At 33.3% G+C, this 72089-nt stretch overlaps 5 protein-coding genes and 1 non-coding gene across 7 annotated transcripts; 4 read left to right on the top strand and 2 right to left on the bottom strand.

The window, feature by feature from the left end:
* The first annotated feature begins 6219 nt into the window (after positions 1-6219).
* On the top strand, positions 6220-6326 carry LOC133781174 (small nucleolar RNA R71). Its single transcript, XR_009869967.1, has one exon. It is a non-coding gene; the product is annotated as a small nucleolar RNA R71 (small nucleolar RNA).
* A 20732-nt stretch (positions 6327-27058) lies between these two features.
* Positions 27059-29775, top strand: LOC133778257 (putative transferase At4g12130, mitochondrial). The gene is made up of 5 exons (XM_062218127.1): positions 27059-27803; positions 28428-28681; positions 28763-28861; positions 29120-29278; positions 29366-29775. The coding sequence occupies exons 1-5, from the start codon at positions 27334-27336 to the stop codon at positions 29608-29610; spliced, it is 1227 nt and encodes a 408-aa protein (XP_062074111.1). The 5' UTR covers positions 27059-27333; the 3' UTR covers positions 29611-29775.
* A 128-nt stretch (positions 29776-29903) lies between these two features.
* Positions 29904-33221, bottom strand: LOC133778256 (LRR receptor kinase SERK2). The gene is made up of 4 exons (XM_062218126.1): positions 32505-33221; positions 31935-32195; positions 30949-31830; positions 29904-30839 (listed from the first exon to the last, which is right to left on the bottom strand). The coding sequence occupies exons 1-4, from the start codon at positions 32938-32940 to the stop codon at positions 30358-30360; spliced, it is 2061 nt and encodes a 686-aa protein (XP_062074110.1). The 5' UTR covers positions 32941-33221; the 3' UTR covers positions 29904-30357.
* A 12292-nt stretch (positions 33222-45513) lies between these two features.
* Positions 45514-46400, top strand: LOC133778255 (probable calcium-binding protein CML13). Its single transcript, XM_062218125.1, has one exon. It carries the CDS (start codon positions 45631-45633, stop codon positions 46072-46074), a length of 444 nt encoding a protein of 147 aa, XP_062074109.1. The 5' UTR covers positions 45514-45630; the 3' UTR covers positions 46075-46400.
* Positions 46401-56695: 10295 nt separating this feature from the next.
* LOC133778254 (uncharacterized) lies at positions 56696-59774 on the top strand. 2 transcript variants are annotated; one of them, XM_062218123.1, is made up of 2 exons: positions 56696-56810; positions 57036-59774. In XM_062218123.1, exon 2 carries the CDS (start codon positions 57069-57071, stop codon positions 58209-58211), a length of 1143 nt encoding a protein of 380 aa, XP_062074107.1. In that variant the 5' UTR covers positions 56696-56810; positions 57036-57068; the 3' UTR covers positions 58212-59774. The 2 variants fall into 2 exon arrangements, with proteins under 2 accessions (XP_062074107.1, XP_062074108.1); XM_062218124.1 differs by having other exon boundaries at positions 56713-56817.
* Positions 59775-60717: 943 nt separating this feature from the next.
* Positions 60718-62678, bottom strand: LOC133778253 (UDP-glucuronate 4-epimerase 3-like). The gene has a single exon (XM_062218122.1). It carries the CDS (start codon positions 62396-62398, stop codon positions 61088-61090), a length of 1311 nt encoding a protein of 436 aa, XP_062074106.1. The 5' UTR covers positions 62399-62678; the 3' UTR covers positions 60718-61087.
* Between the last annotated feature and the right edge of the window lie 9411 nt (positions 62679-72089).

Below are 72089 nucleotides of genomic sequence, written 5' to 3'. Positions count from 1 at the left end.
TTATATGATGGTGAATGCATGCATATGGGAGAATTTATTATTGTGATGGTATTTTGGTAATTTGGCCACTGTGGGCGTAATTGTATATCTTGGGTGCATGATTGTGATTAATTAATATAGCCACATTATAAGGTGGATTGGTTCGAGCTATCGACATGAGACGATCATGAGATGTAAGTGTTCGGTCTAGTCATAACGGGTTTAAGTCCGGGGCTCGGGGTGAGTCTCGGGGTGAATTTAATGGTTAGAGCATTACCGAGAATTAAAGAGTAATGGGATATGGATTATTGGTGTTTGAGAATATTGGGAATAGCGGGAATTGGAGGGTGTTAATTGTGATTAATGAAATAGGTGTGAAAGGACGGTTTTGCCCTTGGTGGCTGTTAAGGTTTCATTTTAGACCTAAGGGTATTTAGGTCTTTTTACCCTAAGAGATATATATCAGCCATTAAGGTTGTAAAAGAGTAACAAAAACAGAGTCTCTCCTCCTTCTCTCCCGATAGATTTTCTTCCTCTTTTCTCTTTGGATTTTCGAGCTCAGTTTGAGGAATCGAGCCAAGGAACCAAGCTTAGCCAAGCTAGGGTTATGCTCCACCATTGAAGAGGGTGTGTTGCCAAGATTAAGGTGAGTTTCTAGCCACTAGAACTCTTGGTTTTGCTCTGTTTTCTTAGTTAAGTTTTAGCTGGTTTTTGGGTTGGAAACTTGGGAATTGGTTGGAGTTTTGGCTAGGGTTCTTGGGGTTGTGGTCCCTAGGACATGTGGGGATGGTTTTTGGGTTCATTTGGCACCAAAAATGGGATTTGGAAGCATTGGAATCGAGTTAGAATTGAGGAAGTCGAAGAAGGAAGTTTCAGGGGTGGTGCTGTCTGGGGGTAGCGCTACAGCGCCCATCAGAGGGCGCTATAGCGCTACACAGGGCTCAGTTGGGCAGTTTGTGATTCTGTCTTGAGCGCTGGGGCGCTAGAAGGGCAGCACTGTAGCGCTACCCTGTTCCTTCAGAACCCTGTTTTGGGTGTTTTTAAGGGCTTTTGGCTTGGGGTTTCAATCCTTAAGGCCCGGGATCGAATCTACTCACTATGTGGGCATGTGTTTGAGGTCCCGAGAGTGGGGTTTAGGTTAAGACCCTATCTTTGGTAATTTTCATTAATTGGAGGTTGTTTTGGTTATGACTAGGTGACCGTTAAAGGATTAAGGATCGATCGTTCTCAAAGGTCATTCTTGTTCTAATTCTCACTCGGACCGGAGGTAAGAAAACTGCACCCTGTGTATGTGAGACATGCATGGTTATTATTGATGCATGTCGGTTGACTATTAAACGTGACATGCATGGCTATTCTTGATGCGTGTTGGTTGACTATTAAACGTGACATGCATGGATGTTATTGGTGCATGTTAGATTGCTGGATTTATTGCATATGATGCATGAGAAACATGTGATTAGGACATGCTTTGTATACTGGGTATGATATCGTTCAGAGCTTGAGCCTCTGTGTTTATGCATGGTCCTAGTTGTACTAATACCTGTTTAGTAAGCATGCTGAGTACCTTGTTTATGGATATGGAACATGTGATTTATGATTGGCGGCATGACTTACTTGTGTATGGCGCTGGCTTATTAGTCAGAATCGACAATGGTGTCAGATCCTTCTGTGAAGCTGTGACTTATTAGTTAAGTTCACCATGGGGTGAGCACTGGTCGTGTTTTACCGACCCAAGGGTCAGAAGTGGCAGTGCGTTGTGAACGCCGGGCCAAATAAAGATTAGATCTAATCGAGGTCGGCATTGAATGACTCATATGGGGTATTAATGCTGGACCGACCGGAAGGTCAATGAGAACTTGTAAGCGCTTGCCTAGTCTACGACCAGATGACTATAGCCAAGGTATACGACCCCGGTGACCGTTTGTCACATGGCTAATTGACGTTGTCCATAGTTTCGACTCTAGGGTCGTGAGGAAGGTTATGTTGGTGACTAATCACCTTGCACCTGTCCTAATCAAACTTATGAAAGGATCATGTATCAGTTAAGCCCTGGTGACCCTATCGTCACATGGCTAGAAGGAGCGATGCTCATTATTGTGACTTTTGGCTATTGTCACCTATTTTCTTGGACTGATAGTCCTGAATGGTTATTATGATCGTTGTTGATATTATATCAAGCTTTATTGGGTTTTCTTGTTGGGCTTCGGCTCACGGGTGCTACGTGGTGCAGGTAAAGGCAAGAGGAAGCTGGACCATCCTTGAGTTGGAGAGCTTAGGTGATGATGTGTACATATGCAGCTGCTCGTCCGCCACGGCCGAGGTTTAAAGTGGAACTAGGGTTGAACCCTATTTTGCCGCTTAGGACGGCCTGTTGTAAATATTTTCTGTAATAAACTCTGAAACTTTATTTTCGGGATCCCAATGTATATATTAAATGTTCTAGTGAAACGTTACATCTTAACCAAAATGTTTAATCCCTAAACCGCTAATCACACTTAGTCACACGTTTTTGGCCAAATGACTCGATTAGCGAGTTTAGCACTGTTTACAAGGCACACCGTAACGGTCCCTGAGGTTAGGGCGTTACAATCACTATGTGAGAAATGTGGGGGTGATGCTCCAAAGTTAATCAATTGATTAATTTGGCCATCCTATCAAATAGATGATTTGGAATTCCACATTCTAAATCACATTTGCTATATGTGTATAGAATGAATAAATCTATACATGCTTGGTGTCTAAAGTTGTTGTTTTGTAATATTTTGATTCCAGAAGGAATCAATTTAAAACATAACTGAGAATTCTAGAAACAAAATAGGTTTCTAGAATTAATATTTAAATGTTTATCTTGGATATTAAACTATAAAATAGTGGGGGTGTTGACTATGGTCAAAATCACTATTTTAAAAATGCAACTATTTTTATCAAATTATGGCTAGCAACAAAGTTTGAATAAAATAATGAGAGTGTCTAAGTATGCATACATGAGAAAAGAAATTATTCAAATGGAATCATTTCTACATCTCAAGGGGTGGGACTTAGACTCCCTAAAGAGATTCACGGTTGATGGTAGCCTATCTTAATACTAGTAACCAAACTAGTATTAGGTTCAATAGGTAATAACAAGTCAATCAAGTGAATAGTAGTAGTACTCAAATTTTGTCTCATCTGAGATATGAGTACTAGTGTGTTACCAAAATGAGAGTTAAAACCGAAACATTTTTTAATAGAACTCAGTCTTGAAAAGACACGTATTTTAGGGTAACAAAGTACTGTAAGAATTCTACCTGTATAGACCTAGGGGTGGTGCCGCCCTTCATGAGAATTGGGAGTCATTCTCAAGAAAAGTCTATGAATGGAATGTGCACGTGGCCATTAACGGTGCAAAAGCAAGACATTGAGGTCTCAAGTGAACACAGCAAAGGTGTGTGTGTTATCACCGGTTTGTTATCAAGGGATAATGGTTCAATGCTTCGGCAACCAAAATTTCAACAAACTTTGTGATAATTACACTAAGGTAAAATTCAATTCGAAAGACATTTTATTTTATGCACCAATGCAAAGGTTTCTATAGAGAATAATTATTTAATCAAGTGAGGGAATATTATATTTTAATATAATGTTTGATTGATTAAATAAGTGTTACAAAAAGTGATTATTTAATCTAGTGGGGGAATGTTATATTATTTCATATAATATAATGTTAGATTAAATAATGTGACAAAATGTGATTTGTCACACCTTGTAACATATTATTGAGAGTCACAAAATTAGACACATGTGTGTACCCAAATGTGACATATTTTGGAGTTACAAAATCAGTTACAAATTTGTAACTCCCAAATATTACCCAATAATGTGTATATTATATGTTACACATTTGAGACTGGATTTCACAAAGCCATGATAAAATATGGCTGTTGGAGACATGTTTTTAACTCCCAATAGGTGTTTGGAGGTTACAAAATCATGTGGGAAAGGATTTGGGACGTTTTGGAACGTTTTGGAAAAATGACTTTTTTGTGCTGAAAATGGCCTATGGCCACGGCCTGGGGGACAGAAGCCAATGGCCACGGCCACTGAAAAGTCTTGGCCGCGACCAGTGAGGCTGACAGCCTATATGGTTTTTCAGTTTTTTCCAAATTGAACGGTTCTAACATTCCAAATAACTCTCAAATCTCCATTTTAATTCCATAAACATCCAATTAAACATTGGTAACAGCCATGAGGGTTGGTCGAATTTGAAATTCAAAGGGGTATCTCAAACTATATAAATAGGAGCCTAATGCTCACTTGTACGACACACCATTTTCCATCCACAAAGCACTTGGCTGGAAAATACACCATAGAGGCTTGATAATTCCAGAGAGCTATTTCCTTGAGAGATCCCTTAGTGCTTAGAGAATAGGGGGAAATAAACTTTTGGACAAAGGCTTTGAACCTTGTTCAAGTTGGTGATCCCCACTACTCTACACTTTGGTTGTGTGAGAGTTTGTCCCTTTTTATTGGTTTTATTTTCATTCTTTTGATCTTGTTGATCTTATTTACTTGTATTATTATTGTTTTGAGTTTTTAATCTTCTTCTTCTACATCTTTCTAGTTACTTGTATTTTGAGCAATTGAGTTGTAATATTTATTTAGTCAATTACCTTGTCTATTGTATTTTTTGCATAGAGTTGTATTTTGGTTTTTCCATATTTCCATTGAGCAATGACATATATTCTCTAACAGTAACCCGGATCTAGGTCACATGTATTCATAATACTAGTGTATCATACTAGCAGTAATTAATCTAAAGATTCCATAACTTTATTTTACTGTGAACTATTTAAGTTCATTATCTCAATCTCGATCCTCTCATACCAATATGAGATTGAGACCACATAGATGAACTTGGGAATTTTCTGATATTTACTTAATATTATTAGCAATAATATAGTACATAAGCTACATAAATACAATAATTCAATTCATTTATTTATTTCTTTAAAACCATTGTCTACTACAATTTCTTTAATGGCACAATTCCCAACAGGTGGACACATATATCCACTACCAATTATCGTGTACCAAACCACGATCCCCAGTCTTCCTAATCATGTAACAGACCATAGGTACTATAAATAAAGGACTCAGGGCTTCATTAAAAATGGACGGATATTTTTGGGGGGAGAGACTCTAGGCAAATATGTGATGAGTGAACTCTTTAATTCATTTTTGTAATTGTCAATCGAGTGATTCAATGCTAAAGACGAAGTGGATTAGGTTATTACTGTTCATCAGAACAAGGCTGAACCACTATAAATTTTTGTGTGTTTTGTTTAGATATTTTTGTTGTCATATATTTACATTTATATCGTTCAAAAGGTGTCGTATATCGTGCATACAACCGTTGGCCAATTTCACAAGTCAACAAAGTGTCATTGGCATTAGAACTAGAATGTTGACTCTTTTTTTTTCTTTTTCAACCTATCTCATATTGGCCTTTTGGATTTGGGATAGGTTGACTAGGAAATGTTCCTTTTTCTCTATCATCTAAAGCAGTAGCGATTTTTCGTACCTGTGTCTTGAGTTTGGTAATTGATTGAGACTGGTTTGTAGGTTTTTTTGAATGGATTGCATAAATTGTTGTAAAATATCCTCTAAGGAAGGTTTCCTTTGTTGAGGATATAGTTCATTTTGTGGGGCATGAGTTTGGTTTTACATGTTGTATTGGTGTCCTTGATTCATTGGAGACTGGTTTTGTCTCAATGAAAAGTTTGGATGGTTTCTCCAATTTGGATTATAAGTGGATGAAAATGGGCTATCATTTGGTTTCCCATAACCATGAAGAGCATTGGCCTCCTCAGAAAAGGCATCTTGGTAGGAAGAACATGATTGGGCATTATGGCAAGGACTAGAACATATAGAACAAACATCTTTTCTGGGTTGCATTGGAGAGTTTATAGTTTGGCTTATGGCTAAAGTTTCTACTTTTCTCGCTAATTTTTGTAAGGATGTTCTTAAGTCTAATTCAATTTTTACTTCATACCTTCCTCCTATTTTTTTTTAATTAGTTGGCCTAGACCTAGGATCAAAATAATTCCATTGTTGTGAATTGACAGATAAATCTTCAAGATCGTCCCAATCCTCTTGCCCTTGAAATTGTAAAAAATTTCCAGTATGCATAGATTGAATCATTTAACGATTAGAGGGAGTCAAACAATCATAAAATATTTTACAAGTCTCCATTTTTTAAAACCATGATAAGGACATTTTAATAGTAAATCTTTAAACATTTCCTAACATTCATAAAACTCTCCATTATCTTTTTGACAAAAGTCGGAGATTTCTCTCCTTAGACTATCAGTTTTAGACAAAGGAAAAAATTTCGACAAGAATTTATTATAAAGTTGATCCCATGTGATAATAGAGCTCGTGGGAAGGGAATTTAACCAAGCTTTTGATTTGTCTTTTAATGAAAAATGGAATAATCTTAGTGTAGCGACCCAAATTTGCTAATAAGGCTTAGGGTATATATTAGCGTGTCTGGAGGGCAATAAGTGATTTATTATTATAATATGTGAATTTGATGAGTATGTGATTAGAGATGCATGTTTAGGTGAATTAAATATGCATGTGGGTCTCGTTTGGTTATTAGGGGCATGTTTGTAATTTTAGCCCGTTGAGGGCATAAATGTGATAATTGTAATAATTGTGATATACTTGTGAGAAATCTGTGTTGCACGATCCGAGACAGTCCTAGGGAGCGGTTAGCTAGAAAGTCACAACGAGGTCGAATACCCGACTCGGGGCGAGTCGAGGGGTATTTCGGGCGTTAGATGTTTTATGGGGTTATCGGGTTATGGAAATAAATATTTGGAGATATATTTGAAGTTAGAATGCTTAGGAGAGAATATTGGGGAAATTTACCATTTTGCCATCGGTGACGTTTTTGGCACCCCGAGCCTTTGAGATAACCTTAGAAACTTAAGTTGAATAAAATAAAGTGAAGAAGCACTCAGAAAATAAGGGAAACTGACTCACTCTCTTTCTCTCTCTCTATCTTTCGGTTCCCTCTTCTCTCTTAGAAGCTTGGTGAATTTTGGTGGAATCTAACCAGAAACTAAGGATTTTGAGCTGGGATTTTGGGAGCTAGAAGCTTGGAGCTTAGGGAATTAATTCAGGGATTCAATTCAGCTCAAGGTAAGCTTTTAAACTTGTTGAATTGTGTTTGTTTTATGCTGGTATTTTAGAGTGTTGCATGTGAGTTAGATGAAGAATCATCTTTGAGTTCTAGATGAGATTTGGGGTTAGTTTCTATTGGGTTTTGCTGCTAGGCTCACTCTAGAACTGTTGTGATGATTGAGTTGGATTGTTAGGTTGATTTTGGGGTAAATTGGCTGGGTTTTCGTGGTAAAAATGGAGGATTTTTCAGGGTTCGAAGGGTCGGGTCGCGGCATTGTTCTTGCTGAGCCGCGGCCCTCTAGAACAGATTGGAGGCCAGGAAGAGGGGCGGGCCGCAGCATGCCCTAGCTTGGGCCGCGACGTGTCTGCCCTGTTTTGGGGGTGGAGGTCTCTAGTTAAGGCGGGCCGCAGCATGGCTTCTGTTAGGAAAAAATAGATTTGCCTCAATGGAAATTACAACTCTATGCAATATATTACAAAAAATAATGATTGATTAAAAGGAGTTACAGCTCTATAACTGAAAATTACAAATAAACAAAAAAAATGAAGAAGAAGAGAATAGTAAAATACAACTCTAAGCAAAAGGTTACAAATAAAGTAAAGTGTTTGAAACAAAAGAAAAGAAAAAATTACAACTTTTGAACAAGAAATACAAGTAAATAGAGAAGAACAATATAAAGATGAAAAGCAATAGAATGAAAGAAAGGAACAAGAAACAAAAGATAAACAACTCTCATTCACACTACCAAAGTAAAGAATGTTGGGGATCACCAACTTGAACAAGGTTTGAAACCTTTGTCCAAAAGCTTATTTCCCCCTAACTCAAGCACTAAGGGATCTTTCATAGATTATAGGAAATGCTTTCTGGAATTATCAAGCCTCAAGGTGTTTCTAGCCAAGTGTTCTAATGGATAGAAATGTTGTTGTGTCTTACAAGTGAGTTATAGGCTCCTATTTATAGACTTTAGAGACACTCTTTGAATTTCAAATTCCACCAACTCTCATGGCTGTTACCAATGTTTAATTGGATTAATATGGAATTAAAAAGGAGATTTGGGAGTTATTTGGGTTTTTTGAGTCGTTCAACAAATATTGAAAAAACTGAAAAATTGGTCAGTTTTTGGCCTGTGGCCGCGGCCAGAGACATTAGTGGCTGCGGCCACTGGTCTCTGTCCCACAGGCCGCGGCCACGGACCAATTTCAGCACTTAAAAATGTGTTTTTTTTTCCAAACGGTTCCAAACCCTCCCAAATGATTTTGTAACTCCCAAAATACATTATTGGGATTAAAATCATATCTCTAAAAACCATTTCACATATGGCTTTATGAAATTCATCTCAATATTGTGTAACAACAAATTTACACAATAAATGGTAATATTTGGAAGTTACAAATTTGTAACACCAAATATGTTACATTATTTGGATATATCTCATATATCTAAATATTGTAACTCTCTATTATATGTTACAATATGTGACACTCTTTGTCACATTTATTTAATCTAAAACATTATATTATAATATAATATAATATTACATTATATTATAAAATAATATAACACTCCCCCACTAGATTAAATAGTTATCTATTGTAAAACTTATTTAATCAATCATTATATTTTGAAATATAACATATCCCCCACTTGATTAAATAAGAACTCTCTCTTATAGGAGTCATTGCATTAGTGTATAAAGCAAAGTGTTTTTCAACTTGAACTTTACTATAGTGTAATTATCACAAAATTTGTCGAAAATTTGGTTGCACTAGGCATTGAACCATCTTTTCATGATAACAAATCGGTGATAACACACACACCTTTGCGATGTTCACTTGAGACCTCTATGTCTCGCTTTGCACCATTAATGGCCATGTGCACTTTCCATTCATGGACGTTCTTGAGAATACTCCCAATTCTCATGAGAGGCGGCACCACCCCTAGGCCCATATAGGTAGAATTCTTACAGTATTTTGTTACCAAAAATACTTGTCTTTACAAGACTGAATTCTATTAAAAAACCTTTCGGTTTTAACCCTCCACTTGGTAACACACAAGTACTCAATATCTCAGATGGGACTTGTTTTGAGTACAACTAATATTCACTTGATTAACTTGTTATTACCTATTGAAGCTAACACTAGTTGAATAACTAGTGTAAAGATGGGTTACCATCAATCGTGAATCTCTTTAGGGAGTTTAAGTCCCATCCCTCGAGATGATGCGGCCACTAAATCCCTCATTAGTGGCTTAGTGAAAGGATCCGCCAGATTTTCACTTGTTCTCACATAGGATATTGAGATGACTCCTCTTTGAATCAATTCTCTTACATATCCATGTCTTAGACTAATGTGTCTAGACTTCCCATTATACACTCTGCTGTATGCTCTAGCCAATGTCGCTTGGCTATCACAATGTATCGATATAGTAGATACATTCTCTTTGATTAAGGGAATCTCTATCAACAGATCCCTTAACCATTCGACCTCTTTGCCGGTAGCAGCTAGAGCTATGAAATCTACTTCCATAGTGGAATGAGATATACAGGTTTGTTTCTTGGAACCCCAAGAAATTGCACATCCACCAAGTGTAAATACCCAACCAGTTGTGGACAAGTTATCCCCAAGATTGGATATCCAACTTGCATCTGTATATCCTTCTAATATCGAAGGAAATTTGGAGTAGTGAAGGCTTAGTCCTTTGGTTTTCTTGAGATAACCTAGGACTCTTCCAATTGCCTTCCATTGATCCACACTTGGATTACTTGTAAACCTACTAAGTTTACTTACCGCAAATGCTATATTAGGTCTAGTACACTGGGAAGCATACATTAGACTCCCTATAGCACTAGCGTACTCCAATTGAGCCACCGCTCTTCCTTCATTCTTCTCTAGTTTTACACTATGATCGAATGGAGTATTGGCATCTTTAACCTTGAGATGGTTAAATTTGTTCAATACTTTCTCAACATAGTGGGCTTGCCCTAACGCAAAACCCCCCACTATGTTTTTTTACTTTGATACCGAGTATGGTATCAACTTCTCCAAGATCTCTCATCTTGAAGGTTGATGATAGAAACATCTTCGTTTCTTCTATCCCTTTCATGCTATTACTTAGAATAAGCATGTCATCCACATATAAGCAAACAATGATCACATATCCCTTACAAGTTTTGGAATACAAACACTTGTCTCCATTGTTATGTCTAAACCCAGTAGACATGATGGCTTGATCAAATTTCTCATGCCATTGCTTAGGAGCTTGTTTCAATCCATATAAGGATTTTACAAGTCTACAAACATTATGTTCATACTTTGGTAGGACAAACCCTTCGGGTTGTTCCATATAGACCTCCTCATTGAGGTCACCATTAAGGAATGTCGTTTTGACATCCATTTTATGAACATACAATTTGTGTATAGAAGCTAAAGCGAACAAGATTCTTATAGAAGTTGTTCTTGCAACAGGCGCATAGGTATCGAAATAATCGATACCCTCTTTTTGCCTAAACCATTTAGCTACTAATCTAGCTTTAAAGGTTTGGATAGTGCCGTCAGTGTGGTATTTTCTCCTAAATACCCACTTGCACCCAATTGGCTTAGATCCCAGTGGGAGGTCTACCAATTCCCAAGTGTTATTGGAAAGAATGGAATCCATCTCATCATTGATGGCTTCTTTCCAAAATGCACTATCTCTCGATTGCATAGCTTCTCTATAAGTCTTAGGATCATCCTCAACGAGAAGTACAATAGGAATTTTCCTAATGACTTCCTCTCTATTTCCTTCTACCATGTGGAATGAAATTCGTTGAGAATCTATCTCATCCACTACTAGACTTTTATGATTTTTAATCCTTTGACTTCTTCTAGGTTCAAAGGGTTGCTTTACATCCTTTTGAGAATTCTCCTCTTGAGAATCAACTTTGGATGTAGAAGCTTGAGAATTGTTCTCATATAACAAATTCTCCTTTAGAGATGTTGAAGCTTGAGAATTGTTGTCACATAACATATTCTCAAAAAATTCAACTTCTCTAGATTCAATCACAACATTAAACTCTAAGTCTACTAGCCTATAAGCTTTATTATTGTTGGCATAACCAACAAAAGCACACTTTATGGCTCTTGAACCTAACTTTGTTCTATTAGGTTCATTTTTCTTGCAATATGCAAGACACCCCCACACTTTGAAGTACCCTATGTTGGGTTTTCTTCCTTTCCATAACTCGTATGGAGATATCTCATTTTTCTTCATCGGTATTCGATTAAGAATGTGACAAGCGGTTAAAAGCGCTTCACCCCATAAGTTGAAGTTCAACTTAGAAAACACCAACATAGAATTTATCATCTCTAGATAAGTCCTATTTTTCCTTTCAGCAACACCATTGTGTTGTGGTATATAAGGTGCAGTGTACTCATGAATTATACCATTTTCTTCACAAAATGTATTGAATTCATTAGAGAAGTACTCTCCTCCTCTATCACTTCTTAGCACCTTAATCTTTTTATTTAGTTGATTTTCAACTTCTAATTTATACAATTTAAAAGCATCAAAAGTTTCATCTTTATGATTTAAAAGGAACACATAGGTATATCTACTAAAATCATCTATAAAATTAAGAACATACATTTTACCACCTCTAGTTAAAACATCATTTAATTCCCAAAGATCACTATAGATTAAATCTAGTAAATTAGATGATCTTTCTACACTAGGAAATGGTTTCTTAATCATTTTCACCTTAACACATGTTTCACATTTACCATAGTTTCTAATATTGCATGCAATCATACCACATTTTACTACTCTTTTCATGGTATAAAAACCTATGTGCGATAGTCTAAGATGCCACAAAAATAAAGAATCATACTCAACAATATAGGCAGAATTAACATTTTTATTGATAACATTGAAAGTTACATCATTGGTGCACAATTTAACCATTCCCTCACAAGAGTACCCTTTTCCCAAGAATACGTTTGATTTGGAAAATATAAGTTTACCGGACTCAAAAACAGCTTTAATGCCGGGCTTGCCAAGCAAATTACCACTTACCAAGTTTCTACTCATTTCGGGAACATAAAGTACATTCACTAATGTAACTTTCTTGCCGGAGGTGAAGTAGACTTCAATAGTACCTTTGTCAAGTACCTTAGATTTTCCCTCATTGCCCATTTGAATCTCATGGTTGCCCTTTGACTCTTCAAAGATCTTGAACAATGATTTGTCATAGGTGACATGGACGGTGGCACATGTATCATACCACCATCATTTCACCTTGCCTTGGACCGCATTCACCTCACTAAGGGTAGCAACTATGTTTTCCTCTTGAGTTGCGTTCACCTTAGGTCCTTGTTGGTCTTTTCTATGCCTACACTCTCTAGCATAGTGACCCTTTTTCCCACACACAAAGCAAGGACCTTTCTCGCCCTTAAACTTGTTTGGGTTGGTTTTTGGACCCAAAGGTTTCTCATTACCTTTTTTCCCTTTGTTTTTGGGATGTTTTGGTTGTGACACCGCATTTGCTTTGAAATTCTCTCCATTAGACCCCTCCACAAGTTTATCTCTACATATCGATTCCTCTTCAATTCGAGTATGCTTTTGGATCTCCTCCAAAGAATAATCCTGATTTTTATGAAGAATTCTTTTCCTATAGCTTTTCCAAGTTGGTGGTAATTTAGCCACTATAGCACCAACTTGAAAGGCCTCGGGAAGCTCAATCTTTAACACTTTCAATTTGTTAACAATTATTTGTAATTCATGAATTTGAGGAAGAATAGGTTTATCACCAAAAAATTTGAAATCGAAGTATTGAGATATCAAAAACTTTTTGGTACCTTCCTCTTCCGCCTTAAACTTTTTCTCAAGTGCATCCCATATCTCTTTGGCCGATTTGGTCTCGGTGTAGAGGTCATAGAGCCTATCGGATAGGGCATTAAGGATATGACCCCTACAAAGAAGGCTGTCCTCTTCTCTCTTCCTTCTTTTCTCCACCTCCTCGGGCATGTCTTTGTCGAATGGCTCGGCTAAAAGTGCCAAGGATGACTCAAGGATGTAGGCTATCTTGAGTGTTGTCAAAAGGAATTTTACCTTGTCTTGCCACCTAGTGAAATTGGATCCATCAAACCTATCCAACCTTACTAGGTCTTGGTTCATGATCTTGATGGTCTCACCTTCCATTGAAACAAACAAGGGATAAGCTTTTGAATGTTAGGAAAAAATAGATTTGCCTCGATGGAAATTACAAATATATGCAATATATTACAAAAAATAATGATTGATTAAAAGGAGTTACAACTCTATAACTGAAAATTACAAATAAACAAAGAAAATGAATAAGATGATGAAGAAGAAGAGAATAGTAAAATACAACTCTAAGCAAAAGGTTACAAATAAAGTAAAGTGTTTGAAACAAAAGAAAAGAAAAGATTACAACTCTTGAACAAGAAATACAAGTAAATAGAGAAGAACAATATAAAGATGAAAAGCAATAGAATGAAAGAAAGGAACAAGAAACAAAAGATAAACAACTCTCATTCACATTACTAAAGTGAAGAGTGTTGGGGATCACCAACTTGAACAAGATTTGAAACCTTTGTCCAAAAGCTTATTTCCCCCTAACTTAAGCACTAAGGGATCTCTCACAGATTATAGGAAATGCTTTCTGGAATTATTAAGCCTCAAGGTGTTTCTAGCCAAGTGCTCTAATGGATAGAAATGTTGGTGTGTCTTACAAGTGAGCTATAGGCTCCTATTTATAGAGTTTAGAGACACCCTTTGGATTTCAAATTCCACCAACCCCCATGGCTGTTACCAATGTTTAATTGAATTAATATGGAATTAAAAAGGAGATTTGGTAGTTATTTGGGTTTTTTGAGCCGTTCAACAAAGATTGAAAAAACTGAAAAATTGGTCAGTTTTTGGCCTGTGGCCGCGGCCAAAGACATTAGTGGCCGCAGCCACTGGTCAGCCACCAACATTCAATGGCCACGGCCACAGACCAATTTCAACACTTAAAAATGTGTTGTTTTTCCAAATGGTTCCAAACCCTCCCAAATGATTTTGTAACTCCCAAAACACATTATTGGGGTTAAAATCATATCTCTAACAGCCATTTCACATATGGCTTTATGAAATTCATCTCAATATTGTGTAACAACAAATTTACACAATAAAGGGTAATATTTGGAAGTTACAAATTTGTAACACCAAATATGTTACATTATTTGGATATATCTCATATATCTAAATATTGTAACTCTCTATTATATGTTACAATATGTGACACTCTTTGTCACATTTATTTAATCTAAAACATTATATTATAAAATAATATAACTGCTTCATGGGGCCGCGACACTTAGTGTGCTTTTGGGCTTTAAGGAGGTTTTAGGCTCGGGAATCCAATATGTTGACCCACGATTTGGCCAACTGACACAGAGTCAGAATACGCTTGATATGAATGAATGCGTAGAGGAAAACGTAATGACAAAAGTAAATAAGACACAGTATTTTATAGTGGTTCGGCCCCAAGATCTGGTAATGACCTATGTCCACTTAGACTAATATTGATCTAAGGATCAAAGGAGTGATCAAAGAACAAGGGTTCAATGAGTTTCACTTACCTCTGAAGAACAATACAATATTGCTAGGAGAATTACTATAGTCTCTAATGATTCAAAAGTCAAAAAGTCCCTTCCTTGAGCTATCTTTTGCTATTTATAGGCTCAAGGGGGATTACAAAAGATTGTTACAGATATTCTCTCTTGAATAATCGGATATCCAGGAGATTGTGTGAGATAAATTCGGGATTCACAAAGATCTTCCCATAAATGTTGCTTTGTACGCGGAACTATCGACCAGACTGGTCGCAGGTAAGACTGGGCCGCACTGCTTCTAATGTGTCTTCTGGTCGATACTCTAACAGAACGTCTCCAGGTGTCAGCCACGTGTCCAGGGATCACTTGCCACGTCATCAATGCTAATTTTTTGGATAACACAATAGTTAAGGCTCAGGATGGATTTTATCACCCAGATTGATAGAATTCAATGTCCCGGAGACTAGAATTATGACCTAAAGTTATTTAATGGGTTAGAACTTGATGGATGGATATTGTTGATGCGTGTGACTAGGGTTCAGCGAGGCTCGGACTAGGGGACTATGCTCGGGACATCGATGCTTGGAAAGCTCAAGACACAGGTAAGAAAACTGTTGTACCCATAGAGCGGGGCGAGGCCCTATAGTTTGTGTTGCAGGGCACGGCCATACATGAATATGTTTATAATTGTTGTAGTATTTGATTAATTATGCTATGTGTGCATATATTTGAATGAACGGCAAGAGCTGGGAATGGCGAGGGTCGGGAACAGCGAAGGCCGAGAACGGCAAGGGGCCGAGAGCAGCGTTTAGCACGCGGAGTGCGAGTTGCCAAGGCGAGACCCTAAAGGATACTTGGGATATCCTCACGATGCGGACCGCGAACCGAGGGCCTGGTAAACACCCGGGACGCATGGACGTATGTGTTTAGCCTGTTGGCGACTTGATTATATGTTGAAATGATCAATATGCATATGTTAATTGCTTGTGTGAGTTTTCTTGTTGGGCTTAGGCTCACGGGTGCTCTATGGTGCAGGTAAGCGCAAGGGGAAAGTCGACCAACCATGAGTACGGGGAGCGTGAAGCGATGTGTACATGTTTGGCCTACCTGGCTGCCACGAACAGAGGTATTTTTGGGAGACGCTTGTATTAAACCTAGTTTTGTCGTTTAGTCGACTTTAATCATATTTTGGTATTGTAAAGATTTCTAAACAAGTATTTTGGGATCTCGAATGTTAAACACTTTATAATTTTCAATGAATGGTTGTATTTACAAATCATGTGACTTTGTCTATGGTTTAGCTACACTTTTGTCTTAAAACCTCAGTTAGCGAGTTAATTGCACATTTTAAACTCACTTAGTAACGACTCTAAGGAAGTAGGGCATTACACTTAGTTGGACTGACTCATCAGAAAAATTTTGAAATCTAAATGTTGAGCAAATTTCTAAGAAATCTTTGACAAGCCTGTAAGGGTCTTCTCCATCTAACCCATAAAAAAGACGAAAATAATTGAATGATTGATGGTTTAAGCTCAAAATGGGTAGCAGAAGTGGTTTCAAAAATAATACATGAAGGAGCATTAGATGAAAAAGGTGCAAAATATTCAAGTAAGGATTTTTCATGCACGACATTTTCTTCAACAGAATTTCTATTAATATTAGCAATTGGTTCCATGATGTTCAAATTTTTACTAACACTTTCAATTTCAAATAATTACGTTCCCAATGATGCATACAATTTTCACAAACAAGGAAATAAAGATAATCTCAAGCAAACAATTTTCTGATGTGGAAGATCAATTAAAACCACAACCACAGAGCCTATTTAGAATTTTTAGAGATTTCACAACAATATAATTTGTATGGTTTACTTGTCCTCATGCCTATTTGATTCCATTTACTCACACACTACTAACAACTCCCCGAGTTTAATTAGCAGAGGCGGATTGGGAATTTTGTTCAAATTTCATTTAAGCAAAGATTGCTTATGGTGAAAGGACAAGATTTTTTCACAATTAAACAATAATATGATAAGAGAAATAAAATAAGACAAAATAGATAATGAAATTCCATTTTTAGTAATTATCAAATTAATTAAACCATGTGAATTAATTAAAGTGCGGAATGGTAATTAAATGTTAAAACATATTTCAATTCTGTCGGGACAGAATCCGAACTTGTCACGACAGAAACTGAACACAATAAAAAGACAATGCAAAACAATAAAGAACACAACCAATTTTTACAAAGTTCAGAAACCCTTTCGGATAACCGACTCCTTGGGGTCACGCCCAGAGAATAAAATCAATTAATAAAGAATCACAAGTACAAAATATTGACTTAAACAAAACAAGACTCTCTCTTGAGATTTGCCGCAACTTTGTTGTACTTCTCTTCACTAATCTGATCTTGATTGAAACACTCAACCACTTGAACTCCCTTCAATGGCCAGCGAGTGCTTGCATCCTCCCGACGCTAGGCTTGTAAAAATCTTCTCCCGAAGACTATAAACGTTGTGTTCAAATTACAATGTGTATTCACTCATGAACATGGTATAAACTCACCACAAAAACTAAACACTCATATTTTCTACAAGATCACGTGAATACTATGATCTTGAATACAAAGAAGGATTTCTCACAAATATTACAATACACTCACAAATTATGCATCTAAGAGTTCACTTTTTCTCACTGCCTTTAGAGCCCTATTTATAGAGTCATTTTTCGTGCTCATAAAGGCTGAGAAAGAATCTCCTAATAAAGATAAGAATAACTGAAGAAATTTCTTTATTGATGAAGAATTGCCTTTTTTAGAAGATGCTGATCCGACAGATACGATTTTGGTGGGGACAGCTCAAACCTGTGTCGGATCGAAAACATGCTCAAGATAGAAATAATAATTAATGACATTAAAGATTCAGTTTCCTTGTAGAGTCCAAGAACTTTACTTAGCTAATTGTTTAGTAGTATTATAGTATGTTTAGTATTATCTTTGTTACTGTGGATTTTTGGTTCAGACCGGGAATTATTTGGACACTCATAGTAGTACTTATAGATTTTATAAGTTAACCTATAGTTTAAGAATATTAAGTATAACCTAAGGTTTGATTATATGACTGATAATTAAGGATTATATTTATTATACCATAAGGTTTAGATATCAACCAATAGGATTTTAAGCACATGTTATGAATGGTAATTAAGGATTAAGTATTTTTTTAGGATTAAATTAAATAAGGGTAAAGTTTGAATGTTATAGGGTCAGTCAGCAGCTTTGAATACGTTGAAGGCTTAGTCAAGGCTGTTTACTCCATTCAAACTTAGCTAAAAATGTGTAATTTCATGTTTAAATATTCAGCGTATGCCGATATATCGCAACTATAGGGGGCGAAATATCACAGCACGTAGATACGGAAAACACGAGATGATGCACGGTCGCCTCGGGCATACTGGCCCAGGCGATATATCGCCTACAGGGGGCGATATATCGCCTCCTCCAGCATAAATTCAAACTCTTTTGAATTCTTTTCCTTTCAGCCATTCAAACTTCTTCAAAAGTCCAGCATCTTTTGAACGAGTCTTCAGCCTCTGCTGAACGATTATTCAAATGATTTTCACCTAAAAAGCCATTATTTTTATTCAAGTAAAATTAAGATACTTTCATTCCCAAACTCTATAAATAGGACCTAGTACCCAGCCATTATTCACCTTTTGCTCTAAGTTCAGAAGCTGCTAGTGTTAAGTGAGTGTGAGAGTGTAAACACCTGGTTTGGGAAAATCATAAGCTTAAACATCATAAGCTTATCAAACACTTTGGGAAGTGAGGTTCTATAGTATTTCAGTTGAGGTGTAGATTGGTCTTTCAAGTCTTTGAGGTAACCAAAACTCTAGTTCATTTCTGTATTATGTTATTTTCTTTCTCATAGTCTTCTACTCAATCTCTAACCTTAATCTTCATTTTGGTTAGGGAATCTAAGTTCTTGAGCACATAAGTTTCGGTAAGCATGTTTCTCAAATGGTTTAGTCTTTCCATCCCTTTCATTTCATCTCCTTTCTTCTTTAGACTCACTCTTTCTAATGGTTATTAGGAGTGTTCCAAAAGTCCCAACTCAGTCCATCATATCCCGGTAACTTTGGTAAGGAAAATAGGCTAGAATCAATATGTTATATGCTTATGTTATCTTATGCTTTATGTTATGATATGTTATGAATATGCTATAAATGTGTATGTTTGTAGGCTTGGGCTTATGCCCTATTTGACTAACAAGACCCCAAAAAGATTATGGGCATATGCCTACTTAGCTAGTAGGACCCCACTAATCTCATGGGCATAAGCTTGTTTAGTCTATGGGACCCCAAGTAATAATGGCCATTATAATAAGTATATTTTGTGTTATGATATGTCTTTACGTTTATTATGAAATTTATGTGTATGACTATGTGTTAGATTTTCCTTGCTGGGCATTAGGCTCATTCCTATCTGTTTTATGTGCAGGAAAATAATCTTTAGAGGCGGTAAGATTCGTGATGCTTAGAGGATGTGTATCGATGGTGAATGGAGTCAAGGGGCCGAGCGTTATTCGATTTGAGGATGTAGTCTCATTTTACCTTTTTATGGTTTTATATGTATTTTCCGCATTTCTTATGTAATGTCTTTTTATTTTAAATCATGTTTTGTTTTTAAAGACAATGGGATCCCATATCCTTCTTAGTATTTTATTTATTTGAAAGTAACTCTTATTTTACAAGTTACTCAATAAAAATTATGGTATTTTCGTAAAAATGTAAGTTTATGTATAGTTTCATTAATGGTCCAAATAGTCTAGATTAGTGGGTCATTACATTCCTGAATTTTAAAATCTTGAGCTGCACGAAAATATAAAGTCAAATATTCCAGAAATGACTTTGAGTAAGTATTGAATATTTGCAAGATATTGCTTCCCTTTATAATCAGATTGTGATAAAATAAAATTAAATAAGGAATGTAAATATTCCACAAATCACAAGAAAGGGAAAGTGAATTATGAAAATCACAATAAAGGGAAACAAAAATTGATCTTTTAATAAAAAAGATATTTCTATAAAATATGCCAATTTTAGGATTTACAATCTCCCCCTTTGGCAATTTTATAGACAAAGCATATCTATTTTTAAAAGATCCTTACAAGTCACAAAATGACTCCCCCTGCCAAAAATAACCAAAGCATAAGACAAAAAACAGTTAACAAAAACAATGAACAACTGCAGGTCAACCAAAATAATCAAAATACCAAAAAATAGAGTTACTCTCTCTCGCCCTCATTGTCTAAGAAAATGCCAAAGAACAAAGGGAACGAAACCAAAAGAAATACACAACTAGTATTCTTTTACATTTATCAAAAGCAAATAAAAAGAACAGTAACCGTCATGGATCAGGAGTGGTGGATGCATTGATAATGGCCAACGAAGCAAGAATTTGGCGCTGAGTATCCTCCATGAGAGTGAACCGGTCAGAGAGACTTGCAATTTCTGTTTGGACAGAAGTGAGATCAGTCGGGACAGCAGGAGTGTCAGACCCAACATTGCCAGACCCAGAACCAGCCAGATTAATGCCTTTGACCTTTTGAGCTGTGGACGGAGCATGATCATCTTTGACAGTGTAGGTAGGACCAACCAAAGGAGAAGTGTAATGCCATGAATTCTCCGATATGGTTTAATGGCGGGATTAGTAGGTCGGGAGGGCCATACTTGTTTAATTATTCCATTAATCGAATATAGCATGTTTATGTGAATTATATTATGATATGATGTTAAATGCATGCATGTGGGTCCACATTTCATGACAAGGGTATGTTGGTAATTTGGCCCGTTGAGGGCGTAATTGTATATGTGTATGCGTGTCGATGATATATTGTTGAGGCCACAATATAATGTGGATTTTTTCGAGCTATTCGGCATGAGACGATCTTTGAATATTAAGTAGCGGTTTAGTCATAACGGGATTAAGTTCGAGGCTCGGAGTGAGTCTCGGGATGATTAAATAATTAGAACGTTGTCGAGAGTATAAGGGTAACGGGATATGAATTATTGGTGTTTGGGAATTTTGAGAATAGCGGGAATTGGAGAACGTTAACTATGATTAACGAAATAGGTGAAAGATGACGATATTACCCTTGGGGAGACTTTAGAAGCTTTAAATGACCTAGGGGCATTAAGGTCATTTGGCTTGGGTTATATATGTTTTAAGTTGGCTGTAGAAGCATATAGAACAAAAACAGAGCAAGTTTCTCATTCCCGTACATCATCTTCTCCCTATCTCCCTTTGAAGTTTTTGGTCCCAAATTAAAGTAGCAAGCTAGGAAATCAAAGCTTGGAGGTTAGAGACTTAGTTCATCTACTAAGGAGGATTCAAAACCAGCTAGAGGTAAGGAATTGTCCATGAATTTCAGGTGTTACTCTGTTTTTCTTTTAGTTTTCAGCCTATAGATTTTGATATGGAAAGTTGGAATCAAGGGGAGCTTTTGTGTATGTTTGATTGGGTTTTGGTGAGGGGGTGATGTAGATGAGGTTTAGGGGTTGAATTGGATGTTTTGGTAAGGTTTGGGATTGGTTTGGAAGGTTGGTTTTAAGGGGAATCGCAAGGAGGGAAAATCAGTGTAGTTGCTGGTCTGAAGCTGGCGCCCCAGCGCTATGCAGGGTAGAGAGTAGCCCTCTCTGTTTCTGGGGCAGCGCCACTGCGCTGGTTGGCAGCGCCTAGGCGCTAGGTCAGTTTCAGGGAAAGTTGTTTTTAGGGCTCGGGATGGTTTTGAAGGCTCAGGGGTTGGTTCCTTTGCCCCTTTTGAGTAGTTTGAGAGTCCCGAGAGTGAGGGATTGATCCCGGGAGTGTGGTTTAGATTGTGAACCATTCAATGATTTACTTTATTGATGGTTTCTAATTGGTTATGATTAGGTAACCGCTAAGGAATCTAAAGGTTGATCGTTCTCAAGGGTCGTTCTTATCTTATTTCTCGCTTGAACCCGAGGTAAGAAAACTGCACCCTATGTATATGTGACATGCGTGATTGTATTGAGGCATGTTGATTGATAAATGTGGACATAGATTGCCTATTAAATGCTAGCGAATGTTGTATACTTGTATATGTACTGACTAGTCAGGGACACTGACCTAAGAGTCAGAAATGGCATAGTGTCATGAACGTCGAGCCAAATGAAGATTAGATCTAATCGATATCAGTGTTGAATGGCTCTAAGGCATTAACGCTGGACTGACCCTAAGGTCGATGAACTTATAAGCGCTTGTCTAGTTTATGACTAGTTACTAGAGCCAGGGCTGAAGTCCCCAGTGACTGTTTGTCACATGGCTAGGGAACGTTGTTCCAGGGTTATGACTTTAAGATCATGAGGAGGGTTATGTTGGTGACTAGTCACCATGCACCTATCCTGTTCGAATTAATAAAAGTTCACTTATCTATTAAGCCCCGGTGACCCTATCGTCACAAGGCTAAAGGGAGCTGGACCCAATTTAGTGACTTTTGCGACTGTCACCTATTTGTTTGGACTGATGGTCCTGAATGATTATTACGATCATTGTTGATATTATATCATGCTTTATTGTGTTTTCTTGCTGGGCCTTGGCTCATGGGTGCTATGTGGTGTAGGTAAAGGGAAAGAAAAGCTCACCCAGCCTTGAGTGGAGAGCTTAGGTGGTGATGTGTACATATGCGGCCGCTTGACCACCACGGCCAAGGAGTTCTCAGAGGAACTAGGGGGTTTACCCTATTTTTGTCGCTTAGGTTGGCGGGTTTGATATTTTGAAACAGTAATGACCTTTTTGAGCTGTAAATAACTTGTAAATGTTCTTGTGGGCCCATGAACAGTTTTATGTATTCAATAAAACATATCATTTCCTTTTTGTTGGTTTTCCAACTTAACCTGATAATAACACTTAGATCACGTTTTTAACCAAAGGACTCGGGTAGCAGGTCAAATTTCCGGTTCACCGTTCACCGTAACTGTTCTGGGGTAACCAGGACATTACAAGAAGTCAAGGTCTCGTGGGACTTCTTCAAAGGACGCTGAGAGTCCAAAAGTTTGTAAATGACTTGCGGAAACATCAAGTGTTGATCATTGCGTTTGGCACCACTCAAGGACACGATTTGATCAAAAATAACAGCAGCAAGATCAATGGTGACTCCAGTTCCAATTTTGAACGATAGAAAAGCCATGTCTTTAGTGGTGGTCGAGGAATGAGTGGTAGGCATCCAATTAAACATTGCAAATTTGAAAAGAGCACCATAATAGTGAGTAAGATCCGAGACTCGTAGAGAGGTGCTTGGTTCCCACACCATAGCTTGACCAACCAACTCAGACAAGACTTGATCCTTTGAAAACTCAATAGAATCATCAATCTCAACAGGAACGAGATTGAGGGCCTTAGCAATTTCAGTAGGACTAAACTTATACCAATGTCCCCTAACATACACTTTATGAAACATAAAAGAAGACTGGTCTAACAACTCATTATTCAAATTTACATCAAATTCCTTAACAACCCGAGGCACAAACCCATCAAACCCAGACAAAGATCGTAACCAACCCCTTTCCTCTAAAGTAAGTAAAACCCCAAAAACACGATGAGGAGCAAAAAGGAAATTACGCTCACTAATAAAGTGACGATGCTCATAAAATTGCATGTTTTTCTCATTATCATTAAAATAGAAAGAAGAGAATGAGCTTTGAAAGAACCTGAGGTATGGACAGGGGCACCTGTTTGTTTAGTGAGTTTCGAAGACAATTCGAGATAAGCCAATGTTGCGGTGCCCTTTGGGTTGGATGCAACAGGAGAGGCTTCTAATGGATCTTCTTCATATTTAGTCTCCTCTGCCAAATCGGCAAGAGGAACTTCAGGAATTGGCTCGGTCAAGGAAGGGTCCAACTCCAGCAGTGAGTCTTCCGTTTTAGGAGAAACATCCTCCAATGAGGTGCAAGGAGGTGGGTTGATTTTTGCCTTCAATTTGAATCGGGATAAAGGTGATGAATCAGAGATGGAGCTAGTACCTTTTGTTGGAGCCACTTTGGCCTTCTTGGCTTTCTTTGTCCCAACAACTTTGGATTTTTGTTTGCCCTTTGCCTTAGGGATCAAGACAATAGGAGATAACAAAGATTCAGAGTCATGATCACATGGATCAGACACAACTTCAATGGAGATTGATTGGGAACGACTTGTAGTCAAGGCAGGTTTGGATTTTATTTGACCTTCGGGTGAGGCGAGTGGAACCGCCGAGGCTTGGTTTGGCTGAGCATCGAGGTTGGGAAAGGTAACTCCTTTACTTGTAGCCCCAATAAAGGTAGATCCTATAGGACCCGGTAGAGCAAGGACCTTCTTTCTTGCTATGGTTTTAGGTCGACGGCCTGTAGGAGGCGAAACAGCAGGGTTTGATGCTGGGACGGATGGAGTGGCAAAGGGAACTTTCTCAGGATCTGTCTCCTTCTGAGACTTCACAGATTTGGACGATGAACCACGACCTCGAGTCTTCATGGCTACTGAGAAGGAAACAAAAGAAACACACAAAGAACAAAAACCTAAACACTTTGGTTATAAGTGAGAGAGAAGAACGAGAAAACACTGAGAAAGAAACAACCTAAGTGAATCAGAATATATACAGTATTTGGTGCACAAATGAGGCAAGTTCAAAAATGAGTAACCGGTTTTAATGTGATAAATGCCAAAATATCTCCTTTTTAAAAAAATTCTTTCACACCTCAAAAATTGGAAACTTTTTGCATATTTTTTAATATATTGAGATAAAACAAATAAATTACATCAATTATTTTTTAACCCTTTTGTTTTTAAGAACACGGTCCAAAACATATTTTATTTTATCATTATTTTTTTTTAATTTTTATTTTTAAAAAATTGCCGAAAATAGAATGTAAATTGCCATACCATATATGTCTATGTAAATGCCAAGTCCTGTTCAAAAGAAACAAGATAACCATATTTTTCACAAATTAGATAAATTAGTTATAATTCAAATACTAAGTGACCATAATTCGAAAAATATACCAATCACAAAACATATTTTAATCAATTCATTATATGTATGAGTCTTACAACCATCTTACACAATCTAGTCAACAGGCATGTGTGTGTTCATGTGTAATCAATTTCGCGTTTCTTTTTGGCCTTTTAAAGCTAGGGTCATTGCCCATATTTGGCAATTGCAACCTTTTTCAAATTGTAACCATAATGGAGGCTATAACTCTGATACTGATGGTAGCCCTTTACACTGGTAGAGTATCCTCCAATATAATTGCTAATTACCTGGTACCAACTTACTCAATGTTGGCTTTCACACATCAGTATAGGTAGCTCTTTTCCAAAATGGAGCCTGAAAAAGAAGCTGGATTACGGAAAGCTCATACAAACATAATGATTTGATCAAATATAAATTGGATTGGTCTATAATTTTACAAAATATTGACTTAAACAAAACAAGACTCCCTCTTGAGATTTGCCGCAACTTTTTTGTACTTCTCTTCACTAATCTGATCTTGATTGAAACGCTCAACCACTTGAACTCCCTTCAATGGCCAGCGAGTACTTGCATCCTCCCGACGCTAGGCTTGTAAAAATCTTCTCCCGAAGACTATAAACGTTGTATTCAAATTATAATGTGTATTCACTCATGAACGTGGTATAAACTCACCACAAAAGCTAAACACTCATATTTTCTACAAGATCACGTGAATACTCTGATCTTGAATACAAAGAAGGAACTCTCACAAATATTACAATACACTCACAAATTATGCATCTAAGAGCTCACTTTTTCTCACTGCCTTTAGAGCCATATTTATAGAGTCCTTTTTCGTGCTCATAAAGGTTGAGAAAGAATCTCCTAATAAAGACAAGAATAACTGAAGATATTTCTTGATTTATGAAGAATTATATTTTTTTAGAAGATGTTGATCCGACAAATACGATTTTGGTGGGGAAAGCTCAGACCTGTGTTGGATCGAAAACATGCTCAAGATATAAATAATAATTAATGACATTAAAGATTCAATTTCCTGAATTTTAAAATCTTGAGCTGCACGAAAATATAAAGTCAAATATTCCAGAAATGACTTTGAGTAAGAACTGAATATTTGCAAGATATTGCTTTCCTTTATAATCAGATTGTGATAAAATAAAATTAAATAAGGAATGTAAATATTCCACAAATCACAAGAAAGGGAAAGTGAATTCCGAAAATCACAATAAAGGGAAACAAAAATTGATCTTTTAATAAAAAAGATATTTCTATAAAATATGTCAATTTTAGTATTTACAGAGTTAGAGGACCTTGAAGAGTAGGATCAAATCGGCGATAGCATTGATAAGCCAAATGACCTTGTTGGAGTTGATGAGGGTGTATCAGGATCTGCCATTAATGGCAAAAAGCAAGAACAACTGAAAATTAGGGTTTGAAAAAAGAAAGGGGAATGGAGAAGACAAAGAAAATTAGGGTTTGAAAATAAAAGGGGAATGGTTCTGATACCAAGAAGGCTTAAGCACAAGAAAGAAAATGAAAGTGCATAAACTAATATCTATGCTTTAAAGAGGACCCATTTTATTTATAGAGAAAAATATAATGCAAGAAAATAAAACTGGAGAAAAATACTGACCCTAAAACTAATTAACAAATCTAAAACAGAAAATAACAAAATACTTAACTAACCACAAACAGTTATAATTAAGTCTTAACAATTAGTAGTTTTTAAGGTGGGATGTTGGAATTCCTATATTTTTTTTAAAGATTTTTGGAGTGCCTCTTGAAATAAGAAAAATAAATAATACATTAATAATTAATGAGAATATATTTTCTTTATTATTATTATGAGTAAATTTGATCAAATATAGGGTGTATTCATTAGAAGAATGTTAAAAATATATGTATTATAGAAAGTAACTAACAAAAATACAAAACTAAATATCAAAATAATTAATAATTTTAGTCAATTTTAATATTGTATTTCAAAAAATTGGTATGTAAAAAACTCGTGTAAGACAAATAAAAGAAAATGGACAACGTGAAACATGCACTGCCAATTATTTAATAAGAATATATATTCTGTTTTGGGAGTTAAAAAGATTTATCACATTATTCTAGGAAAAAAGAAGTTCACAATTCATTTTTTTCTTAAAACATACGAAATTTCTAGTAGTTTGAGAACGAGCTCATTCTAGACCAGACCAGTTGCGTAATCAGATATGTCAATAAATTAATTAAGATTCTCAACAACAACAAAATTAATAAATAAACAATAATTGACAAAAATATATAATATTATCAAAACTATATGCACACGACAACCCCTACATGTCTTGATTGATCCCACTTCTCCTCATTCAGGAATTTCATCGAACACTTGGCCAACTTTCCTTCACTTTCATCACAAACAAACAGCTAAAAAGACACGTGGCAGAAACCCAGAACAACCACCTGAGCTCACGTATCTGTACAGACTACACCCGGTTCCTTCGTTTCTCACAATTGTAGTTCCTGCTTCATCCATCGTCATCTTCAACCTTCCTAACTTCAATCAAATCCTACAACAACTCATAATGCTGCGCTCTAAACAGTCGCTCATGTTCTCAAGAACCATTTGGGTCAATCTCAATCATCATCATTACAGAAGCCTCCATCGAAAAGCCGACCTCGAGAGAGCAGGACCCTTAGCTTCCCTCCTCAAATCACGCTCCGTCGTCCGGTTCCGAGGCCCAGACACCGTTAAATTCCTCCAGGGACTGTTGACCAACGATGTACGGCGGTTCGGTGAATCTGCGGGTGAGAAGAACTCATCGAGTCTAGTAACGCCCAATTTGGCCACCGCGGCTGCTCCGCCCATGTATGCTGCATTGTTGAGTCCTCAGGGGAGATTCTTGTACGACCTGGTTCTGTATAGACCGACTAGAGCTGAGGATAAGCTTAACGAGACTGGATCAGGACCCGGGTCCGACCCAGATGAGGCTTTTGAGCTCTTTGCCGATGTTGATGCGTCTGTCTTGGATGAGCTCTTGAACACCTTAAAAAGGTAACTTTTTTTTTTGTTAAATACATATATATATATATATATATTATAGAATAGCACTGATGAGAAGTTCATGTCTTTTGTTGAAATTGTTCATCTTTATGTGATAGTAATGGTTGGAAAAATTTGTGAGAACTATACTACTCATTCTAACCTTGGGTTAATGAATAAGCTTTAGCTGATTAGTTTGAAGATGACAATTTGGGCTAGTTTTTTGGCATTGTGTATTGTATATGACCCTAGTTGATGCTGGAGAGTGGAGACATGGACATAATACGCTTAATTAATTTACAGTTTAAACATGGGTTCTGCAATGTCTATTGCCCTTAGTTGTAACTGGTGACATTATAAAGTATTACATAATTCTTGTTTGGTTTTCCCATTGTTAAGTTTTCTTTGTTTTGTCATGTGGATTCAATCAATAATGAGTATACATAGTACACATAGCACAAACGGTCGAGCCCTTCTGGCTACTTACTGTTATAGTTTTCTGTACCTTAAATATTGTAGGTTAGGCTCATAGTTTGCAACTATAATAATAGCAGTTAGTTCAAACTTGATCTGTAGGATTATTATTCGGTCTCAAATTGTTTCTTTATATGTTTGGCTGTTATTCTGAGTCTCCAGGTATCGTTTGAGGTCAAAGGTTGAGATTGAAAACGTGGGAGAGGACTTCTCTTGCTGGCAGCGTTATGGAGGAAACCTTACTAAAACTTCCTCCGATGTAGAAGAGCCAGAGGCAGCTAGTGTTGGCTGGGGTTCCAGTGTTGATCGTACTGGGGAGTCAGCTTCCCATGGGAACAATCATGGAACGCAGTGGTACAAGGATCCTAGATTGGATTGCCTTGGTTTTAGGGGAATCTTCCCATCTAATATAACACGTTAGATTCTAAGCCTAAGGTGTTTTTACAAAGAAAAAAATTATATGTTTTTAAGCTATAATTTACCTTTTCCTGCTGCAGCACCTCGTGTTGAAGCTGATAAAGAAACTGATGAAAAGAATTACATTTTATGGAGGGTAGAAAATGGAGTTGCAGAAGGCTCAATTGAGATTCCAAAAGGTGCATTTTACTTCTTTGGATTTCCCATGACATAATCTTACTTATAGAAGAAAAGCATTATTTGTATATGACATGGTAAATAAGTTCTTACATTATATATGAAGTGATTTATTATGCTGTACATATGAAATAAGCAAACTCACTCAAGAGGGTAGCTCAAATGGCCCTCAAATGGTCAGACACATGGTTTGCCCTACAAGGTCTGAGGTGATCTATTAAATGCTCTATTCTTAAAGAAAGTTCTTGTCATATCTATAGGTGAGGCAATTCCTCTAGAATACAACCTGGTGGGTCTAAACGCAATAAGCTTTGACAAAGGTTGTTATGTTGGCCAAGAGTTTGTAGCCCGGACACACCACCGTGGGGTCATTCGCAAGCGCTTGCTTCCTTTGAGATTCGTTAGTAGCCATGGAGAAGGTAATCGTCTACTACTTCCCATTAACTTTTACTTCTTGAGTTGTTCTATAACAGTCTTAACTTTGTTGCTTTCTGTGGTCCTTTAAGAATTAGAGCAGAAAATCTCTCCTGGCTCACAAGTTGTCGATTCTGAGTCCGGCAAGAAAATCGGTGCTATAACGACAGTGGTTGGATGTCGAGGACTGGGTGTCCTGCGGCTGGAGGAGGCCTTGAAACGATCAAGTGCATTGACCATACAAGAACAGGAGGATGTAAAGGTTGAGGCTACAAGGCCAGATTGGTGGCCTGCTGAATGGTTTCAAGAATATCAACAGGACAGAGCAGTTGTCTAAGAAATTTGGTATTTTACCAGTTTTGCTGAATGAGTTTGAACTTTTTCTTGGTTGGTTTATTATTCTTTACATAGATGAAAGCCAAAATAATACCCTGCTCGTAGAAAGAGACAGGACGGAGAAAAAAGTAATAAAAATGAAAGATGTACTTGTATATTGATCTCATGAATTTTGTCTTTTATATCAAATTTTGTTTATTTTGCCTACCAAAGCTTGCTGTATACTTCTTGTTTTTGGTCAATGTAGTTATCTTGGTTTAAGAAAGAAAAATAAGAATAGAACAAATTTTCAAGTTGCAACATGAACATGTGACTGTCAATCTGTCATCAATTAATGTTAGTTCAAGTTTACATGATTGGTCTTGTCAAAAAGTAAAAAAAAAAGTACATGATTGGTAGCTAAGTCTACTCTTATTGATGGTCTTAAGAAAATGATATAGCACGTCAAAGGCTGAAACAGTAACCTGTAAGCTGTAACTGCATGTTGTTTCTGTTAATATTTGATACAAGTTTAGTGCAGCATAGCATTTACGTACCTTTTTAATTGACCAGGGTAATTAATTAACAATAGGTTAAATTGGTGAAACAAAATTAAAACAACTATCAATGGGAAGCCTTGTTCCCTAAGATACTCCTCTTTCCATCTCCAATTTACATGAATGAGGGAACATTTTATCTTTTTTCTTGTTAAGCCTCAAGTCTTCAAAAACAGAGCTTCCAACAGCACCCTGCAAACTAAGGAAAGTCATCAGAAACTGAAGCTAATCTGGCTGAGCTCCTCCATAACCTCCTCCACATTTGGTCTTTCCTCAGGAAGTTCAAGTGTGCAAGCTAGTCCAAGTTCTCCCAGCTTAGAAGCTTCAGATTCAGAGAACTCTCCTTTCAGATTGGCATCAACAAAGTCTTCGAATATTAAAGATTTTGCACCTGTTCGAATCGAGCTTGTGAGCATACACTTCCCAGATACAACTTGCAGGACTATGACTCCAAATGCGTATATGTCACTTTTCTGTGTGAAACGGCCGGTGTTTATGTACTCCGGCGCCAGATATCCCATGGCGGCGCTAGTCTTAAGAGCTGAGAAGACGATGTCATCAGCTAGAAGCTTAGGAAGCCCAGAATCGGATATCAACGGGTTGAATTGGTGATCAATGAGAACTTTCTCTGTAGATATGTTTTGGTGGACTATGGCAGGTCTGTTTGCTTCATTGCTGTGTAAGTACTGAATACCTGATTAAGAAAAAGAAAAAAAGGGGAAAAAAAACAATCAGCACTGAAAGAAAACATGAATACATTGTAACTAAACTATATAGAATTGATTAACAAAACCTCAACTGACCTTTGGCAATGCCAGTTATGATGGAGACCCTCTTGGACCAGTCAAGAACTTGGTCACTTCCTTCTCTTATGTCAAGATAACTGGAAAGGGTTCCCTTAGGAACAAAATCATAGATGAGAAAGCACTCACTTCTGCTTTTTGAGCAACAAAAACCTCTAAGCTTAACAATGTTCTCATGCCTTAGTGAGAACAATAAACTTAACCCGTTCACAAACTCAGCCTCCTCAGATTTACAGCTAGTGATACTAATGCTTCTAATGGCTACAGCAGAACCATCTCTAAGAACCCCCTTATAGACAGCAGAGAATTTGCTCTTCCCAAGTAAATTAACCTCAGAAAAGTATTGAGTTGCAGACTCAATCTCTTCCATGTTGAATCTATACTTATTAAGATATTCTTGGGAAGACCCAAGTCCATTTCCACCATCTCCTACTGGATCCCATCCATTACAATACTCAAGTCTCACAAGTGGAGAGGCACTCCTGCTATGAAACTGGAACTCCTTGGCCTGGTCAATGCTAAGCCGGCCGTCGGAAGGATCACAAGTACTACCAATCTTTTGTTTCCGCCGCCTGTATCTGATAATGATCAGAAATACTATCCCAGTCATTGTGATAGTGACTGTAATTACCCCTGCAACAACTGCAGCCTGTGAAAATCTTGCTGGCTTTGAGCAATGTGTTTGGTTACAATGTACTTTTGCATATTCAGGGTTGTGGTTTGGATAAGCAGTGTCATTTCTGTTTGGTATGGTAAGCCCTAATCCGTCGACATTCACACCAGACTCGTCAAAAGCTGTGCAGGCTCTTAATCTAGAAAAACCAACTCCGCACAGGCCTGGATTGTTCTCAGATTTAAACTCCTCACTTAATCTTCCAAAACCTTCATTTTTTTTTCATAAGTGCAATCAGTGTAATTCTGAGAAAAAATTGACTATTGTCTATGGAAAACACAAAAAACGGATTGAACAAAATTAAAAGACTTACCAGAAGAGACAGCTCCAGAAAGAGAATTGTTTGTGACATCCAGTATTTCCAAAGATCGAATACTAGATAGTCTAGTGGGAATTGGACCAGAGAATCTATTAAAGCTCAAATCAAGTCTTTTTAGCATCCCCAGGTTTCCTAAGCTAGGAGGAATCGCACCAATTAATCTGTTATGCTGTAAAGCAAGAGCCATTAGTCTCTTCAAGGACCCCATCTCTTGAGGTAGCTCACCTGTCAGCTGGTTACAGCACAGCTGTAGAACTACCCAAAGAAAAAGACAAATCTGAGTAAAAAAATCTTCACATGTTCTCGATACAGAAAATTATGAAAATGAATTGAATTGCACATTTCTCACTTTTATGTGGTCTTAAATGCAATTAAAGGCTGGAAATGGAATCAATATAGATCAAATACATAACTTCTATGTTTATTCACTTAAATATGTTTGGAAGAGGCAGAAATTCACTCTACTCAGGTTGCATTGAAGAGCAGAGTTTTAGTATAATAAGAAATCATAAAAGAAATGACAAAAAAAAATTGGTTTTTGTTTTGTATACTTATAATAAATACCTTGAAGACTAGCCATGCTGCCGATCTCAGAAGGTATGACACCTGAGAGATTATTCACGTTGAGATAGAGATCAGTCAATTCAGTAAGGTTGGAAACTTCTCTCGGTATCTCTCCAGACAAGCTGTTGTAATGCAAGTAAAGACCAGATAAGCATTTGAGCTTGGACACCGCCGGAGACAGCTTGCCGGAGAGCCCCTTCCCTTGAAGAGAAATGTTAGCCACTTTCCTGTGCTCATTGCAGAACACTCCTTCGAACGAGCCACTACAAGGGTCACCACCACCCTCTTTAGTCCATGTTCTCAGAATCCTGTTATCTGGGTCTAAAGAGGTCTTCAACTCCATTAGAGCTTCAAGCTCTGAATTCCCATAAACATGACTTGAAGTATAAAAAGCTAGCAAAAGAGAAAGATATACCACAAAAGAAAGAAAACCCATCTCGGATATGAAATCAAAACTGTGATTCTTGACCAATGTCTTAATCTTTTTCTTTTTTTATGATTATGGTGAGAAGGATAAAACCATGTCTGTTTATGAGACTCTTCTTCTTCTTCTTCTGGGGACTAACCAAGAGAATGAAATGAATGAAGGGGAAAGACTAAATGGCCACATTTTGTTGGGGTTGATGACAGAGAGTTTTCACACATGGTTTTTGGGATTAGACTTTAGTATCATCATTAAAATTAAAACGACCCCATTTGGATATGGGACCATGGTTGATTCGGCTGTGCTGTTGTGACTATTGAGAACAGTTGCTCGGAGTCTTGGATACGAAGGTGTATAGGTGGAAGATTTTGATTTTGGAGCAAAGGGTCCCACTGCCATGACTTTCTTTGCCTTCTCTCATTTAAAGCAGCATTGAATAAAATGGGCTCCAGCTTCTCTCTCTTAAATCTTTATGGGACTGCTACCCATTTTTTTTGTTTTGTTCTTTTCTTCATTATCTTAACCTTATCTTCCTTTACACCTAAAAAAAGTTCCAGAAAAGATTGTAAGAAAGGCTTGAATATTCACTAATGAAATATTTATGGCACTTCATGCAAATTTAGTATTAAATATCATTTATTATGTTGAAAATTGAAGTGTCTATAATATGATTATTGAGAAGGGGCACCAATGGTGTGACAGTGTTATTTGTTCTGAGGAGTCAAGCATCATTTTTTTCTTCATATTTATTACGTATAATGAATGCTTGACATTTGACTCAGGTTGCTTAACCATGATAGATAGCATTTTTCGTATATGTTAGGAAAGGAATCTATTTTATTATTCTATTTATGGCTAATTTGAATATAATCATAGTAACACTTCAAAATTTGGTTTTTTTTTTAAATTTTCCTTAGCATTTTTATTTACAGAACAATAGTGATTTAAGTTGAAATTTCTGCCATTGTTGATTTATAATGCCACCTTACCGATTTGAAAAAAAATTATTTAAAAAAGTATAGTAATATACTATATAGTTCCTGACATTTCTGATTTTAATATGAAAAGTCTTTAGGGTTAATAAAGTGGTGGGAAACCTAACTCTGTCTAGGAGAACACAATATTCCACAAGGGTTTGACTATTTTCTTGTTCCCATTGAAAAAAACACAATAATTACAAGGACAAATCAGTAATTGCCATATGCTACCTTATATATAATCATTTATAAGTAAGCCAAAAAAAAATTCATTCATTCAAATATTTATAATTTTCAGAAACAGCTAGTTTGTGCCTTTTTTTTTCTAATTAGTGGGTGAAAACAAAATGTCACTGTCTCTTTATCCTTGGATTCCTTATGTTTTCCTTTACAAAAAAAGTTACATACTTTATATATATGATACACAATAGTAAATAAATCTATATGCTTATTTTAATAATAACCATAATATTATTAGTAGCCCTCTTTATTGGGAGTGGGTTCTAATTAGTTGCTTTGTCTAAACAAAGAATGAACTTTTGTTTGACAAAATTTGATTACTAGTTGGACTTGATGGTAAAGCATCATTCTTACTATTTAATTTAAAATTTTCAAAATTACCAACTTTTTCATCACAAAGAAGTAATATTTGCAAGTGTTCTTTATGATCTACTATTATACTTTTCTATAGATATGATGTATTATTATCATCTTTTGACACAACCAAAGAAGAAAAGCTTGAACATTAGCTTTGTAGATGATAATTATTTTAGATCACTATTGGTGGCATTATAAGAAAAAGAAAAGATTGAGCCTTTTAAGTAAAAAAAAAAATAGCCCATAAAGTTTATTTGGCATATTATAAGTGGATTGTACTATTAAATTTTCTCCATCATGATAACTTGAAAAGTAAGTAGTTAAAACTTTTATTTGAAATGGGTTAGCACTGCCAAAAGACAAAAGTTTTATGTACCTTCATTTTCAAAGCTCACTACTCTTTAGTCTTTGCCACTACTAGTGGGTCATATAAACTAAAGTTGGAGGCACTTATATTTATATATATATATATATGTAAATGAATTCAATAACGTAATTGTGACTAAGAAAATGATGTCATATGATAAAAATGTAAATAGTGTTTGGTCTTTTTCAAGTGCTCTCCGCCATTTGCGACATGATTAAATATATAAAGAAAATATAATAAGGTGTTTTAGCACTATCAATTGATAATTTATACCATGGCCAATTTTATTTTATTTGATTGGCTCCACCTTGAAGATATACTATTTCAAATTCAAATACATACAACCCTTTTTTTCTATTTTTTAATATAATTTTGCTTCTAGAATTACTGGTATGAGAATGACTTGGATCTAACTATCTAGTCTTAGATTGATTAGAGCCTCTCTCTCTCTCTCTCTCTCTTTCCAAATTTTGTGTGTTTTTATATTTTGTCTTCTACCTATTCTTATAATTGTTGTTTCTTTACTTTGAGTATGTAATTTGTGTTCCTTAGATTTCAAGGAAGCAATGGAAAATAAAAGGCACATGTTAGTTACTTGGGTTTTGATTTATAAAAAAATATATATTTAAAATCTCATAATTGATACTTCATAATTTGGACCATGGCCATTGATTTAGACTATAGTACTATGTAATCATCATCATGATATCATCAACATCATCAAGTGCACTTTCTAGTGTTAGATTTTTTTGACCAACAGTTGTCTATCACTATGGCATAGTGTTATTATTGGGCCAAAGACATATTATTAGGCCAGGTGACAAGGATGACTATTATGCAAGAATTAACGATTTTATTAATAAATGTTTTGTGGCTGAATTATTATATTATCTCTTTAATGTGTTATTAATTGGGGATTGGGCTATATCTAGTCCTAACCTAAGTTTATCTCCCACTTAATTATAAAACTTTGTTAAAATATAAAAATAATACTAAATTAGAGTATAATGAGACTCTAATTTTTTTATTCGTTTAGTCTAATGAACAACATTGCACTATATTTGGTACACCATTATTCTTATAAAATTTTATATTATTTCATCTTTTAACTTTATTGTATATCTTTATATTGAATTCACTTCCAACATTTTTTTATTCCTACCAAAAATAAAACTTCAATAAAATAATATTTAGATGGTGGATTAGTTAGTGGGAGAGTCAGAAATTATCTATACATAAACAATGATATTTTTAATTTCTAGAAGGATTTCATTATACTATTTAATTTTATGCTATATTAATTTTTTTAGCATAGTAATAAAAATATAAAATTACAAGAGAGAGATTACTACTAGTGAACTTTTTCTTAAAACATTACGGGCCGTTTGGTAAAATTTTTGTTTTTGAATTTTTTAAACACAAAAATAGAAATATTATTTAATTTTATTTCTTTATTTTTAAAAAATAAAAATATGTTTGGTAACTATTTTTGTTTTTTGTTTTTAAAAACAAAAAATAATAAACGTGTTTGATAACTTTTATTTTTATTTTTTATTTAACAATATGATGTGTTGATTTGAAGAAGAGAAGAAAAACAAATTGAAAACTGTTTAAAAAAATTTTAAAAGTAAAAAAATTCTATTTTCAAAATTTTAATTAAAATTTAAAAAAATAATAAATAAAAATAGAGTTACCAAACACATTTTATGTTTAATTATCAAATTTTTAATTAATTAAATAAAAAACTATTTTTTTAAGTGTTACCAAACAACACCTACATGTTTCAATTAATTATATTATAATTAAGAACAAAATATGTTACCTTAAACCCCTTCTTACAATAGTATTCTCAAGTCAAACACTGCCTAAAAGTAGATGGACTTCAAGCAACTGCATATTGGATTTTTATACTTCAATGTTAACAGTATATCATTTAGCACATGTCTGAAGAAAAATAGTGTCCAGCAACTGTCAAATAAGAGGATTAAATACACCACCAGAGAGATTGACAACGCATACCACCTTAAAAAGACAATATATAATATTATATATGATTTACAAATATATACAACAAATGAAGAGCTCAAAATTTGAATATTTAACCTCATGGGTACCAAACCATGAGGGTCACCCCTACACTAAATTTGTATGTTTTCTACTAGTAAACTTTTGAAATGAAACGAGGCTGAAGTACTAAAAGAATTGAAAATACTCATCATTAATATTAAATACATATTTAGTTAAAGATAGTCACTTTTAAACCAATAATACACATGAGTGAATGATGATGTTCTAATTATGCTAACACTATGTTTGGTAGAGAGGAGAGAGGAGTGGAGGGAGAAAGATGAAAGGAGAGGGAGAATCTCTTGTTTGGTAAGAGAGAGATGAAGGGAGAAGAGAGATGGACAGAGGGTTCTCTTTCTAAACTATTAAAATTAAATCCTCTTATTTCCGAAGAATTTAAGAAAAAAACAACTTAAATATGTAAAATATCATTATTACTTTTTTTAAAAAGTAACAAATATTTATGTTATAAAAAATAATATAGTAATTTGAATAATTATTCTCTTTTTTATTCTTCCAACTTCATCCCTCATATTAAATAATATAAAAAAAAATTACTATTATCGCTATTTTAACTAAACTCCTCGTGCATCCTATTCTCTCTTTTCTACCAAACATAGCAACTAACGTTGATACTATGATAAAGGGGTATGATATTTGTACACAGCACAAAATTACCATCAACTATAAAATAATTTTTTTTAAAAAAAAAAAAAGGGGTTTTGTTGGCCAATATCAATACCAAGGAAGGAGAGAAGAGTTGTACCCCAAATTTAACAAAGCCACCGCTAGTCATAAAAACACCAAAACAAGCTAGCCCCCCAACCCCAAAAGTGTCACATCATTTGCAAAAAAATGGCCCATTTTGTTCATAAATGGCACGACATGCCCCCATCAATATAACTTGTTATATGTTAAAATCAAATAAAAATATTAATTTGATAAATATAAACTGAAAATTAAAAAAAAAAAAAAACAGAGAGAGAACTTGAGGAAGAATATATATATATACATATATTTTTTTTTATAGAAAAAACAGCTTCCACTAGATAAAGCAACAAAATACAAGAAGCTATAAGGAGAAATGAAAGTGGAATTTGGCCATTCCACAAATATTCAATATCTAGCTCTAGAAATATTTTAGCCAACAAATGAGCTAAGGAATTGACTTCTCTAACAACATAGCTAATTTTAGCCATTGAAAATAAAGAGAGCAAACCACAAACGCCATTAATAACATCATTAAGAAAAGAAAAGTCTTTAACATTTTCCAAAATTCTATCAACACTTCTCCTCAAGTTCTTTTCTATACTTCTCATCTTATATCATTTTAGTGTCTTCTCCTTCAACATTCCACTATCTTTCTTATTCCTCTACTCCTCCAAAGTTTCATATCCACTAAAGAAAATTCTAGACATCTTATGTAGAATGAAAAGTTTGAGAGAGAAGTTAAGGCTGACTTTGAATTTTTCTAAGGAAAAATTTTGTTATAAAAAAGAATTAGAGAGGAAATGTTCTCTTAAAATTTTATAAGTATTATTTTTTATTATATTTATAAGGGGTTCTTTCATAAATATATATATATATTTTTTCTTACTATCCATAAAAAAAAAAATTTAAAAATACTATCTAAATAATACAATTTTCAAAGTTTTTTATTTACAAAAATATAATGTCAAAAAAACAACTAAAAAATAACAATTGAACAACAACTATACATCAACCCACTTCATATTAATACATTAAAAAATAACTAAAAAAATAACAATTTGACAAAAACTAGAAGTCAACCAATTACATATAACACATTTAAAAATTAAATAAAATATATCTGAAAACAACTAAACACCAATTAGGCATCAACACAACAACAAAACAATATATACATAAACTTAAATAACTAAAAAACAACATAAAAACAACTATATATAAATATAAACAACTAAAAAAATAACACAAAAGATGAAAACAAGCAAAACCGTAAAAAAAAATTAAAATCGTAAAATTGAAAAAGAAAACAAAAACTTTGTTATTAGTCCGTAAAAATATAATTTTTTTAGTGAAATTAAGTGAATTGTGTAAATTTCCCTATATATAATAGTTTTAAATTTTATAAAATTCTAATATAGTTAAGTTTTGAATTTCGGGGCATTCTTTCTCATGTTTGGTTGCAATTTATATATTATGATTCATGGATTGACTTAGCATGCCTTTAGATTAGACGATGAGATTTCTTGAAAGAAATCTCTTCTTCAAGTAGCAATATTTGTGTTGAGTTGCAATTTTGATCTATTATAGTATCTTCGACAAAAAATATATATATTTTCAAAAAAAAATCTTTTTGTTTAAATCCAAATAAAAATAAATAAAATTTTAGAATTCATTTATTTCCCCTACTAAAAATCCATGATCCAGATAAAGATTTGGAAAAAAATGAGATAAACAACAAGCGTCCAAAGATTATGAATACCTCTCTTTCTAGAATTAGATATTTGAGTTCCCATCCAACTTGCTCTAGAAATCGAGTATCAATAATTGTAAACTTGAAGTCAGATTGTCTTTAGAACCATGCAAAAGTTAAATTTTTTATTTGGATTTTATTTAAGTTATTTTTTTGTACGTATTTAATTAATTGAAAAGGCGATATTAGTTACATTTAATTATAGTCTTTGGGTTTATTTTCTTAAGAAAAATAGAAATAAATTTTAAATTATTTTGAATTAATAATATTTCATAATGTAGGTTATTGGTTAGACTATTTAACGATCATGAGGTGACAAATGTTTAAATACCAGTAATGATTTCTGCACATAAAATATGCTCCAAATTTTTACATTTATAATATTGTAAGTAGTAATTTAAATGAATGTAATGGAATTGATTGAAATAAATATAAATCATATAAATGTGTAAAATTTTAGATTTTGCTACCAATAACTTTTTTGTGGGCTTATATAACAATAAAGTTATAGATTCATGAGAATTTTTAAAAAATATGATTTTTATACTATTAATATGCAAAAATATGGGAATTATATTTTTCTTAATTTGTATGGGAAAATTTATTAAAATTTTTTTTAAAATATAAGAAACATAATTAGTAGCTAACTAAAATATGAAAATGCCACATTTTTTTTATCATAGTTATGTTTTCTTTTATTTTAAAGATTATTTTTTATTTTGTTATTTTTCTTTCATTTTTTGATTATTTTTTCTTCCATTTTTTTTAATCAATTTTTTCCTTCATTGTTTTTTTCTTTCCATTCTTCTTCTTCTTTTCATATTTATTCATTTATCTATTTTTTTCTTTCATTTATATTGTTTTGCTTTGTTTTTTCATATTTTTTCAATTTTCTTTCTTTTTTTTTTCTTTTTTTTCCTTCTATTTTTTCTTCATTTTTGTATTTATTTTTTTTTCTTCTTCCATTTTTTCTTTTTTTTTCTCACTTTTTTCTACCAATTTTTTCATTCATATTTTTTTTCTTTTCATTTTTCCATTATTTTCTTCTTCTTCTTCTTTTTATTTTTATGTATTCATCCGTTTTTTTTCTTCATCATTTCTTTTGTTTTTTTTTTTTTCATTTTCTTACTTATTCTTTTCTAATTCCATTTTTTTTCTTTTTTTCACACATATATTTTAACATTACATAATTATTGTTGACGCGGTTCTTCAGCAACAGATAATTATATGAATAAGGAGAGGGATTAGTGCTAAATAATGAACCGTAATAAATGAATGATCTCAAAGTAAAATTATAACTCGAATATTTTTTTAGGTGGTTCAAAGGTTAAAATCTTTCTAGTCCACTAGCCAATATTATTGATATATCTCCGATATTCCTTACAGGGTATTTCTTTACAAATTAGAAAAACACAACCATTTGTAACTCTCAGGGTCTCCATATTTATAGGGAGAGGGCACCTGGGTGTTGGCAAAGGAGGTCATCTCGTGACCTTCTTACCCATCATGTCACTTCTGTGACATTCATGATTAATTCCTAAAACCTAACAATGAAGTGTGGTCAAATCAATAGGTAAGGGGGATAATGGGCTGCATGGCCCAACCCAGTCGTGGGTGCCTGAACACGCACGTTTATGCTACGTGTCCGAGAATTCAGGAATGGAGTAGACACGTGATATCTGATATATGCACGTTTACATTGCGTGGTTGACTTTACAAAAGGTCTGAGGTGTCAACTCAAGCTCGTACCCCGAGCTTGAGGTAGCTTCAGCTCGTGATGTCCACACTGTTGACCCGATGCCTTAGTACTCAATGAACCTTTAGTTATCTCGAGCTAAAGAGATGGAGACTTGTAACAACAGCTCCGGGTAGGTGGCCTCCACGTGGCTGATAGAATTATGCCCTATTCCAGCTCGCTAATAACCCGTGGATATTTAGGGCGTACAATTATTTTACTGTTTTTTTATTTATTATCTTTTATTATTGTAATTTTTTTTATAGTTTTTTCCACTATATGTAAAATAATTCAAATCAATTTTTTCAACATTTTCTTTATATTGTAACACTTATAGAAATACCAAAATTTGGAAAGAAAACTAATAAAAATATGAAAACGTGAATGGGTAACTGGTTACCTTCACGTTCTTTGCGTGTATATTTCTGGGGGTAACTGGTTACCTTCATGTTCTGGTGTGTGTATATTTATGGGTTCTTTATGGTAACTTGTTACCTATGTTACTAAAATCATAGTTATTTATTCTTCCTTTTTTAATGAAGTGTTCTTCCTCTTTTTCTTTCAAATTTGATGTTTCTTTTCATATTTAATATGAGTAACTCGTCATCCCTCGTATGGTAACTGGTTACCCCTCTTATGGCAGAAAGTTACTCTTCTTGGTACATGTTATTTAACCTAGCTCTAGGATTTTTTTTTACATAACTGTCAAATAACAATCAAGTAATTGGTTACCTTACCTAGAATTTGAAAAAAGAAACGTACAATCTAAAAAAACAAGAAAAATGTTTATAATAAATAAAACATAATTTTAAAAACAATTCATATTACAAAAAAAAAATTTGCAAAACAACCAAAGAAAAATTTAATATAAAATTAGTAATATAAAAACAATATAAAAAATAAATATGCTAATAATAAATTACAAACATACCCTTCCAAAATGATAAAACTTGTTTAAGAGTAAAACTATGACATAAACTAACTTTTATATAAAAATATGCGAAAATAAACCCATAAAAGTGAAAATTCTTAAAAAAAAAAAAAGCCATAGATTAACTTTTTAGAAAGAAAAAAAAATCATATTTTTGCACACTTTATTAAAAATCTATTAATTTCCTCCATATTTGTTCTCAATTTCTCTCATTCAATTGGGCTTAATAATAAATTTCTTTACATCTAATACCTGGCCCATTATTATGGGCCCATAAGTCCACTTGTCAAGAAATTGTAGTCAGACATAAAAATGTAAGAAGCGTCTTGGAGATAGAATATTCTTCTAGAAAGCCCAACCCAACCAAATTATTTGAGGACTCTTTCTGAGCATGCTTGAGAAGACTTTGTTTAGTTGAGTTTAAATAAATATAGTAGAAAAAAGTGAAGAAAAATAAATATAGTAGAAAAGAGAAAAGTAAAAAAGATGTTTTGTCTAAAAAGAATGAAGGGAGAAGAAAAGATAAATTTTGTAAAAAATTTAAAAGTGAAATTATTAAATTAGTGGTGAAACTCTTGTAGTTGTAGACCTCAAAACCTAGTAATCTAATAATATAAATAACAAATAGAAATGGTCTGGTAGACCGCCAATTTTTTTTAAAAAATTATATAATATTTATTATAATTTTATGAAAAAAGGCATCCAATATAAAGGGACCCATTATGGAGGGGCACGTTAAGAGATTGCAACCCAATTTCCAACACATAATGTTAGGTTGAAATAATTGGACACATGTTATGGGACATATCTTGTTCCAACACTGATATGTTTTTGCAATTTCAGACTTTACACTTGTCAATAGTGTTATTACAAACACTCTTAGATTGTTCACAATGTTTTGTTTTGAAGCTTTTAGTGTATTTGTAAAATTTCTAATCAAATTGAACTCTAGCCAAATTTCCCTTTTAATTAATTTTTTTTTGGATGAATAGAGCTTCTATTCAACAATATCCAACAAGGTGATACAAAAGGTGCATTTAGCACATAGGCGAGTTAATAAAATACACTACCACTAACTAGAATCTAATTAGTTTGTGGAGGTCTTAACCTCTATAAATATCAATCATCTTAAAATATTAGGTAGCTTAAGGTGTTTAATACTGAATAATGTAAAATTTTATGTGGATGTAAAATTTTATGTGGTTAAATTTCGTCTCATTTTTTATAATTTAATAAATAGTATTCAATATTCTAAAATAAACTTAAATCGTTATATTATATATTGTTTAATACTTTAAAATACATTATAACCTTATAGCGACGCTCAAATTAAAATAACAAATTTTTATTACTGTTCACACACTAAATAATATTTTTCAATTTGACACAAAAATCTTATAAAAATTAGTACTCTAAAAATATAATATTATTACACCACAATAATATACTAAATTACACTAAACACATCTACAAATATAATAACCAATAAACATGAGTATATTTTTATTGTTGTCCTACCACTTAGTAACTCGGGCACTCTTAGACTTTGGAAGACAATAGCCCCCTATTTTTTTTTCTTTTGACCTCGTTTAAATGGTGGGATTGGATTGAATAGAATTAGATGATTTTTATAATATAATTTTGTTATAAAATTAAAGACGGTGTTAAAAAATATTAATCCAACAACCTAAATAATCCTCCTCAATTGGCATAACTTAATCACATTGAAAATTTTGGGATTTTTTTATCCCACCAAATCCCATCTCCTTTTTCATTCCCTTGCTAAAGTGGCTTTAAGAGCTTCTCCAACGTATCATTATAATTGCATATATGCAGTAGTTAGCTCTCCAACGAAGCGGCATTGATATATCAAATTTACTGTCTTGGCTACAGTACACATCATATATGCCGTGTACTGTAGCACACGGTATACTTTTTTTTTTTTTCCTTTCTTTCATTATTTTATTATATATAATTATTATATATATAATTTAGAATTTAGTTTATTATGTAGAAATTAAATTGTATATACCATAAATTATTTTTTTTAATTATAATTTAAATAAAACATTATAATATTTGTATTTTTTTTAATATTACACAATAGAAACATTACAAATTTAATGAGATATAATAATTAATGAGTAGTTTTATTTAAAATATTAATTAGATATAATAATTGTGATGATTTTGATAAATTAATATAATAATAAAAATAATATTCAATTTATTTAAAAAAATAATATAATAATAAAGAATTTTTTTTTTTGTGTAGTTTTTAGTGTTGTGATTGGAGTGAAAATAGTTTTTGACACCAAATTTGATGTTGGTGTGACCCCAAATAAAGTGTCAAGGTTGGAGATGCTCTAAGGCTTGATTATGAAAGACATATGTGAATGGTCATATTTCTCATTTTATCTCTAGCTTACTATATGTGAAGATTGTGACTTCTTTCCTCAAACAATCAAAATATTACTCAAATGACAGCTCACAGTAATTTGTAGTTTCAGTTGCAACTACTTCAGTTGAATCTATGTGGACACTAATTATTCATAACAGAATAACATATTATTAGGCTTTTTGGTTCTTGTATCTCGTCTCTATATATAGTTTTAGGACTAATCAACCTAGAGCTATTCAATTTCTGAGATTTTTAGTTGAGAGCAAGAACTATATTGTAATACTCACGTGTGAGAGTGTTTCAAGAGAAATTGGATGAGGGTTGTTGTAATCTTGAGAGCTTGGAGGGTGGAATCTTTTCTGATATAGTGGATTTGACTTAGGCATTATTACTTAGTCTTGGATGTAGAATCAACTATATTGGGTTTTCCGAACCAAGTATTCATTTGTGTTATTTATTTTGTATTTGATTAATTGCCTATTACTTATTCTTCATTTTTATTTTTTTTGTGCACTATATTAACCGTGTTGTGCAGGTTCTAATCCCCAACACTTTCTTTACACATTGCTTAAACTTAATGGAAGTTCTATTTTTAAAAAAAACACACACACAAATAGAAAAGCCATTCTAATTTCAAACTCTCAACTTAAAAAAATATTTTTTTTACTCATATTAAATTTTGATTCATATTCCAATTTTCATTATCATTCACCCCTTTTTATCATTAAACTAATTCAAGCCAAATTTACATTTCTATGATTTTGTTAAAAAGTAGTCAACAAAGAGAGAAAAAAGCAATAGAGAACGAGTCTAGAAAATCTATATTTATTTATGTTTTTGAATTATTAATTATTTAGTCCTTATAATATATATATATTTTTTATCAAAACTACTAAATTAGTGGTAATGAAACTTTTGAATTTTTCATTTGTATGTTACAAACGTTGTAATGAGGTCCTTTTGAAAAAATGAAATTTCAAGTTCAGTCCCCACCAAAACGACGCCGTAAGGAGCGGCCTCGCATTCAAAACGAAGAAGAAGACACAAATGTAGAGAGAGAGCTCCACCATTTCAAAGAACCAGTTTTAGAGAGAGAGAAAGTTGAGACATTTCTTTTTCTAAAGCGAGAAACGAACCAGACCCACTCACCCGATAATCCGATAGCCATGGGGAAGGATCTGAGCGACGACCAAGTATCTTCAATGAAGGAGGCTTTCACCCTCTTCGACACCGACGGCGACGGTCGGATCGCACCGTCGGAGCTAGGGATTCTCATGCGGTCTCTGGGAGGAAACCCCACCCAAGCCCAGCTCAAATCCATTATCGCCGAGGAAAAGCTCACCGCACCCTTCGATTTCCCTCGCTTCTTGGACCTCATGGCTAAGCACATGAAGCCCGAACCCTTCGATCGCCAGCTCCGCGATGCTTTCAAGGTCCTCGATAAGGAGTGCACCGGCTACGTCTCCGTGACTGAGCTCCGGCACATCCTGACCAGCATTGGCGAGAAGCTTGAGCCAGCCGAGTTCGATGAGTGGATCCGGGAGGTTGAGGTCGGTTCCGATGGGAAGATCCGGTACGAAGATTTCATTGCAAGAATGGTGGCCAAGTAAGACATTGTTGATGATGATGAAGATGGATTTGGTGTGGGTTTTTTTGTCTCTAATGTGTTCTTCTGATAAAGTAATATTGGTAATTTTAATCATTTGTTTTCTCTTGATTTTTCTTTATTAGGATCCCCTGTTGTTTATGGTTGTTTCTTAGGGCTTGAAATTAGGGCTTGTTTGGATTCTGTTGTGATGATGATGATGGTATTGAATTCTTCAAGTAATACTAATTATGGGGATTTTTTTGCTTTTTGTTATTGTTGTTCATATTTTGTTGTAGCCTTGTATGGATATGATGGTTTTGGATTTAATTTATGGGTTTTGTTCTTAAAGTTATGAGCTTTTGGGTTTAGATTTGTATAAGGGTATCATTCTATAAATGAGATGAAGAAAAGAAAAGGTCTTTTGGTCATCTTTTTGTGCAAGGAATACAAAAGAAGCTTATTTCAGGTTCAAAACCTCTTCACTTGTTCAATGGATGAATGTTTAAAGCTTTCAAGACAGGACATGAAAGTGTAAGTAAGAACTCAATAGAATTTGATTGAGCTTCAAAATGTAATCAAGGAGGAATATTTCTTTTCTTTTTCATCTTTTCCTGTTCTTATGTTGAAGAAACTTTTATTTATTTTTTACTGTTTTAACTGTAGTAGTAGTGACACAACTATGATTGGAAAAGTTGGACCTAATAAGAGCCCTCTTTTTGATGAACATTGTTATTCTATTATGCATTTGCAATGTTTGAATTTGAATTACTTATTGGCTCTTGTGTACTTGATAGACTAAAAGCTACAGATTGTTGTTGCATTTGAAACTTGAAGATATGAGATAGGGTTCTTTATAAACTTTCTATGGAGATTGAAGATGAAATCAGGTAGATGAATATTTGGCATTGTAGTTTGAAGCACTGGTCTTCTCATGGTTTGGATTGTTGATTGTGTACCTAAGCTCTATTGTTGGGACAAATTATCTTGCTCAGTGATGGTTGAACAAAGTAACATGTTGTGGAACTATGATTATTAATAGTTTCCACTATTAGTCTTTTGTTGTTGTAAATTGTGATGACAGTCAAAATCTCTTGTCTAATTTTGGTTCCTCTAGTGAGATTCGGAGGCATTTTGTTGTAGAATACTTCCAAGATTAGGGTCTCTATCAAGTTGGGCTCTTCTTAGGCATGTTGGTGTCAATTTAGTTAGTAATAATTCATCACTTGTCCAAATTGTTTTGATTGAGGTGACATCCATACAAGATTGTTTTCTCACTTATCTCATTTGTATTTTACTTTAGTTTCACAACAAAAATTATACTTTTTAAGTCTTTTTGAAGACAAACTATAAGATGATTGAAAAAAAAAACCTTTTTGAGGCAAAAGTAAATCTTCGAGGTCTAGTGTTGCTTTGCTTGCTTATGAAATTATTATTGGAAGATATATAAAAGAATCACTTGATTTGTAATATTTTTTCTAGTAAGGGGTTGTAACTTGTTATTGTAATTTAAGTTGTAAGTGACGAGATTAAGCTTGTTTCTTAATGGTATTACTATTACTCCACTTACGATATTGTTAAAAACAAAGTAAAAGCAAATTGGCATTTCTACCAAAATAACACTTCACATACATTTATGTTCTCATTTTTTAATCTACTTTTTTTTTTTGTCGAAAAGAGACGATAATATATTATTATTATGCATAAACTATATATGAAATTTAAAATTAAAAGTTTTAGTTCAAAGGATTAATAAAATATTAATCTTAAAAGATATTTCTGTTTTCTTTGTCAAAATGTCGGTATGATATGATCATATAAAACAACGTTAGTCATGTGTTTATAAGGGAGAGATGTAGTTTAATGTTGTCATTGTTATTTTTCTTTAACTAAGGTTTTGTTTAAATGGGCTAGTTTCTAAAAATGTAACATAGACAAGGCTAATATTTCGCCAGCCTCGTTTAAGATTATTTAGAGCATAAATTATAGAAAAATTGATGTATGATCTAATGTAAAATAGAAAAAAAAAATTAAAGTTTTGATGATGAATTTTAAAGAAAATAATAGAAAAGCTAGTATGAGTGTTCTTAATAAGTTCTTTCTCAATTATAATCTATGTACAAAGTAATGTTTAAAATACCATTTTTACGCCTCAAGGTGTTTTATTTTTTTGAGGCAAGGTTTACGCCTCAAATATTTAATTAGCGAAAGGGAGAGGAGAGGTAGGGAGGAAGGTAGGTTTTGTTTTTTTTTTCCTTCTCTGCTTCAAAGGTACGGCTGGCAGAGAAGATGAACGAGAGCAAGAGCGAGAGGAGAGGAGAAGATCGATAGAAAGGAAAGGAGAGGTTGAGTGAGTGAGTAGGTAGGGTTTCTAATAGTATTTGTTTTAAGTTTTATTGAGCCTATTTAAATCTTAGTTTTAAATTTGATTGGGTTTTGGCTTTTTGAGATAAGTTTTGATAAGTTTTTTTAGGATTATTTAAATCAGTTTTTGATTTTGGTCATTTTTGGGCATAAAAAAGCCCATTACGAAATACATCCTTGAGGTGTATGCCTCTCTCTATTTCTGTCTTACCTGTCTGAACTCAGTACCTCACTATAATGAGACGTACGCTTCACCTCTGCTAAACAAGGCGCATGCTTTGGTGCGTTTTTTTTTCCCACTTTTTTAAACATTGATACAAAGATTATATAAAGATACATAGTAAAGAAAAAATAATGGATACACACAAATTACGTAAAATAGATAGTGCACACTTTTTATTGCACTATGTTAAATCGTACAATTTTATGCACATGTATAAATTATGATTTTAATTTTTTTTCATATAAGGATGATTATTGTAGATCGATTTTATTGAAAATTTTAAAGAAAATTTGAATAATTTAATATTATTTTTGTCTCAAATTTTTGGTACTAAAATTAGTCTATTTTCAATGAATACCATATCTATAGTATATAGAAGCCGTGATATTCAATAAGTGAAGGAATATTCCTTAGTGAAAGAATATTCCCTATATATCATAATTATTATTAAAATATTAGTATCTTAGTGATGAAGCAAATAAAAATGTATGCTGAAAAAAAAAAGCTAAATCAAAACGTGTCAAACATGCATAATACACTTATCATTATTTTCACCACAACAAATTTTGATACGATTTAATTTCTATAAAATATTTATTTTAAATATCTTTTTTTGCTTTCCTCTTTATCTTTATTTACTCATTTTTCTCTGCATTTCAAAACTTTTTCTCAGCATTCAAAAATTAAGTTGAAGATAAAATGTCATTTTAGGGCTCCGTGAATTTTATTTCACATTTTCCATGGATTACTTCTCTTGAATTTCAATAAACAAAGTGAAAAATAATGGCTTTGTTCTTTACCTCTTTATTTTATTTTGCTTCTTTATTCTCTTTGATAGGTATTATAATTCTTCTATATATTTTTGTAGGATTCTGTGCATTTCAGCAGCTGGGGCTTTAGTTGAAGATGTGTGAGAAGTAAGATTTCTATTCAATCTTGTAATTAATATCCTAATTTACTTATATTTATTTTATTCTATAAAAAACGATATGTATAGAATACTTTTTTTTGCTGAAAATAGCTTTATAGTTTGGGTTTTGATAGCAAATACCCCTGATTTTTCCTTTATCAATTATCTTTCATAGTTTGATTATTGTTGTTGACCATGGCTTAGGCTTGTATGCCATTAAAAAACTGATCTTGTTGGCTATTGATGCCATTGTTAGTGCTCGTCTTGTAGAGATAGATTTGTCGTTTGAGCTTATTAGGAGCTGTTGTAAGAGATCTTTAATCTTTGTTCTTAATGAATGAATGAAAACCACGAGTTTTTACTATCAAAAAAATAAAATTAGCTAACTTGAAAAGGGAAGGCCCCATTGTTGAGTTCTTTACATCTTTGAAAATCCTTACCCTTTACAATTTGTTTGTATGCTGATTATAAAACATGCCTGCATTATGTATTAGTTGTTTTAAACAAAGTAAAAAATTATTACTAATTCAGCTGCAGAAGTTTTTTTATTATTATTATTCTCTTACCATTTTTCTCAGATTTTGTTTTCATTAGAATTCTCAACCCTATGGTGTTCATAGTATTTTCGTAGAGTATTTACATAATTGTATAATAGTTTCAATTATTCTTAAACTATGATTTAGATGTTTTACTTAAATTTTAAAATTTTAATTACATTATTAGTTTCATTTTTAGTGATATTTAAAATGCCCCCAACATATATACTATGTGTTGATTTTGCCATTTACATTTAAAATCACTCATCCACTTCTCCTTCATATTTATCAACATTATATAATTACATCTATATATGTATGTAGGACAATTCTTTTATAGGGGCCTCACTTTAAGCCCTACCGGTAGGGCTCTCAGTGTTTCTCGACCCGTGAATAGTTTTCGGCGCGACTTTTTTTTTATGACCGTGTATATTGTAGTTATTCAGAGCATCTTGCAAATTTTCAGAAAATTTCGAATAGTTTACAGTACCAAAAACTAGGTTCAAACAAGTTGTTTTCCACGCGCATAAAAAAAATTAGTCACGCGTGCAACAACATGTTTGAACATAGTTTTCAGTACTGTAAACTATTCGAAATTTTCTGAAAATTCGCAGCATGCTCTAAATAGCTACAATATACACGGTCATAAAATAAATCGCGCCGAAAATTATTCACGTGTTGTAAATACTGAGAACCCTACCGATAAGGCTTAAAGTGAAGCCCCTATAAGAGAATTTCCCATATATCATTAAGTTATATATATTATACTGACTATACTTTATTAGTTTCATATATTAAAATTTACAAATTATGCTTATTATTTTGTAACTATTTCTAATAACAATCATTAAACATTTTAATTTCACAACCTCTTGCATCTGTTAAAATATATTTTTCTTTTGTTAGTTTTATTATTCCAATTGTATGATTGAATTCTCATCTCTTATGCAATATAATTTTGTTTTCTTCTCTGTCTTTTTTATTTCACATTACTAAATACATAAATTGATTGGGCTCTTGCATATCTTTAAATCTTTGAATGATATTATTATAATAAACATATCAACCACCACTCTTAGGTTTCATGGCAATACAAGAGATATTCATCAAAGATATTTTACCAACCGACACAAAATGGAAAGCTAAAGTGATTGTTATAGAGAAAGGAATGCGGAAAACTGCTCGATATACTACCAAAAAATACATAAATTTAATTTTCTGCGATTCACAGGTAAGTTACACAATTTAGTTATATGAAAATTTTTGTTTCCTCTTTCTTTAATTTTCTGCTTTCTCATTCTCAAATATTTTAATTCATTATTTTCTTTATTTCTTTAGGGTATAAGAGTACAGGTAACGATCTATGATAGAGAGATTGATAAATTTGAGAACAGACTGATCACCTTCAACAAATATTACATATCAAACGTACAAGTGAAAGAAAGCAAGGCACAATACCGAGTCGTAGACAATAAATATGAATGGGTGATTACTAGACAAACTTTGCTTGAAGAAGTTGAAGACAACACAATGCACACAATAGCATATTACAATTTCACTCCTTTTCGTGATTTGCCCCGGCATATGGATCAAACGTCCTCAATTGGTAAAATGAATTATTTTTCTATTTTCTCTTTATTTATATTATATTTTCCTAATATAAACAACAATTAATTATTTTGATTTCTTTTGCTCTAGATCTTCTGGCAGTTGCAATAATCCTAAATCCCAAAAAACAAATATACATTAGGAACAATCTACAGGAAATACAAGAAATAATACTTGTTAATCAAGAGTAAGAGAATTATAATTATATTGCTCATATAAATATTTCCTTCATTTAATTCTATAAATAACTAATAATTATTCACCAACAGGGAGAAGCCAATATTACTGACTTCTGCCACAGTTGTGCTGCAATTGAAGATATAATCAGCACCAAACCTATAATTCTTGCAATGCGTTTGAAAGTTACATCCTTCAATGGTTAGTGATTTTCACACTAATTTATTGTCATATATAATAGCACATTACTTTAATAGCACAATATCTGTTTACTTTAAAAATTGCATATATAATACCACAATATCTATTTACTTTAATAGCACAATATCTGACACATATATAATAACACAATTTCTGTTTACTTTAAAAATTGCATCTTAGCTTAATAGAAATTAAAATTTGCATCTTAGCTTAATAGAAATTGAATTAATATATTTGAAAATAGAAAAGAAATATTTTTTCTCAGGCTTTATGTCTAATGAAGATATATTTTTTCTATTCTCATAGTTATTCCTACATAATTGTTGCATTACAAACTAAAAATATAATTTTTCAAGTTTTATTGATGAAATAGGTATAACATATTATTTTTATTTATTGCTCTTATATCACTAAAATGTATTTATTAAAATATTAGAAATATCATTATCAACAAAAATAGGTATTTCCTTCATGATCAACCCTAATGTACCTGAGGTACAGATTTTGCGTGATTGGTAAAATATATACAACTAAATTTATAATTTCAATATTAATGTATTTATTATTTTATTTGTCAATATATTTAATAAAAAATAATTATTTTTACATTTGTTTTAGGTGCAATAAAAATGAGGCCTATCTTCAGGACCTGATCAATAAAAAATCTCATGTACAATCATCTTCTATTATCACTGAGCCTCCACTAAATCTTATGACAACAATAGATATTGTTACACCAACAGATGTAATTTTTCTATCATATTTATTACTTTTGATATACATAAATACAAAATATTATACTAATAAATATAAAAAATATTTAAGGAAAGAGCATATTGGGTTACAGCTTCAGTTACAATCATAAAGCCAAATCAAACACTATGATACATGATTTGTAATAAATGTAAAAAATTCACAAGTGCTGATGCAAATCAACCTTTCACTTGTAATATTTGCTTGAAAAAAGAATGCCGTGCTGAACCAAGGTTCATTATCTTTACTTTTCTACTTCTTCAATCAATTACATAATCTAATTTCTAATACTATAAATATTAGTCCTACATGTTATTTGTAATGCCCCGGATTCCCTATTATGGTTAATGGCTGGATTAGTAGGCCGGGAGGGCCATAACTGTTTAATTATGCCATTAAATGTGTTTATGCATGTTTATGAGAATTATATTATAATATGATGTTAAATGCATGCATGTGAGTCCACATGTGTTTACAGGGGTTTGCCTCTCCCTTACCCGTACCTCATCTCCTTCATTGCTCTTTTGGTGGTTTTGTGTTCTTGGTGATAATTCAAGCTAGGGAAACTTAAGGGCTGGGTTGGAGACTTGTGTTAGCTTGTGTGGAAGGTTCAAGACAAGTTTCAAGGTGAGTTTTGCCATTAATCACAGCTGGTACTCTGTTTTTGTTTATAGTTTTCAATTCATGTTCTTGATGTGGGAAGTATGAATCAAAGGAGGTTTTTGGTGTTAGTTGATTGGGGTTTGGTGTGAGTGAGATAAGGAAGTTGTAAGGAGGTTTAATTACATGTTTGGAGGAGGTTTTATGATGGTTTGAGGGGCTGGTTTGAGAGAAAAACGCACAGGGGGAAAATCTGGTTCGTGCGTGGGCTAGTTGCTGAACTGGGCTGGGTGCCGCGGCACAGCTTATGTGTGCCGCGGCCCAAGCGCGTCTGGCAGATAGGGCTTGGGGGCGTGCCACGGCACGGCTTTTGGGGGCCGCGGCCCATAAGGCCAAATTTGCTAGAAAGAGGTTTTTAGCTTGGGGATTCAAACCATAGGCCTCGGGGTTGGACCTAGTACCCGGTTGGGTAGTATTTGAGGTCTCGGGGGCTGGGATTTGGTTTGGGAACCCTCAGTTATCATTTTTATTGACGAATCCTATATCTTGGTTATGACCAGGTGACCGTCGAGGAATTTAAAGGTTGATCGTTCTCAGGGGTCGTTCATATAATTATTCTCACTTGAACCAGAGGTAAGAAAACGGTGTTTTAGTACAGTTGCACCCTGTATAGATATATGACATGCATGGTTTGATACTTGAGGCATGTTGGTTGATATATGTGGACATGGATTGCATATTAAATGCTGTTGAACGTTGTTTACCTGTTTGAGACACTGACTAGTCAGGGACCGACTCTAAAGTCGAGAATCATGCATAGAATGGCTCTATAGCATTAATGCCAGACCGACCCTAGGGTTGAGAAACTTATAAGCGCTTGCCTGGCTTACAACCAGATGATTATAGCCAAGGTATATGACCCCGGTGACTGTTTGTCACATGGCTAAGGGACGTTGTCCATAGTTTCGACTCCAAAGTCGTGAGGAAGGTTATGTTGGTGACTAATCACCATACACCTGTCCTAAACAACTTATGAAAGATTCATTTCTCAGTTAAGCCCTGGTGACCCTATCGTCACATGGCTAGAGGGAGCGATGCTCATTATTGTGACTTTTGGCTATTGTCACCTAGTTGTTGGACTAATAGTCCTGAATGGTTATTATGATCGTTGTTGATATTATATCATGCTTTATTATGTTTTCTTGCTGGGCCTTGGCTCATGGGTGCTATGTGGTGCAGGTAAAGGGAAGGAAAAGCTTGGCCAGCCTTGAGTGGAGAGCTTGGGCGGTGTGATGTACATACAGGGCCGCTTGACTGCCACGGTCAAGGAGTTCTCAGAGGGACTAGGGGTTTACCCTATTTTTGCCGCTTAGGCCGGCGGGAATTGTATATTTGGGACTGTAGCAACTCTTTTGTAACATGAACTACTTGTAAACATTTTAAAAAGGCTCATGAGCAGTTTATTTACTTAATGAAAAGTATCCTTTCATTTTTACTGGTTTTCCACCTTAACCTGTTAATAACATTTAGATCACATTTTTAACCAAAGGACTCGGGTAGCGGGTCAAATTTCCGGTTCACCGTTCTCTGTAACTGTTCTGGGGTAGCCAGGGCGTTACATTATTCTAAATGATTTTTATATTTCTAGGGCTCGAATTATGGTTGAACTTCCTGATCAAAAATGAACTTTATAAGCCTTTATGTTTGGTAAAAATACTGAAATCTTCTTGTCCTGTTTTGCAAACACTTTAATGAATTACACCATTCAGGTATCACATAGTGACCATTGCCTTCAATTATATTCTTTTATTAATATAAAGGCATTTTACACCATGTAATTCTTAACATGCAGGAAACAACAAACCTTTTACACAAAATAAATCATGTATCAACCAACACAAAGTATTGCATATATCTGAGAACAATGAAATTTGTAGTTAGTATTAAACCAGATGTGCAGTATATTGTGACTACATTCCTACCAATATCAACAGAGGAAACAAAATCAGTTACTCAAGCAGAAATCAAAACAATTGATAAAGAATAAGCAAAATCAATCAGTGAATGTTCAACTGTTAAAGAAAGTTCTTCTGAAGAACATAATGAGTTTTTTGATGCATCAGTTACTTCTCTGGATAGTATTTCAGGAACTTCATGCAGTGAAGTTAACAATTCATAGTATAGCTAGCTACTTTGGCACTTGTATATATTTCTTTTTTGATTTTATGTATCAATTCAATGTAAAATAGTTTTTGCATGGTATATAACTCAGACCTCCAATAGTAGTTTGAAACTAGGTTGCTAGATATGTTTATTTTTGTCAGAAAAAATCTTTGAGAATGTATATAATAGTAAAATTACTCTTGCTTTTTACAATTATATCAACTCTTCTATATGATTTTTATCTACATATTTAATGTTATTTCTTCATTTTTGTATATAAAACACGGATAATTTTTCTATAGGGGCTTCACTTTAAGCCCTACCGGTAGGGCTCTCAGTATTTCTCGACTCGTGAACAGTTTTCGGCGCAATTTTTTTTTATGACCGTGTATATTGTAGCTATTTAGAGCATCTGCAAATTTTCAGAAAATTCCGAATAATTTACAGTATCGAAAACTAGGTTCAAACATGTTGTTTTCCACGCGCATAAAAAAAATTAGTTACTCGTGCAACAACATATTTGAACATAGTTTTTGGTACTATAAACTATTAAGAATTTTCTGAAAATTTGCAGGATGCTCTAAATAGCTACAATATACACAGTCATAAAAAAAAATCGCGCTGAAAATTGTTCACAGGTCGAGAACACTGAGAGCCCTACCGTTAGGGCTTAAAGTGAAGCTCCTATAAGAGAATTCCTTATAAAATACTTATATATTTTAATATTTTCTTTATTTAACGGGCACGTACCTATTAACTAGTATATATATATAAGTAGGGGAATTCTCTTATAGGAGCTTCACTTTAAGCCCTACCGGTAAGACTCTCAGTATTTACAACCCGTGAACAATTTTCGACGCAATTTTTTTTATGACCATGTATATTGTAGCTATTTAAAGCATCTTATAAATTTTTAGAAAATTTCGAATAATTTATAGTATAAAAAACTAAATTCAAACATGTTTTCCACCCGCAGGAAAAAAAAAATTAATCAATGAGAGTCTATCACTAGGATTTAAAGATTGTCAATTAAAAGTATTATACTATTTACCGTGATAGTGCATAAAAGTGTGCACTCTAGTCACATTTATTAAAATTAGAAATTTTAAAAAACACTGATTGTAATGTTTGCAATCTAAATTATTTTAAAGGGTGAAATAAGGTGCCGGCGGCCAAGGAAGAGAAAAATAAGAACACCCTAGTTTTCTACGACGGAGAGAAAAACGGTATTGGGTATCCATATTTAACAAACAATTATTTTAGTTTAGTTGTTTTTTTGTTGTTGAATAAATTGGGAAAATAAATAAAAGTTGTATTGAACTCCCCATTATATCCTAACCGGACTTTCGATTCGAGTTTTGAGTTCAGTAAAGTCTGTGTAGAACAGAGCAATATCAAGCTCAATTTTTTTTCCTGTTCATCATCATCTTCTTCATGATTTTATGTTACAGTTCCTCAAAATTCAAAGAAGAGTTCCTCTGTAAATGGCGATATTCCTCAATCTCAGAAAGTTAAGGTTAGAAACCTTAAACCCGTTCTCGCTCTCAAATACATTTTTCTATTACGAATCCCAAATGGGTTTTTATTCAACAGTCCCATCATCGACTCCACCACCACCACCAAGAGTTCACCAAAAGAACGTTTCTATTTTCTGGGATTTAAACAACAAACCCCCAAACCCATTTAAGCCATACGAAGCGGCACTCAAGCTCAAGAAAACCGCTTCCTCTTTCGGGTTCGTTCGCCACACGGTTGCCTTCGCGAATCGCCACGCCTTCAGCTACGTTCCGGCAGCCATTAGAGAGCAAAGGAAAGATCGAAAGAAGCTGACGCAGTTGGAGAACAAGGGTTTAGTTAAACTCCCAGAGCCGCACATTTGCCGGGTATGCGGTAGAAACTTTTATAACCATGAAAAGTTCGTTAATCATTTCAAGCAGATTCACGAGCGAGAGAACACAAAGAGATTGAATCAGATTGAGTCAGGTAGAGGGAGTCGGAGAGTGAAGCTGGTGGCTAAGTATTCGATGAAAATGGAGAAGTACAAGAACAGCGCCAGAGATGTTTTGACTCCAAAAGTGGGGTATGGCTTAGCAGACGAGCTAAAGCGAGCTGGGTTTTTGGTAAGGGCGGTGTCCGATAAGTCTCGAGTGGCTGGCATTGAAATGAGGGATCATATAGTTGAGATGATGGATTTGAGGAGAGCAGAGTGTGTGGTGCTTGTTTCGGATGATTCAGAGTTTTGTAATGTTGTTCAGGAAGCTAAGATGAGGTGCTTTAAGACTGTGGTTGTGGGGAATGTTAATGATGGGGTTTTGAAAAGGATGGCAGATAGTTCCTTTTCATGGAAGGAGATTATGATGGGGAAGGCTCGGAAGGAGGCTGTGTCTGTTCTAGGAAAGTGGAAAGATCGAGATGTTTTGAAGGGACTGGAGTGGAGTTATAAGCCAGAAGAGGAGAAGGGTGAGTTTGATTCTGATGATGATGATGAGAGTGAGGAGGATGAGGATTTTGAGAGAAGGTTTGAGGAAGAAGATGGTAGTGGTGGTAGTTTGAAGAAAGATCAGAGCCGTTCTTGGTGGGAGATGGAGTCTGGTGGTGATTCTATGACATCACACTCGTGTAAATGAATGTTCAATTGAGTTGGTTTTGAACAATATTGTGTACACTAATGTTAGAGGGCAGTGATAGGCACCACACTAATCCAACATTTAACGTCAAATGTTGGATGTTGATTTAATGTTGTAGAATCGCTTGCACTAATACAAATGTTGGATGTTAATTTAATATTGTGGGATCACTGGTAACACCCATTCTCTGGGGACGACCATTGCAGTTGTGAGGATCCCTTCGTTCTTAGAACATTGGATTCTCACTAACGTTTTTGTTACTCAAACTGACAATCTTGCTTCCGCCTCAACTACCAGACATTCTCCTCGACTACCAGACATTCTTGCTTCTGCTTCATCTACCTACCATTGCTCGTGCTGGTGTTTCAAGTACACTATAGCAATGCTCATATGTATATTTTGAAAATTGAGTTTGGTTCATCTAGTTTATCTGGGTTTACACCGAGTCAATGACTTAATTTTATGAGACAAGTTTTGGATTTAGAAGTTGGATCCCATCCGAGTGAAAACGAGCATTCTAGTAGTTATACTTATGATTGTTCAGGTGAACTGATTTTATGCGGAGGACTTGAAATAACAGACTGCCTGTGGGTAGTAATTTGTTGAAGAGAGGGATGGATACCAATCCTTTGTGTTGTTGGTGTGGGCGGTGGGGTTGTCAAAAAAACCAAAAATATTTGGAAGCTGCTAACTTGTATAGCTGCTTTCCTGATACATGTGACGACCCTTTGACATTTCTGTTTCAGGTGCTATCCAGATGCACTGAGGAGGAATTTAATAATCTGGTGGTTCTCTCTTGGGCGGTTTGGAATAGAAGAAATAGAAAGATTGCTGGCACTTGTGTTCCTCATGATTCTGATTTGCCTGAAGGGACCATTTCCTGGTTGAATCTTTACCAGGCTGCGTTAGGCTCTAAGAAATGAACTCAGAAAAGGAACCCCGGTGTGCTCTCCCAGAAGGTGGAAGGTGGACTGCTTATTAACTGCGATGCTTCAGTTGTTAAGGACTCTGTTGGGTGCGGTATTGGGGTGATTATCAGGAATGACAGGCGAAGTTGCTGCTGCTGATGTGATTTTACAAAGCGAGATTATTTTCTGTGGAGATGGCTGAGGCGTTAGCGGTTCAACATGGTGCTGATATGGCCTGAAGGATGAATTACAGCAATTTCGAGTTAACTTCTGACTGCAACTATTATCTCTAGCTTGAACAGCAACTGTATTAAGGAGGTGGACTGGGGGATTGCTAGTGAAGACATCAAAGACTCTCTTCCTTTTTTAAATCCTTCAGAGAAGCCAACATGGCTGCACATTGTCTCTCTAAATATGCTTTAAGAAGCTTTGTTTGTTGCTCCTGGTTGGGGGTTACGCCTTTTCGTGCATTTGCGGCTGGGTCAGCTGATTTGCCAAACCTTCTGTAATTCAGTTTGCTATCCCCTTTTTTTTTTTTAAAAAAAAAAGATCTGTTTTTTTAGTTTGCATTACTGTAAATTGTGGAAATTGATTTTGGTTAAGTTCACCTAATTTATCGTGGAACTATTGTACCAGGTAAGTTTTGGCTTTGGAATTTGGATCCTATTCCGAGTGTAAATGAGCACTCTAGTAGATAGATATTAGCCATACTAGTAGACCCCTAAGTTAACAATACTAGATTGCATTAACATCTAGATATGAATATCTTAAATTTGAACTCTTTTTTGGTCACTTTCCAATGGCATATGAATTAATATATGTGCATATTATTGACCCAATTTTGGAATGACACGTAGCTCCAACAACTCTACATCACAAGCTACTCAATATTGAACTCTCTTAGACATCAAGACAAACCGAATATCAAACTCATGACGCACTAAACTTAATAGAGAAATGGACAAAGGTAAAGTGGGACTCATCAGAACATGCATCTAAAGTAACTTCCAAATGGATAAGTCATGTCTATTATTTTAAAATTCAATCATATTACATAACATTATCCAGCAGCAGTTATGTCCATGTGCAGCAACCGAAGCAAAATCGATTAAGTTCATAGACCGTAGTATAGAAGAGTAAAGAAAGTGGTTTTTGCTTGGCCCGAGGGCGTCCATGTCTCGGACCAAGCAGCATTTTTTCATTGGCTCACTTGGCCAAAATGTGATTATATGTCACATTTTGGTCGAATGAAAAAATATTGTTGGCTCCATATGGAAGCGTCCTTGGACTAAGCAACTTTTCAAAAAGGACAATGTTAACCAAACAATACCAAACACATAAATTAGCCAAGCATGTTAATTGCAGAAAACTTATAAGCATCTAAAGTAGGCACCGGAGAAACTTCCTCTTCATTACTATTTTTTAGACCAACATCAAAATTTGTGCATCACACAGCATTAAAAAAAAAATAGAAACTTCCGCATACTTTTCCTCTAGTAAAAGCAAGACAAACTCAAAAGTCCTTCAAAGTCACTAGTCTAGCTATGAGAATTGAAAATTGTACCACCACAACAATAAGAAGGAAAATTTAGAAGCAATTTCATAAAAATCAACTTTATTGAAGTGAGCTCCGGATAAAAATTACTCCATCAATCAGCATATCATTGAGGTCTATCAGTCATGAACTGTACATCACCTAAACTGGAAATGGCATCCTTGAAGAAACATGTAATAAAAAAAACAATGAAGATCCTGCTAGTTTTCACTTGATATAGATCGAGTATTCACTGCAAACGGGAGCTAAACCCGTTAAAGGACATGATTAATTTGTTTATGACAGTATCATGAGAGTGTAACAAAGTTGAGACTCCTCATAAAAGTTATGAAATTGAAAGAAGATATAGACAATCAATGCAATGCAAACGACAAATTTTGATGCCTTAAAGTATAAGAGTCAAGTAGACAAATTCACCAGGAATTCCTCTTTGCATCTGGGTAATAATTAAGGTACCAACGTACAAACTTCTTCAAACCAGTCTCCAAATCAGTGGAAGGCTTGTACCCAAGTTCCCTGTACGCTAAACTTATATTGGCATGAGTAAAAGTCACATCTCCATTCCTTGGCATTGACAAGATCTTCTTCTTAGCCTTAACCTTCAAAAGCCTCTCCAATATTCTCACTAGTTGTGTCACTGGCACAGGTGAAGTATTCCCAAGATTGAAAATCCTAAACTGAGCATTGCCTTTCTTCTTTCCCCCAGTTCCAGTGCTTTTCTTAGCCGTGTCCAAGGCAGCTAAACAACCCTTTACAATATCATCGATGTAGGTAAAATCTCTGGCAACCGTTCCATGATTAGGCGCTTCAAAGATTGTGATTGTCTTCCTCTTGAGAATATTCTTAGTGAAGAAGAAGTAAGCCATATCCGGACGACCCCATGGACCATACACGGTGAAAAACCTCAACCCAGTAATCGAAAGCCCGTATATATGATTGTAAGTATGAGCAATCTCTTCACCAGCCTTCTTAGTCGCCGCATAAAGACTCGCCGGTTGATCCGTACGATCCCTTTCTGAAAAGGGCACCTTAGTATTGAGCCCATAGACCGAACTAGACGAAGCCCAAACGATCGCCGGCTGAGGATTCGCCGCCTTACATACTTCCAAAAGGTTCACAAACCCAGCAATGTTGCTGTGAATATAAGACCCGGGATTTTGCATTGCGTACCGAACACCAGCCTGAGCCGCTAAATGCATCACATGGGTAAAGGGAACCACCTCGAAAAGCTTCGAAATAAGCAAAGTGTCGTTTATATCTCCTTCTACCACGAAAATCCCAGTACGCTCCAAAAGCTTCTGGCGATCACGCTTGAGACCCGGATCGTAGTAGTCATTGAAATTGTCAAGTCCAAGAACCGCATCTCCACGCCGCTTCAGAGCGATCGAGACGTGTGTGCCCACAAACCCAGCGGCGCCAGTGACCAGAACAGTTAACCCAGATTTCGAATGCTTCTGGGTCGATCGAGTAACGCGTCGTTCCCACTCCTTGCCGCCCCAAGAGACGCCGAGGGCTCGACGAGACGAGGGAGAAGGCGAAGGCGAAGAGCAAAGGTAGTAGATTAGTATAAAAGCAAGGAAGAAAGAAGACCAGAGAGTGAGTTTGGAAATGGAAGTGTGAAATCGGAGACGGTGAATGTACGACGGCGACTTTTCCGACTTAAACTTTCCCGGCGTGGATGGCAACACGCTATCAAGGTGTGAGATTGGCTTTAACTGTGACATTTGCCAATTTCACAAAAATTCCCAATTTTTCTTAGCCCAAAAAACAATTGGGGATCAGGTTTGACTTCTGGGATTGCGAATTGAAGTGGGTTCGTCTTAGATTTGTCCGGATTGGTCTAATTCGCAATCTGAATTGTAGGGTTTTGGGTGTTTGGTTGGAGAGAAAATTAAAGGATTCTTTTTCTCTCTCTCGGTTAGAAATTAATGGAGGGAATGTTGTTTTAGGCTTTCGGGTATCTATGATTATAAGATTGAGTGATTGATTAATGGCAGACTATTGAGAGAGTTTTTAGTCTGTAAATAAAATTTTGAAAAGGACATTTTAGGCATTTTAGTATTTGTTGTGGAAATTTTTAGATTTTCCACAATATTTATTTTATTTTATGTTTTCCTTTTTTTTTTTTTGATAAAGGTTACCTTCGTTTTCCAATTTGATTTATCATTTAAAAAAAAAACAAAATATGATTAGTTTAAATTTTCATTTAATTTTTTATATTTTATTTTTAATAAATGAGATGCATATATTTTTCTTTTTATATTGTAAAAAAATGTGATATAGGAAATATATTAGGTATAATTATAAATAAATATATTTTGTTATTTATGAAATAGAATTTTTTTGACAAAAAGTAGAAGTACATTTTTAAGACAAACTTGGAAGAGTGGTGTATTATATAAATTGACGAGGGAGTAATATAGTAATTTTTTTTTTTTAGATTTTTCACTTTATTTTTATTCTTTTTTATATGTTTTCAAAATTTGATTTTTTTTCTTTCAAATGTAATGGAAATGTTACTAAAATTTATTTGGAAATTAGTCAAATTTATGGGTTTCTTCTCCTTCTTGACATGAACTGTTGTTCTCTAGTTTACTGTTTTCTTATATTTCCCTACATTGGAAAAATCTCCAAAAATACAATTGGGGCATTATATAATTTAAAAGATAAAACAACATATTTTTGTATTGTATTGATAATTTATAAATGAAAGATAATTACTAGGGTCTTGTTTGATATATATTCGTTTAATAATTTTAATTATATTTTAGAATATATTTTGAACAAAATTATAAGGGCGTTTTTTAATAATGTAATTTTTCTAGTATCTCTAAACAATCTTTAGGGAAGATTTGGTCACAAATTATAAAAGGCAAATATTGTAACCACAAAATAATAAAATAGTATTAGTAATCATTAATTTTCAATCAAATATAAGCCTGCATTGTTCTATAATTCCAGCTCATATATACACGCCTAGAGAGTAACACAATTTTCTAAATTTGTAAACTCTATTAAATTCGTTGAGATGGACTGATGCATGAGTTTAAGGTCTACTTGTGAAAAAAAAAATTACATCTTTCATACATCCAATTTTACAATATTTATTTTTCCTTTTAAAATAAAAGACTAAGGAAACAATGATGCTAATACAAATATGTATATAAATATTTATAAATTTGGATGGATTTCTGATCTAATAGTTGAAATTAAAATACAAGTTATATTCATACATGAAGAAAAATTAATTTCATTTTTAACATATGTCTTAATTCTAACTATTAAATTAAGTTAACATAACAATACCCCTTACTTTTGCAAGAAGTTCTCATTTACCCCATATCATTTGTCTCTACCTCCATTTGCTCCATAATTTACAAACATAGTTGTAATTTGCCTCATTTCTCTATTTTAAAACTAAATTTACTACTTATTATGTAATGGTGTTTTTTTAATGTTTACTATCCCTAGATTATTACTTTAATGTTAACCATTGAACATACTTTTTATAACTTTTTAGTAATACATATATGGAATAGAAATAGATATATAAAAAGGAAAAAATTTAGGCATAAATACCTATGAAGTTCGTTTTGGCAGCAAAAATACATACAGTTACTCTTTTAGTATGGACGTTGGTTTCTGGACTGTTAAGTGTGTCAAGTAGTACACATGCTAGCACCCGATTGGTGGAAAAATTCACTTTTTGGATTTTTTGCTGTATAAATACTTATGTAATTCATTTTGTTATAATTAAATGTTTATGAAAAAATTTTGGCGGCAAAAATACATATTGTTACTCTTTTAGTGCAGACATTGGTCTCTATGACATTAAGTGTATCAAGCGGCATGTGGCAGCACTCTATTGGCGACAAAATTCGCTTTTGGAAAATGTGCGACATAAATACCTACGTAGTTTGTTTTGTTATATTTTAGAACCTAAGTAATTTTTTGTTGGTGAAAATTAAATAAAAAAAATTACTAAAATCTAATTAACAAATTATTGAAATGCTAATTAAAAATTCATCTTAAAAAAACTAAGAATTTTAAGAATTTTTTTTAAATTTGTAGTTTTTAAAAATTCATCTTAACGTTTTTTTTTTCAAATTCATATTGAAAAAATATTAAATTCTTAATTTTTTAATGATAAATTTTTAGTTGTTCTTATTTTAATTAATATTTTAATCATTTGTAAATTAGATTTTAGTAATTTTACATAGTCATTTAAGTATAACAAAGCGAACTACATAAGTATTTATGCAACAATTTTCCTCTTTTATATGACTTTTTCCATTTCATATGTGTATTACTAAAAATTATAAAGAGAATATTCAATAAATAATTATTTGTTTTTACACCATTTATATAATAAGTAGTAGATTTAGTTTTAGAATAGAAAATGGGACAAATTAGAACCACATTTATAAATTATGGGGCAAATAAACATAAAGACAAATGACATGGGATGAATGGTATCCTGTATGAGGTTTGATGGGTTCCGTAGTGGCGAATGACTACAAAAATACATTTTCTTATATTAAAAACACATTGTTTAATTTTTTATATATTGTCAAATTTATGTATCACATTGCTTGATACAAATTTTAAGAAAATTTTATAACAGTTAGATAAAAATAATTATGATAAGAATGGGTGAGATGGTTACCGAGAGAAACATCATCCATGCCCGTGTTAATTACTAAGAGCATCTCAGTTTAAGATGTATTGTTAAAATACAACACACTTAAAAAATAAATTTTCTAATTTAATACATGTTAAAAATTGATTTAAATTTGGATCAAAATATAACATTATCCAATTTTTTTGATATCTTATTTATTGTTGGCATTAAATGTTCATTTTATTTATTTATTTGTGATTACTTATTATTTTATTATTATTTTTGGTATTTTATTTATTATTAGCATTAAATATAAATTTTGTTTACTATATTTAAGCATAATTGTAAAAGTTGTGCTATATATATCTCTTCTATATAATAAATGTGTAGATAACGAAAATTTTTGGTTTTAATAGTTTTTTATTTTTTTAATGTTAACTTTAACAGAATATTCTTATATTTAACAGAATATTATCATATTTAACGGTAGTTTGTAAACACTTAAACTCAATTAAAATAAAATAAAAAATTAAAAAATGATATTTTTGAGACATTTTACAATGATAATTATTTTAAAATAATAAATAATTAAACAAATTAAAAATGATATTTTTTTAGATATTTTACAATGATAATTATTTTTAAATAATAAATAATTAAACAAATTAAAATATGATATTTTTTTAGATATTTTACAATGATAATTATTTAAAAATAATAAAATCATACGTTTTATAACTTAAATAAAATTTAATTAAACTTAAACTCACTTATTAAAATAATATCATATTAAACATATAATATAATCTACTGTGAATTAGTAACAAATTACTTTTAAAAAAAAACTAGCAAGAAACTTAAATTTAAAATCAAGTATAATATTTAATATTACATTAAATATATAATATATAATCTCTTGTTGTGGAGTCCCAAATTCAAAAACTAAAACAAATATAAATAAATTATTTAATTAAAATAGAATATTTATTTCAAAATTTATATAATATTAATATAAATTTAATAAATTCTATAAATAAAACTAAGCAAACGTGCATATTGCACGTTGTTTGTATATAGTATATATATATAAATGACATTTTTTGATTTTTTGTGCTAAATTTAGTATAATTTTTACATATACATTGGAGATAATCTAAGCATTATATGTATTGATTCCCTATTTGCATTTAGTTGGCCAAAGCCAAACTTTAATGTAGTCACCAACGCTTGCCTTCCATCCATAATAAGAATCTTTAATCAAGATTTGAGGAGGTAATAAATGTACAAATAAAATGCTAACTTAACTTTCTTTATATTAAATTTTAGTAACAACAAACCATAAAATTGTTAATATTTTCATTCAAATTTAATTATTAAGATAACACATTGAGATGGTTGTACCTAACTAGTAAGTGTCAAATAAATAATGAGACTTGATAAAAATTGATATTATATTTTTAGTTCTATTCTATAACTATGGGTTCTCTACTTTACTGATCAACTCAATCGTGCAAAAATAATATATGGCAAATAACTTTTAAATATTGTAAAATATAAATTTTTATAGTTTTTTCATAATTAAAATAAACGATAAATAAATGAGATAATGGGTTAGAGAGAAAGGGACAGAACTAGGTAAATTCAAGTTCATGCATGTGCAAGAGGTGAGTAGTAGTAATACTAGTAACTTCAAAAGAAGGCAAACTTAGTAGAAACCAAAAGATAAAGAAACAAATTATTTGGAATTGTGATTTGTGGTGTCTTGTTTTTTAATTCAAGTTAGGTTAGGCTAGGTTGTCTCTATATTTAAATTATGTAATAAACAAATCACACACCTAATTTGCTTTACTAGACACCTATTGAGAAGATCAAAGTTGAAGATGCATAATTACATGGTTGTAATTAAGATCATCTCTTCTAGTTTAGCTCTCAAATATAATTTAGGGTCAGTATCATCTTGAGTCCACAATATTTAATCTTTACCCATGAATAACAATAACAACTACACGAGGATCATTTGAATAAAATGTATATATATATATATATATATCTTCTATATAATAAGTGGGTAGATAACATAAATTATTGGTTTTAACGGTTTTTTATTTTTTTAATATTAACTGTAACAGAATATTCTTATATTTAACAGAATATTTTTATATTTAACAATAGTTTGTAAACCCTTAAACTTAAATAAAATTAATTAAAAAAAATTAAAATATGATATTTTGAGATATTTTACAATGATAATTATTTTAAAATAATAAATAATTAAACAAATTAAAATAAGATATTTTTGTGATATTTTACAATGATAATTATTTTAAAATAATAAATAATTAAACAAATTAAAATATAATATTTTTGAGATATTTTACAATGATAATTATTTAAAAATAATAAAATCATACGTTTTATAACTTAAATAAATTTTAATTAAACTTAAACTCACTTATTATAATAACATCATAATAAACATATAATATAATCTATTGTGAATTAACAATAAATTATTTTTTAAAACAAAACTAGCAAGAAACTTAAATTTAAAATTCACGTATAATATTTAATATTACATTAAACATATAATATATAATCTCTTATTGTCACTCCCAAATTCAAAAACTAGAAAAAACATAAATTTAAACAAAAATAAATAAATTATTTAATTAAAATAAAATATTTATTTCAAAATTTATATGACATTAATATAAATTTAATAAAAATAATTAATAAATTCTAAAAATAAAAACTAAGCAAACGTACAACGTGCATATTACACGTTGCTGGTATCTAGTATATATATATACTAGATACAATTAACTTGCAAGGCAAGTTTACTTAGTTTTATTTATAAAATTTATTAATTATTTTTATTAAATTTATATTAATGTCATATAAATTTTAAATAAATATATTATTTTAATTAAATAATTTATTTATTTTTATTTAAGTTTATGTTTTTTCTAGTTTTTGAATTTGGGAGTGACAACAAGAGATTATATATTATATGTTTAATGTAATATTAAATATTATACATGGATTTTAAATTAAAAATTTTTTGCTATTTTTTTTTAAAATAATTTGTTGCTAATTGACAGCAGATTATATTATATATTTAATATGATATTATTCTATTAAGTGAGTTTAAGTTTAATTAAATTTTATTTAAGTTATAAAACGTATGATTTATTATTTTTAAATAATTATCATTGTAAAATATCTCAAAAATATCTTATTTTAATTTTTCTAATTATTTATTTTATTTTATTTAAGTTTAAGTGTTTACAAACTACTGTTAAGTATAAGAATATTCTGTTAAATATAAAAATATTCCGTTAAAGTTAACATTAAAAAAATAAAAAACCGTTAAAACAAAAAATTTCCGTTATCTACACATTTATTATATAGAAGATATATATATTAACGTGGAACGAGAACTTTCATTTAGAGCACTTTCTATTAGTTTCTCTACTCTATTTGAGGAGTTAGAGCATTTTTATTAGTTTATATACTCTATTTTTCAAAATAAAACATTAAAACTCTACATATTCTATTTACATTATATCATTAGAGCATTCTTAATGATGTTCTACTTTATTTTTTCAAATATATCAAACATTTACATTACACCATACATCAATGTCTTTATTTATTCTCTACATAATTTAAATATTATTTTTTTATTCATTAAAGTACTAAAAAAAAAGACAAAGAAACAAAATAAAATAAAATAAAATATAATTAATATATAAAGAGAAAAAAATAATAAAATAATTTCAATTCAATGATTAGTTATCTCTGCATGTGGAGTAATACTATTCATTAAGGTAAAAAATGTTTAAAATAGCTCAAATTTAGTTCCCTCATTTGGAAGCTCACTTTTACAATTTTTCTCTATATTTTAGAAATTTAGCTAGTTTACCTCATCCATTGTGAGTGCTCTAAGAGCTTCTCTATTTTTTTTTCTATATTTTATAAAAAAATAGAAGATAAGAGATGCATGAGAGATGCATGAGAGATATTATTTGAAGGATGAATAGTAATATCTAAATGTAGGAAAGATATTAGAGTATAAAAAAAAAATATAGGGCCTAAATTATTGTATCTATAGTACTTAAGTACCTAAGTTATTTTTTTGGTGGCGAAAAATATATTCCGTCCATGTTTTGGTGCAATTTAGTGCATCTGTTTGTTTTGTCGTCAAGTCTGCCACCATGGCGTGAAATTTACTTATAACTTGGATACTTTCGCCGCAAATATATCTTAAATTGGGTACTTTCGCCACAAATATCTCTTTAATTGGATACTTTCGCCGATGTGTCGCAATTGAACTTAACGTTGTGAATTGATGGTTGTACTAACACTACAACAAAAATGGTCTTTAGGGGTGACAGATGTCGCCCCTAATAATACTCGAAGCCGTCAATGATGGTCATTAGCTGGCGACATGTCGTCGCTAATATTTCGATGCTAATGTCGATTATTAGTGGTGACAAAACTGTCACCCCTAATAATTAGTATTAGCAGTGACAATTTCGCCCTTAATAAATTGAATCTCGCCCCTAATAATCGTGATTCCCAAATCATATTTCGCCCCTGATAATAAAAAAGTCACCCCTAATACTTTTATATAATTAAAAAAATATTAAAATAAAGTATTTAAATAATATTTTTTAATAAGCATAAAAATAATAATACTAAAATTAAATATGCATAAAATTAATAATTTTTTTCAAAAAACAATCCAATAATACAATATTATCTAAATTAAATATCCATACAATCATATATTAATTAAAAGTTATTGTTTAATACAATAATATATAAAAAACATCTCAACCATCGGCGTCCTCTGTATTGTCTCATTCTTCTGGTGCCTACGATGGATGCGGTGCCGGTGGTGTGTGCGGAGGCATCGCCCATGGATACTGTGGAGGTAACGATGATCCTCCAGGTCCATACATGTATGGATACTGATATGGCGGAGGTTGAGACAACAACCCACTCATATGAGGAGGCAGGGGTTAGGACGAAGGTCCGCTCATATGAGGATGATAAGACTGAGGGTACGAAGGCATCGCCATTGATACATATATGGCTGGGCCGAAGGTTGAGATGACAAAGTTGGTGCAGGTGTGTTAGGATGGCCTGGTGAATGTTGAGAAGCTAAAGCTTGAGACGTGTGCTGTGTCTGAGTTTCAGAAGACAAGCCTACATACTTCTCGAAAAACCGCTGATATGTATTATGCATCTCCACGTTTGTTGCCATACATTTTTCAGGTGGAAGTTGTTGATACATGTAATGAAACTGTTCATTCATGACCTTCACAATGTCAACATATTCACGTATTTCCTCAGTCGACTATTGAGGTGGTGCCTGAGACCGAGTGTTTTGAGAGGGACGATTTAATGCTTTTCCCTTTAATTTGTGGCCAACTCCTCGCTAGTGGCCCCGCCCTTCACTAAGAACCTGACTTAGTATCTTCATTTGATCGACCGAGGAAGAATCATCGGTACCAAATTCAACTGTTTGCTGAGTCTTAGACTCTCGGCTTCAAGAGTTGACTTCAACTTAACCTGTTATTTTTAAAAAAAATTATAATACAAAAGAAAAATATAATTATTTGAATTGATAATAAAGTTAAACTTACATAATCTCGTTCAGCATCCTCGTTGACAAAATTCTTGTTTTTTTTTTGTCCAGTGATACTCCTTCCATTCCTCAATTAGGTTCGAGTTCAACTAATAAAGAAAATGAGAATGTTAGAGAACTTATAAATTTATACAACTTAATTAAGTTAATATTTTCACTTACTTTTTCGTGACGATTAGCCGCTAATGATTTCGTGCCTTGTGTTGTAGAGTACTTTATTTGGTCTCGGTTTATTTTTGTGACAGTCAGAATCCCGTGATCCGTAAGGGGAAAGACCGGGTAAAAAGTTATGCAATCCCACACCGCTTGGGGAAGGTTAAGTGTGATGATTCTAAGACTGTGTAGGTATATGACCACACAGTTGAAGATGGCTTAAATGGATTGATGGGTACTACTTATGCCAACAAGATGCATCTTCTTTTCGGTAACCCATCACTTGAGAACTCCAAAGTTAAGCGTGCTTGACTTAGAGCAATCTGGTGATGGGTGACCTCTTAGAAATTTTTCCTAGGAAGCGTACGAGTGAGGACAAAGCACGCTGGAAATACTCGTGTTGGTTTGTAGGGCCAGTCGTCATTCCAGGAAGCAGCCATAGTGACGTGGGGCATTTCAATTTTGTTCTTCATGGAGCGCGCACTAAACTCTGGACTCCTAAAAACCTCACAAATTTGTTTCCACTCATCGGCGTTGACATCTTTGGGTGGATTCTTTAGGACCTCATCCCAATCATCTGGTCCTTTGTAGAACTTTTTGAAGTGGGCATGCCACTTAGTTTTCCTATCTCGGTATCTCTCAACCATCTTAGCATCGATACTGTTAATGAGGGTGGTATAATTTGGTTGCTCATCTATTTGATAGATCTGCTACAATCAAGAGATAACATGTTAATCGTGCTGGAATTATAATACAATTATTATTAAAGTAAATTCTAAAAATTTTACCTTCACTTTACAAATGACATTGTTCTTATACCGTTTTGGGACACTTGTCCAATCCTTGTAATATCATGGAACCGCTGATATGACTTGGGTGCCCAAAGGACAGACAAAATCAGCATGTTCTGTTCCCACCACCTTGTACGTGATAGGGTCAACTACTATGGGGAGTGGATGTCTAGCTTCTTGCCTTCTGTCATCTA

This window comes from Humulus lupulus, chromosome 5 (assembly GCF_963169125.1).
Source record: "Humulus lupulus chromosome 5, drHumLupu1.1, whole genome shotgun sequence".
Lineage (NCBI taxonomy): Eukaryota > Viridiplantae > Streptophyta > Magnoliopsida > Rosales > Cannabaceae > Humulus > Humulus lupulus.
Note: the sequence above shows the minus strand (reverse complement) of the source record. Positions and strands in the feature narration are given on the sequence as shown.

Bases quoted from the DNA above. Each gene is read 5' to 3' on its own strand.
- LOC133778253 (XM_062218122.1), bottom strand. From the start codon at position 62,398: ATGTCACAGTTAAAGCCAATCTCACACCTTGATAGCGTGTTGCCATCC.
- LOC133778255 (XM_062218125.1), top strand. From the start codon at position 45,631: ATGGGGAAGGATCTGAGCGACGACCAAGTATCTTCAATGAAGGAGGCT.
- LOC133778256 (XM_062218126.1), bottom strand. From the start codon at position 32,940: ATGGGTTTTCTTTCTTTTGTGGTATATCTTTCTCTTTTGCTAGCTTTT. The intron at 31,831-31,934 runs GTAAGTCTTTTA...AAAAAAATGAAG, and splicing joins TTCTGGAGCTGTCTCTTCTG to GTTTTGGAAGATTAAGTGAG. The intron at 30,840-30,948 runs GTCAGTTGAGGT...TTTCTTAATCAG, and splicing joins CATAACTGGCATTGCCAAAG to GTATTCAGTACTTACACAGC.
- LOC133778257 (XM_062218127.1), top strand. From the start codon at position 27,334: ATGCTGCGCTCTAAACAGTCGCTCATGTTCTCAAGAACCATTTGGGTC. The intron at 28,682-28,762 runs GTTAGATTCTAA...TTCCTGCTGCAG, and splicing joins CTTCCCATCTAATATAACAC to CACCTCGTGTTGAAGCTGAT. The intron at 29,279-29,365 runs GTAATCGTCTAC...TGGTCCTTTAAG, and splicing joins CGTTAGTAGCCATGGAGAAG to AATTAGAGCAGAAAATCTCT.
- LOC133778254 (XM_062218123.1), top strand. From the start codon at position 57,069: ATGGCGATATTCCTCAATCTCAGAAAGTTAAGGTTAGAAACCTTAAAC.